This window comes from Rutidosis leptorrhynchoides, chromosome 5 (assembly GCF_046630445.1).
Source record: "Rutidosis leptorrhynchoides isolate AG116_Rl617_1_P2 chromosome 5, CSIRO_AGI_Rlap_v1, whole genome shotgun sequence".
In the NCBI taxonomy this organism is placed as follows: domain Eukaryota; kingdom Viridiplantae; phylum Streptophyta; class Magnoliopsida; order Asterales; family Asteraceae; genus Rutidosis; species Rutidosis leptorrhynchoides.
In genome coordinates, this window is record NC_092337.1 from 420,113,106 (window position 1) to 420,185,194 (window position 72,089).

The following is a 72,089-nucleotide window of genomic DNA, read 5'->3' on the forward strand; positions in this document are numbered from 1 at the left end:
CAGTGTTAAGTTCAGTGGAACAGTGGGGTTTGTTTTGTTAGGATGGAATGTTAAAATAAGCAATAAGCAAGTATTAGTTAGAATTAGAATAATAATGTCCCATTTGATAAGGCCGTGCATTGGATTTTGTCAAATATCATCTTTTTTAATAGCAGGTAAAAGGTTAAAATTTTTATTCTGTTTTAGTTAATCTTATATAAATAATCAAGTAGGGTTCTACAATGTCATATATAGTGTACTATGGTGCTTTTACTTTTACTTTTCCATGTTCATATTCCTCATTTACACATATTGAATTTATTATGTAGAACAATGATTCTCAATTCGAGCTTCATGACAGTGTTCATTACACTAGAGACCAGCTTAGGGAGGTAGAGCTTTATAAGTATGCTTTTAAGCTTCTAATTGCAGTCCAGCATTGCAACTGATGTTCTAACTCTATTACTTGATGTCGGATTTATTAGTAAGTATTAATATTTGCAAATCTAATATGCAAGTCATTCGCACATGCCAGTCATCTACTTTTCTTTACGAAGGCACCTATTTTAGCACATTCATGATTCATATGCGCTCTTAGTTCAATGTGTCTTTTTTTTACTGTATTTGTCTTATACAGAATTTACCTATTATTCACCAGAATGTTGTGATTTTGATGATGATTCCTTTAAGTCGGTTCTTTTTTCTATTGTATGTTTTAGACATCCCGAGGAGATACTGAAAGTTAAAGAAGTGGTCATTGAGTTTTTGGATGAGACCCATAATTGAACCAAATCGCAAGGAACTGTAAGTATCTCCTACTTTTCTTCCTCGCATCACTAGCTTACTATTATTTTTTAATTCACTCATTCTATATGTTAAAACACTCTTATATATCAACGTTGCAGGTATCAACTCAGCCTCAGGCACGCTACGCTGAGCCTGATAACTGAGATTGGCATGGAAGACCTCCCATTGAGAAGTCTTGGGACGCAAACCGTGATTTTTGTAGATTTGATAATACCCAATAACCTAAATCAATTTATGGTAGACTACAAGCCTCTCCAAACTAAGGGGTAAGTTGTTTAATTGGTTTATTAGGACTTGTATTGTAATGTGTATTCTAACTAACAAATATGAAATGTGCTAAGCCATTTTAAACTGGTGCAACATCTAGCAGACTGTCTTTGAATTGCTAAATAGTTCCCGTCAGCTTTAAATGTATCATGAAATTATGAATATGACTACTAGCATAGTCGGTGTTGAACTTATTCTAATGTATTGTAATTTGACAAATTTTGCAGCTCGAGTAATAAAGAGAGTACAAGAATGGATTATAAGCAGCTTCCAGCAGATCTAGAGTTCAATTAAGGTAGGGCGTTGCACAACAACTTATAACTTCAACATATTAATGATTTAAATTGGTAATGAAAAAGTTGTATATTCATAATGTATTATTTGAATCAAATAATATAACAAAAAGGTTGTAAATATACCAAATACAGTGTAAACATCGATGTATACAAATAGATTTGTTAAGCCAGTTTCACAAAAGTTCCTAAATATACAACTTACTGCATTTTCCCAAATACTTCGCATATGCTTGATATGGGTCACCACTTATTATGAATGTCCTTACTAAAAAATTAACTGTTGACCTAATTCATTGAAAATATTTAAAGGAATGTGCTTATACAGATAAAACTCTTGGTGAATAGTGCGAATACAAGAATATCTAAGTATTTTGTCAGGTGGCAAAATGGGCGGCTCGATAACGGGTCAAAACGGGTAACATGTTACCTATCAAATAATTTGAAATATATTATGGGTATTAGTTCTCCAAATCTCTCTTATCTATAATAACAAAAGTTTTATGGTGTCAACACCATAATAATAGATAGATTACTTACATTTTTTTATAAATTAATACCACTATTATCAACACCTTCTATTTGTGTAATTCAAATGCTACATTTTTGTTCAATCATACATGCCTCTGCTTTTGTTACAGTGCAGAGGTCATTAAACCATGTAATGAAGATGGATGGCTCTCATACATGTGTTTAGCTTGTGGCAAAAAAGCTTGCAACAAATGTGTTGTATCTGGTGGCGACACAGTATATGAGTTTGACCAGTGTGGTGGGGTGAAAGATGTCTATAACCGGTATAAATGTAACAATTCATTTATAAATTACATAATATGTATACAAATTATTACTTTTCGATAACAGATTATAGTAACTGTTTTTTTTTTATACTTTTGATCCAATTATTTATTTGAGGTATTGTTGCAGAGTACGCATGACAATTCGTGTTAAGGATCGCACCGGTTCAACCTCACTTCATTCGTTCTGTTTGAAAAGAATTTGGCAAAAATGCTAAAGCGGTCTTGCACTTGGTTACGTGCAAAGATGGATGTGGTAAACATTTGGCTTATATATTTTATTTTCCTGACCCTACTATATATGTGTGTGCCATGTGATGTCTACTTAATGTCTTTTAATCTATTACTTGCATTTTTTCACATAATAAATCTTTTATTCCAATTTTAAAATGTTAGGTCGCTGATCCAACTTTCGTACCTGATGACTTTGTGCTTCTTATGCATAAGGAGTTTTTTAAAGCGCACTTGTCTTGGTCTTCAATCTTGACTACGACTATTCTGCATATACAGTCGACCGCTTGACCGATGACCCACAAACTCTTGAATATGTTGCTAATCAGCTGGCTAATAGGCTGGGACCTGAGAACAGTGAAGTTCATGTTGAAAACCATGAGAATGAAGTCATGTGATTGATGTTTCTGTGAATGAATTTGATAATGAAGTTGATGTGAATGAAAGTGTAGCTGAGGAAACAACACCAAAATCCAAGGTACATGAATTTACTTACTCATTATTTGAAAGGTTGAACATGTTAATTTCAATTACTTTACTTATTATTAATATGTTATCAACCAAGTTACTAATGGATGGATTCATTACATTCTGATGTTGTAATTATGTTCATGTTCCGGCTATAATTGTTGATGTTTCTGCTCCAAATAATGATATTGAGTTTACACCCGACAATGATAAGGCCAAACGTAAGTCTGAAAGCCCACCTGATTCCATTGATTTGGAGTCTTCAACCACGTCTTCAAAGGAGTCAAAAAGTCTTGCATCTTTGAAGATACTGAAGCTTGAGGACGAATGAGAAGTCAAAGTCGTGGATCAACTTCTTGATTGTGTTTTAGGAATTCTGTTTATTAAGAAGTTTTTTGTCGTTCTTTAAGTTGTTTGTTTCATATCCGTAGTATTTATGAATGTGTTTGCTTATTTCCCTATCAATAGTGGTATCTTTGTTTGATTAGGTGTTATTATTCATACCAGTATGTATGTCAATGTCCTCGAATTATCTAATATAATTAAGTGTTTATCTATTTTTGCTATCTTTACTTTGTAAACTTGAATTCTTTAATATAGTTAACCAGTATAGAAATAATAATTTTCCAGAATCTTAAAACACAATGTCTTAAACAAACTTGATTTACATCGGGCTCCAATTTTGGCCTTATGTTTCAAATTCAATAAAGTTCATTTTTTATTACTAACTTCAAGGTTGAATATCAATTAATTGGACCTAAAGATTGAGTTTGTTTAAGTTCGACCATCCATATTATATATCTTTTTTTTGAAAGGCAAGTAAGTTTTATATATATAAAAGAACACGAATTACACTAGCAAGTAGCTAGATATGACGCGGACCGCACATACGAACACCAGACCACACACAAACACACGAATAAAACTCACAAAACAAACAAAACTCGAAACGCTAAAGAGACACTAGCACACGAAAACACTAAAAAACACCCGACGACAAGTAATGGAGACTATGAATCCGAATCTGAATCCAAGGGCGCGCAGGAAGAACAACATGAGCAACAACCAACTTCATCATCGTCCTCATCCGAATCTTTCATCACGTTCTCGATAAAATATATTTCATGCCAACGAAAATTTTCTCGACGTCGTCTACGCTTCATATTTCTCCTTCCCCAAACGTGTTTAATGAAACGACTTTTAATCAATGGATGAATTTTTCTCTCCTTAACACGAAAACGAGCAACCGCGGTCAGGTCATGTAAATCGACACCTTGGCTTTTGTTTAAACTAGAATTATTTGCAACCTCACGGTCACGGCTCATATAATCCAAATCAGATGCAGTAGAAATATCAACACAATGCCCATTTTCCAAGTCAACTGAATTAGTAGACTTTGATCCATTAAAATTTGGCCCACGATTGGAAAGCCCTTCACAATTAGAATTAGGCCCACGATTGAAAATCCCTTCACGATTAGGATTTGGTCCACTTTCATAGCTTAAAACACTTTCAAAATTATTTGAAACATGCACCTTCTTGGAACTATCAGTTTCTTTATTGGAAGCACCACAACCACCATTAGAGGACACCTCACAAGTCTCTAAATCAGGCGCCTCTTTGAAATTTTCAATTTCTTCATTGGGAACATAACAACCAGCACGCGATGACTCCTCAAAATACACAGAAGTGTGCAACTGTTGACCTTCTGTTTCTTTCACATCGGCGCCGGAAAAGATTTCCGGTGAGACATCCATCGAAGAGCAATCACAACCTTTAATCTCGATCACCTCATGATTCAAGACCACCCCAGAGATACCGGACTCCTGAAATCCGGTAGCCGGAGTATTACTATCACGATACCGAGCAGCCATAGAACTAATAGGAACCTTACTGACGTCAGAAATTTTCTCATTGTCCACAGATGATGAAACATTATGTTTATCGAAACTGCTAGAATTCACATTCAAAGTTTAGTTATCACCACTGTGATCATTCATATGTAATTCATCGACTTTAATCAATGTCCAAGCAAACCGATCTTTATTATAACTAAAAACTAAATTGTGATTTCTCACCGACTTGGGTAGATTAAACACGAACAACTTACCGTCGACCTTAACTTCAATGAAATTAGAGTTCTCCGTGACCTCCCTAGAAGTGGATGATTTACTTTCACACCCTGCGACAACATCGACGAAGGATCTCCCTCCTGGGTTTTCACCTATAGGTGGAACGGAGTTCACATATGTGCCCGAAAAATCAGCCTTGCATTCATCTTTCGAAGAGTTCTTACCCATGTTCAAACCATGAGAACTATCGACCATCTTCTTCCTCTCCAATGCTTTGTAGACACGAATCACCCTTCCATTTATTAGAATGCCATTCAACTTTTTTTCAAAGCTTTCGACATTACTAACCTTTTCAAATCTCACAAAACCAAATCGTTGACCGCTCGATAATCTCTTTCTAGCTAAGTACACATCTTTAACAAACCCATATTGACTGAATGTTCTCCAACAATCACCTCGAGACCAATTATCCGGAAAGTTAAAAAACAAAAACGAAGTAACTCGATTACCACTCGAACCAATGAATGAGGGTCCTTCCTTACTCGACTTGAGGGGTACACCCTCGCACTCCCTCTGATCCATGCTGTATACTAACAAAAATATTTCAATCAATACTAATGCTGGAGTAATTAATATGGAGTAGGAAATTTGATATATGATGTTTTACGTACGCTTAGTTAAATGATATGATTTTCGGTACAACAACGAATTATCTTAGTTAGTGGCAAAACGGGTGGGTTGGTTCGTTTAATCGGGTTTAAATGGTTTTCGGAATGCCAATGGAGGTTTTAACTAAGAATATATTATTAACATCTTGTATATGATAAAATATCCGCGAATGCGCGGGTTATAAGCTAGTACTTAGGTTATTTGAGTTGATATTACGTGCTCTACAATTGTTATTTTGATTAATGCCAGTACTTATAACGTTTTTTTTTTAGTATTATTGAACATATTATTATATATGAAAAAACTTTCCAAGAACAATTTACTATGTAATCCAAGGTGTAACATGCACCCATGGATTACTGTATAGCCATGTCACTAAGAAGAAGTTTCTCCGGAAGTTATCGAATTGCAGAGTCAATTAAAAGAAGCTCTCGATCGAATTAAATAGCTTGAACAACAACAGCTGCAATTAATCTTATAAACTCGATAACGCATGAAGTATCTCTATCACCTACCGTCACTACCAGTCGAAAACTCTTTCAAATTATATTGTTTGTTATAATTCAGTAGGCTTATAACTACCTTTAGTGGTTTGATTCTTGATGTTATAATTCAGTAGGCTTATAACTACCTTTAGTGATTTGATTCTTGATTAAGAATACTAATAATGAAGTGTAAGAACAAAGATGATAATGGAGAGAAAGAAAGAAACACTTTGTAAGTGTGAGAAATGGTGCAAGTTTAATGCTTGCATTCATGAGTATTTATAGCCTAAAATCTCAATATAAAAATACATACTTTGTGTACCAAAATTGACTATATGTATACACCAAAATTGACTATCCATATCTATATTATTATTATTATTATAACACTCCCCCTTGGATAGCAATTTTATTTTGTTGAAGATCAACTATAAATTACTGCCTCGTTAAAAACCTTGCTAAAGAAAACCCAGTGGGAAAAAACTTTAGCTAAGGGAAAAAGAGTGCAGCATGGAGTTGACTCCCCCTCAAGTAGACATCGCTTCAGCTGTTACATCTTTTGAACATGTCTCATGCCAATGTTATGAACGTGTGTTCTGAAAATAGCAGTTGGAAGTGCTTTCGTGAAAAGATCAGCAGAGTTTTTGCTAGATTGCACATATCTCATTTCAATCTGGTTGTCCTTAATGAGATTTTGAGTGTATGAGAAGAATCTAGGTGGTATGTGTTTTGTTCGGTCACTTTTGATATACCCTTCTTTCATCTGTGCTATGCAAGCTGCATTATCTTCATAGATAGTTGTTGGACTTTTATCGCGTTCTAGTCCACAAGAATCAGTAATGAGTTGTGTCATTGATCTCAACCAAAAACATTCTCGAGTAGCTTCATGTAATGCAATCACTTCGGCATGATTTGACGATGTAGCAACAAGTGTTTGTTTTTGAGAACGCCATGATATTGCAGTACCTCCATTTAGGAATACATATCCAGTTTGAGATTTAGCTTTATGTGGATCAGATAAATAACCTGCATCTGCATAACCAACCAAATCTTGTTTTGATTCGTTAGAATAAAATAATCCTAAATCAGTAGTTCCTCGAAGGTATCGAAATATGTGTTTGATCCCATTCCAGTGTCTTTTGGTAGGAGCAGAGCTGAACCTTGCCAACAAATTAACTGCAAAAGAAATGTCAGGTCTTGTACAATTTGTAAGATACATAAGAGCTCCAATTGCACTAAGATATGGTACTTCTGGTCCAAGAATGTCTTCTTGATCTTCACATGGACGAAATGGATCAGCTTCAACATTGAGTGATCTAACAACCATAGGAGTACTTAATGGTTTTGCCTTGTCCATATTGAAACGTTTCAAAATCTTTTCAGTATATGTTGTTTGATGTACAAGTAAACCATTAGGCATATGCTCAATTTGTAAACCAAGGCAATACTTGGTTTTTCCGAGATCTTTCATTTCAAATTCTTTCTTTAGAAGTTGAATGGCTTCATGGATCTCTTTATTTGTACCTATGATGTTAAGATCATCAACATAAACAGCTATGATCACATATCCGGATGTTGTTTTCTTAATGAAAACACAAGGGCAAGTAAGATTATTTGTATACCCTTTGCTTATCAAGTAATCACTTAATCGGTTATACCACATACGTCCCGATTGTTTTAACCCATATAAAGATCTTTGTAATTTAATCGAATACATTTCTTTGGGTTTTGCATTTGATGCTTCTGGTACCTTAAATCCTTCAGGTATCTTCATATATATATCACTATCAAGTGATCCATATAGATAAGCAGTCACAACATCCATGAGATGCATTTCTAAATTTTTAGAAACTGCCAGACTGATTAAGTACCTAAAAGTAATTGCATCCATAACAGGAGAATAAGTTTCTTCATAATCAATTCCCGGTCTTTGAGAAAAACCTTGAGCTACAAGTCTAGCTTTATACCTTGTAACTTCATTTTTTTCATTTCTTTTTCGGACAAAAATCCATCTGTATCCTACAGGTTTCACATCTTTAGGAGTGAGAATGATGGATCCGAAAACTTTTCTTTTATTGAGTGATTCTAATTCAGCTCGTATTGCTTCTTTCCATTGAGCCCAATCATGTCTATTTTGACATTCAACCATAGATGTTGGTTCTGGATCATCATCATTATTCATGATGTCATATGCAACATTAAATGAAAATTTCTCATCAAGATTTTTCATTTCATTTCGGTTCCATAATATTTTTGAATATGCATAATTGATTGCAATTTCTGTATTGACATCATCAATCTCCTCTGCAGTAGGAGTACTGATTTGTGGTTCTTCTTGAACACTTTCTTTTACTTCATTATCAGCTGATTTTCTTTTTCGAGGATTTTTATCCTTTGAACCGATTGGTCTTCCACGTTTCTGACGTGGCAAAGATTCATGAGTGACGTTATTGCCAGCTTTTGGAATTTCAATTCGAGCTGGAGTATTTACTGCTGGTATATATGATTTTGTCACCGTTTTTGTATCTGTAAATGCATCAGGCAATTGATTTGCAAGTTCTTGTATATGCATTATCTTTTGAACTTCTGTCTCGCATTCTTTTGTGCGAGGATCAAGATACTTTAATTGAGGTTCACACCATGAAACATCATTTTCTTTATTTTTCATTTCTCCCCCTAATCTAGGGAACAATGTTTCATTAAAATGACAATCAGCAAAACGTGCTGTAAAAACGTCACCTGTCATAGGTTCAATATACCTTAATATTGAAGATGTTTCATATCCAACATATATTCCCAACCTCCTTTGAGGACCCATTTTTGTACGTTGTGGTGTCGCAATTGGAACATACACTGCACAACCAAATGTTCTAAGATGGGAAATATTTGGCTCTTGACCAAAAGCAAGTTGTAGGGGGGAATATTTATGACTTGCACTTGGTCTGATGCGAATCAATGCAGCAGCATGTAAAATTGCATGACCCCATATAGATACAGGGAGTTTTGTTCTCATTATCAATGGTCTAGCGATTAACTGTAAACGTTTAATCAATGACTCGGCTAAACCATTTTGTGTATGCACATGAGCAACAGAATGTTCAACAACAATTCCTATAGACATGCAATAGTCATTAAATGCTTGAGATGTAAATTCACCAGCATTATCAAGTCTCACCCTTTTAATGGTGTAATCAGGAAAATGAGCTCTCAATTTAATAATTTGGGCAAGAAATTTTGCAAATGCCACATTACGGCTTGATAACAGACAAACATGAGACCATCTGCTAGATGCGTCTATTAGAACCATGAAATATCTAAATGGTCCACATGGTGGATGAATTGGTCCACATATATCACCTTGAATTCTTTCAAGAAACATTGGTGATTCTTTCTCAACCTTAAGTGGTGAGGGTCTAGTTATCAATTTTCCAAGAGAGCAAGATGTACATGGAACCATTGTATCATGATGGATTTTTCTATCCTTTAGTGAATGTCCATGAGTACATTCAATAATCCTTTTCATCATTGTTGATCCTGGATGGCCTAATCTGTTATGCCATAAACTGAATACACCAGGATCAATATATTTTTCGTTAACTACCATATGTATTTCTGGTACATTTATATGTGTATAATGTAATCCAGAACTAAGTCTTGGCAGTTTTTCAACCACATGACTCTTGTCAGTGATACTTAAATATTTCTCATTTTCTGTTGTCACTGACTGATAATCATACCCGTTAAGGTATATGTCGGAGAAACTCAATAAATTTCTGCTTGACTTGGGAGAAAATAAGGCATCATTTATTAAAAATTTTGTACCATTTGGTAGTATGAAATTTGCCTTTCCTATCCCTTTTATCAAGTTAGCAGGTCCTGATATTGTATGTATAGTTCCTTCCGTTGGTTTTAGATCAATAAAATATTTCTCGGATTTAAGTATAGTGTGTGTAGTTCCACTGTCTGCTATACAGAGATCTCCACCACTTGATTGATGTTGTATTCCAGCAAAATTCATATTGAACTTCATATATAAGAAATAAATAGTGAGTACATTAATATTACACAATATTTTAAACGCAAATAGATAGTACTGAAACATTTAGCAAACATAATGACAAAGACAGACGATATTAAATCGTTTATTTTTCAAAAGACACACAACTTAAACATTCAAGAAATCTTCATATAAATCAGATGGTTTCTCAGTGACTGTTGGATCAATATTATCCACAAAATTTACTTCCTTTTCTTTACCTTTCAGCGAATCCTGATACATCTTAACAAGATGTTTAGATGTTCGGCAAGTATTAGCCCAGTGGCCCATTCTACCACATCTGTAGCAAGATTCTTCAGAATTTTTAGAAGAATTTTCTTCAACATCTTGTTTAATGGGCTTGTTTTGTGGTTGATATTTATATTTTCGTGGATTACTATTTCTTTGACCACCACGGCCACGACCACGACCACGTCCACGCCCATTACCATTACCATAAGGATGGTTTCTACCATAGTTATGGCTTTTGGCATGATGATGGTGATGGTTATTATAACCACGACCTTGCCCGCGTCCTTGTCCCTGTTTATAATTATTTGCAGTATTTGCTTCAGGGATTGCAAGTGTACCAGTAGGACGGGATTGCTGATTTTTCATTAATAGCTCATCATTTTGCTCTGCAACTAAGAGATATGAATTAAGTTCAGGATATGTTTTGAACTTTAACATTCTCAAATTTCTTTGCACTGTGATGTTTGCAGCATTCATTGTGGAGAAAGTTTTCTCCATCATGTCTGCATCACTAATTTCATGTCCACAGAATTTAAGTTGTGAACATGTATTATACAGAGCTGAGCTGTATTCATTTACTTTCTTAAAGTCTTGGAACCTTAATGTTCTCCATTGTTCCATTGCAGCTGGAAGTAAAATTTCTCTTTGATTATTGAATCTGCTTTTGAGACCTTCCCATAAAACATGGGGATCTTCTACAGTCACATAATTATTTTGTAAGCATTCATCAATATGTTGATGAATAAAGCAACATGCCGTAGCTTGTTCTTTTTCAGAACAAGTGTTGTTTTCATTTATGGTTTCAAGAATGCCCATTGATTTAAGATGCATTTTTACTTTTATAACCCATGGCATGTAGTTGTTTCCAGTTGATTCTAAAGGAGTAAATTTAAGCTTTTCCAGATTCGACATTTTCTATTATCAAAAATTAAAACAAACATCATGATAAATTAGAGTCAATTTATATTCATAAGTATATAAACATTAAACATAAATTTAATATAACATAAATGATAAGTAGGTGACAGTGTCGACCATGTGTAAGCAATCATAAATAAATGTTATATAACAAAAATATAAATATTAGTAAACATAAATGAAAATTTGGCGACAGTGTCGACCATATATTTTTTCAGGTGGTATAACCGACCTATATCATTCTGGTGGTATAACCGACCATATATCATTTTGGTGGTATAACCGACCATATATCATTTTGGTGGTATAACCGACCATATATCATTTTGGTGGTATAACCGACCATATATCATTTTGGTGGCAGAGCCAACCATATTTAGTATTAAGATTATCGTGCTGATAACGTGTTATAATTCAGTAGGCTTATAACTACCTTTAGTGGTTTGATTCTTGATGTTATAATTCAGTAGGCTTATAACTACCTTTAGTGATTTGATTCTTGATTAAGAATACTAATAATGAAGTGTAAGAACAAAGATGATAATGGAGAGAAAGAAAGAAACACTTTGTAAGTGTGAGAAATGGTGCAAGTTTAATGCTTGCATTCATGAGTATTTATAGCCTAAAATCTCAATATAAAAATACATACTTTGTGTACCAAAATTGACTATATGTATACACCAAAATTGACTATCCATATCTATATTATTATTATTATTATAACATTGTTTACATTCTAACCACTATCAATTAAAAGAATCTAATCCGCTATAATAAACATTATAAATAATCGTAGTATGACATTTCATCGTTTCCATAATTTAAAAGACTTCAATTAAAAAGTATTTTAATTGATTAAATTATCTTTCCTTTGTATCTGCAATAAATCTCTTGAAAGTCTCCCAAGTCAACACATATCTTTTGTCGATCAGATCTCAAAATGTCCAACTTTGAAACCCAAAATCTCATTGATCAATCTAACCATACTCCGGCCACCACTATCCACCATGAACAACCACAATCCGAAACCACCCAAAAACCACTCAACCCAATGACGTCACTCATACTCCAACCATTCCAATGGCTAAAAATGTTATCATCTGAGCTTAATCCATCATTCATCTTAGGAATATTCCTTGTTTACGGCCTTAACTTAGGCTTCTCGGGTTCTTTTTTCATAGTCGTTACTGACTATTACTGGAAAGACGTCTATAAAGTACAACCCTCGAAGGTACAACTCTTCACAGGGTTGTACTTTATTCCATGGGTAATCAAGCCCCTGTGGGGCCTGCTCACGGACGTCTTTCCAATAATGGGCTACAAAAGACGACCATATTTTATTATTGCCGGATTTATAGGACTAGTGGCAGCAACTATAGTTTCGGAAGGCGGTACGAAAGTGGGTGTAGCCACCGCGTTGTGCTGTTTGATCGTGATCTCAACGGGGATGGCGATTGCAGATGTTACGATCGATGCTTGTATTGCAAGAAACAGCATTGAGATGAAAACATTGGCTCCAGACATGCAAAGTTTGTGCGGTGTGTGTTCATCAACTGGTGCACTAATTGGTTTTGCAACTAGTGGTTTCTTTATTCATCATCTTGGTGCTCAGGTTAGTCTTTTTTTCAAAAAAATAAAAAGATAAAAAATATTCACACTACAAAAAAGTTTTCATTTTCTCACACTTACTTACTTTGACACCTTAAATGTGAATAATTTAACATGTTTTTACACCTATAAGTGTCACAAAACTTTCGACACCTGAAAGTGTCAAAAACTTAATAAAAAAAAAAAAAAATTAACACCATATTTTTCGAACTTAAAATTTTGACACTATATTATTCTAACTTTACAACTTTGCGACACCTATAGGTGTTAAAAACATGTACGAAGTTTAAGTTACTCATATCTTTTTGTGTTAAAGATAATGGAAGCACATTAAATGATAATTTGTAGGGTAGAATATTTGACATTTTTAGTAAGAGATTAGAAATGATGTTTTTACTCTTTTAGGAGAGTCGAAATATTCAAATGATGTTTAGCAAGTATACGTATAGATTTTTCATATAAAAATAATATTATATTATATACATTTGTCAAAATCTTTGTCGGCGTTCATACTCAAAAGTCAAAATCAACTTCAACCAAAACTTGGAATTAAAAGATCGTGCGTATGATTTTATGAAATGGGCTCGGGTCAACCTTTGAGTTAACGGTGATCAAGTTGGGTACCAACCAATCGATATTAAAGGTTGTGTCCGGGTTGGGTAATTTCGACCCATACACTCGTTTATCAAATCAGTTAACTAACCCCTAACTACATTGTACAAAAACACAATACAAACCCCAACAAACAATCAACAATTGAAACTTTAAAAGCCCGCATCTACATACTTTAAGAATTCAAAAAAGTCATCAAAAAGTAAATCATTGACTTTGCGTTTGATGAGGAGACCATGTAACAATATGATGAAAACTGAAACCAAGCAAGAACCCATCAACTATCCTAAAACTCCCATCAACAAGCCCGCTAAACATCTACGTACACATATTTAATTGGGTATATTAATTGGAGGCCTTGCCTTTCAAAAAATCTCACTTTGGGGCCTTAATTTAAAAAATAAAAATAAAAATAAGAGTTGATTATTTTTTTAAGCGAAAAATAATTTTTTGAAAATATAGATCAAAATGATCTATGTTAAAAGGCATTATTATCATTTTAAAGGGTTGAATAATTCAAGTTTTTAATATTACTTAATTGGAGGGCAGAATGAGAAAAATTTTCCACTGGCGAAATTTTTTTAAAACCGTAACTTTTTATAGTAAAATATAGAGACTTTTAAACACAATATGAAAACTTTTACAAAATGAAAAAAATTCAAATTTTTTGCATTAAAAATTTGAAATTGACCGGGACACCTCTACAGCATCCAAGTACTAATTACCCATTAATTGGAGTACCATACCAAAAGTGATTTTATTTTTCATGCACTACCGAAATATTTTCTTGCTCTTTTGTCATTTTAAATCATCAAAAATTGAAAATTAGTAGATTTAGGTCGAGCATGTCATGTATAAATCATAAATCATTATCTATATACTAAACTAACTTGATGCAATGCATGTAGTCGTCATGACTGTTGGAGGTTTTATTAAATTCTTTCGTGTAGGGTAAAATAATCGATAACCGGATAAATCACTGAATCGTGGTATCACTTTCCGAAAGTAATTATTCGACCCTTATAGCCTGGGTTACACGAATATCACTTTGGGATAAGACAGAGATCAAATTCTTGTTTTGGCAGAAACAAGAATTCCTTTTGCAGAAGAATATTTTGGTGTTCGTAACTTGTGTGTTTTTCTCATGCATATTGGTTAATATATTTATATACACCCTTAATCATGAAAGAGTCTTTTATTAAAATCAATTGGCCGATTGATTAATAAAAGTATCTTCTATAATATTCAAAAGTGGTTACAGGAAGAATATTTCTATAAACAAATATTATCACTTCCATCATTAAAGTAAAAGTTGTTACTTTTACAATAAACAAATATTATATTTTACAACTATCAAAGCATGAGTGATCACTTTATAATAAACAAGTATTATTCCTTCAACCACTAAAGCAAAAGTGGGTGCAAGAATAATTCTTCCGTAATCACTCAAAATTGTGTTAAGTGTTTTCTTACTGCTGTCTCTTAAGAACCAGCACTGCAAAAGGACCAGCAGCGCAAAAATCAGCAAACAAGACCAGCAGCGCAAAAGTCAGCATACAGGACCAGCAGCGCAGAGGAACCAGCAAACAGGACCAGCTGCGCAGAACAACCAGCACAGGGACCAGCTGCGCAGAACAACCAGCACAGGGACCAGCTGCGCAAAACAACCAGCACAGGGACCAGCAATGCAGAACAACCAGCACAAGGACCAGCAATGCAGAACAACCAGTACAAGGACCAGCAATGCAGAACAACCAGCATAAAACACTTAGCCAAATTTCAGCTTACTAAGAAAACTTAGTACTGAAAACACTTAGTCAAATTTTAGGTAGACCAAGTCATGATAGTAAATAATGAAAAACCACTTTTGGGTTCGGGTAATCTATCACTTAATGGGTGTACACTCCGTACCTCCAAACCCATTTACAAGTGTAGATTAAAACCCAAAATTACACTAAATTTACAACAATCCTCCCCAATTTAGTGCAATTCGTTTCATGAGAATTAAACAAATTAAAACAAAACTCATGCATAAATGAAAATATCTTGAAGATTGAATTTTCACCTTAGTACATTACACATTCCAAATATTCGAGAATCGGGGTGTTCTAAGAATTGAACCCTTCAACCCATTTGAATAACTGAAAATAACATACACATAAGTTTTCAAATACTCTAAAGCTATCCTGACACTTTACAAGCCATGTGTCCATATCCATTCATGAATGTATCTAAAGCAAAAGTCCAAGCTTTGTTGAAGCGGCAAAACTTCACATTCACATAGGTAGTTCATTTCAGTCATGCACCTGCTATTGCACTTTTTCAAATAAACCATTAAGAAGCTAAACTTCATCCTCACCTTCAACAGGTCCGAGTACATACCTTACCTTGGGATGATACAAAATTTTTGTACTCCAAATTTCTAAGTATAAGCCTTCCACATTGAATTCAACTTCTAATTTTCATCAGAAGGGAATTGGGTATCTTATAATTAGAAATTTATGCGGACTTTAAACCCATCCCCACAGCAGACTTGTTCACCAAGTCTCTTGCCAATCCCTTCGTCAAGTGATCAGCTAAATTCTGTTGTGACCTCACGAACACTATAGAAATCACCCCATTCATGATGAGTTCACGAATCATGCTATGTCTGACACCTAAGTGTCTAGACTTTCCATTGTACATCTGGCTATAAGCCTTTGCCAATGTCGCAGCACTATCACAATGGATAGACATGGGTGCTATAGGTTTAGGCCATAATGGTATCTCATGGATCAAGTTTCTAAGCCATTCTGCTTCTTTACCAGCAGCAGCTAAAGCAACAAACTCAGATTCCATCGTTGAGTTGGTAATACATGTCTGCTTCTTAGAAGCCCATGAAATAGCACCTCCCCCAAGCAAGAACACCCAACCACTCATTGAAGAATGATCTTCAATATTGGTTATCCAACTCGCATCAGAATATCCTTCTATTACCGAAGGAAACCCATTATAAGATAAACTATAGTCCATAGTTTTCTTCAAGTACTTCAGTACCCGCCTAATTGCTTGCCAGTGATGAGTACTAGGATTACTAGTATATCTACTCAGTTTTCCCACAGCAAAAGCAATATCCGGCCTTGTACAAGTCATGGCGTACATCAAACAGCCAATCACCTGAGAATACTCAAGTTGTGATACAGCTTCACCTTGATTAGGCATAAGCTTCTCACTTGGATCAACAGGGGTACTCACAGGATTACATTCAAAGCAATTGAACTTTTTCAACACCTTCTCAATATAATGAGATTGACAAATCGAAATTCCTTTGCTTTCACGTTTGATCCTAATGCCAAGGATAACGTCAGCCTCCCCCATATCTTTCATGGAGAATTTTGATGACAAAAATTCTTTTGTTAAATCAACCTGACTTTGGTCAGTCCCAAAGATTAACATGTCATCAACATATAGACAAATTATAACTCCTTTACCAGAATCATCAAATTTACTATATACACATTTATCTGCTTGGTTTAATTTAAAACCACTAGATAAAATCACTTCATCAAACTTTTGATGCCATTGCTTAGGTGCTTGTTTCAAACCATATAAGGATTTCACAAGTTTGCACACCTTGCCTTCATTTCCTGGCATGACAAAGCCCTAAGGTTGGTTCATATAAACCTCCTCATCCAATTCACCATTCAAGAATGCTGTCTTCACATCCATCTGGTGAATAACTAGATTGTGAATCGTAGCCAAAGCAATCAGCAGTCTAATGGTAGTGATACGTGCCACGGGAGCATAAGTATCAAAATAGTCAATTCCAGACTTTTGTCTAAAGCCTTGAATGACTAACCTTGCCTTGAACTTTTCAATAGTTCCATCCACCTTCATCTTCTTTTTGAAAATCCATTTGCAACCCAAAGGTTTGCAACCAGGAGGTAGATCAGCTAACACCCAAGTGTTATTGCCCATGATAGAATCTATCTCATCATTAATTGCCTCTTTCCAGAATGCAACATCCTGAGACCTCATTGCTTCATCATATGTTTTAGGATCATCATCAACATTGAAACAATAGGAATATTGGGTAGAAACATCATCCCTAGAACCTTCAATTAAGTATAGTTGAAAATCTGGTCCAAATGATTTAGGTTTCCTTTTTCTTTTGCTTTTCCGAAGCTCAAGTGACTGATCAACAGCCTTTTCAGAGACTTCATCATTACAATCCTTATTGATTCCATTGTTACTTGGAATCATATCCTTTGGTCTAGGTATAGATGAAAATCGATTTTCATCAAAGATTGCATCCCTTGAATCAATCACAGAATTGATTGAGACAAACTCATTAGGCTCTATTACATAGAACCTATATGCCTTGGAATGTTCAACATATCCAACAAATATGCAATCTATACCTCTTTCACCTAAACTTTTCTTCTTGGGATCAGGTAGTCTTACAACCGCCCTACAGCCCCATACCCGAAGATAATTCAAGTTAGGTTTCCTTTTATTCCAAAGTTCATAAGGTGTAATCTTGTTTCTTTTGTTAGGAACTCTATTAAGCAAATAACAAGCTGTTAACATAGCTTCCCCCCAAAATCCTTCACTTAAACCCGAATAGGATAACATGGAATTAACCATTTCCTTAAGGACCCTATTCTTCCTTTCAGATATACCATTTTGTTGTGGAGTATAAGGAGCTGTGGTCTCATGGATAATACCAACGGATTAGAAATACGATTGGTCAATTTATTCACCTCCCCTATCTGTTCTAAGTCTTTTAATTAAAGCCTTTTGTTGTAATTCTACTCCAGTTTTAAATATTTTAAATTTATCTAATGCTTCATCCTTAGTATGTAACAAATAAACATAGCAAAATCTAGAAGCATCATCAATAAAAGTCACAAAATATTTCTTGTTCCCTAAAGTAGGAGTAGCATGCAAATCACATAAATCACTATGTATTAATTCCAAAATTTCAGTATCACGATGTACATTTTGAAATGGTTTCTTAGTGATCTTTGTTAACATACACGTTTTACACTTTTCATTGTTCATGTCAAAAGCCGGTATTAATCTATCTTTAGACATATCTTGCATTCTTTTAAAGTGTATATGTCCTAGTCTAGCATGCCAAAGTGTAGAATTATTTATGCTAGAAGTAGATATAAAAGCAAAATTAACATTCAAGTGATTAATGTTAAGTCTAAACATTCTATTGCATAAATAACCAAAACCAACAAACATACCATGTTTTGACAAAACAAACTTATCAGATTCAATCACTTGTTTATAACCACAACAATTTAACACACTACTGGAAACCAAATTTTTTCTTATTTGTGGTACATGCAAAACATCAAACAAACAAATAGTTTTTCCAGAACTAAAACACAAATCCACACTTCCACGTCCATGAACAGAGGCTGTTGACTCATTTCCCATATGAAGAATTGATCCATCAGTCACGGACTCGTAAGTCTTGAACCAAAATCTATCCTTGCATACATGGGTGGTGGCTCCCGAGTCAACCCACCACGCGACATCATCATCCTGCACAAAATAAGCCTCAGATATATATGAAACATAATAATTCTCATTTGAATTATTAAATATATTCTGACCTTTCGAGTTGTGGTTGTTTAAACCATTTCCCGAACCGCTTGTGCTAGATCCTTTGACATTATTATTACCAAAAATAACCTTGCAATCCTTTTTCATGTGTCCAGTTTTACCACACTTCCAACAAGTCAATTTAGACTTCTTGTTCGGATTAGCCTTGTTATAACTTTGATGTTTACGTTTGCCCTTTTTGTCATTATTACTAGTGAACTTTTTATGTTCCACCATATTGACAACAGACGTACCAGCAACTTCGTTGCTCTTTGGCTTGTCATTATCCTGCAACCTGAGGGATTCCTCAATACGCAGATGACTACCCAACTCAACAAGAGTTAACTCCTCCTTCTTATGTTTCAAAGAATGTTTAAATTCTTTCCAAGATGGAGGTAGTTTATCAATTATGCTTGAGACTTGAATAGACTCATCCATGTTCATCTTATGTTGTGTGAATCGACCAAGTATACGAATGAGCTCATTGTATTGTTCCAAGACTGGTCTAGAATCGACCATCTTGTAATTATTAAAATTACTCACAAGGAACTTTTTACTAGAAGCATCCTCAGACATATACTTGGTTTCTAAACAGTCCCATAGTTCTTTAGAAGATTCAACATTTAGGTAAATATCAAAAAGGGAATCAGCCATACCATTGAGGATTAAACCTCTAGCGATGTAGTCATCGTTCTCCCACTTGCACCTTTTCCGAATTTGTTCAATAGTGGCATCATCACCATGATCTGCAGGAATTGGTGTGCTGAGTACGTACACCACACTCATGCTGCTCAGAAAGAAGTGCATCTTCTTTTGCCATCTCCTAAAATCAATTCCCTCAAACTTATCAAGTTTGGAGAAATTCGCCGTCATGTGTTTCATCGTAGCCGCCATCGATTATAACAAATAATTACTTTCGATTGTTGGAGGTTTTATTAAATTCTTTCGTGTAGGGTAAAATAATCGATAGCCGGATAAATCACTGAATCGTGGTATCACTTTCCGAAAGTAATTATTCGACCCTTATAGCCTGGGTTACACGAATATCACTTTGGGATAAGACAGAGATCAAATTCTTGTTTTGGCAGAAACAAGAATTCCTTTTGCAGAAGAATATTTTGGTGTTCGTAACTTGTGTGTTTTTCTCATGCATATTGGTTAATATATTTATATACACCTTTAATCATGAAAGAGTCTTTTATTAAAATCAATTGGCCGATTGATTAATAAAAGTATCTTCTATAATATTCAAAAGTGGTTACAGGAAGAATATTTCTATAAACAAATATTATCACTTCCATCATTAAAGTAAAAGTTGTTACTTTTACAATAAACAAATATTATATTTTACAACTATCAAAGCATGAGTGATCACTTTATAATAAACAAGTATTATTCCTTCAACCACTAAAGCAAAAGTGGGTGCAAGAATAATTCTTCCGTAATCACTCAAAATTGTGTTAAGTGTTTTCTTACTGCTGTCTCTTAAGAACCAGCACTGCAAAAGGACCAGCAGCGCAAAAATCAGCAAACAGGACCAGCAGCGCAAAAGTCAGCATACAGGACCAGCAGCGCAGAGGAACCAGCAAACAGGACCAGCTGCGCAGAACAACCAGCACAGGGACCAGCTGCGCAGAATAACCAGCACAGGGACCAGCTGCGCAGAACAACCAGCACAGGGACCAGCTGCGCAAAACAACCAGCACAGGGACCAGCTGCGCAAAACAACCAGCACAGGGACCAGCTGCGCAGAACAACCAGCACAGGGACCAGCAATGCAGAACAACCAGTACAAGGACCAGCAATGCAGAACAACCAGCATAAAACACTTAGCCAAATTTCAGCTTACTAAGAAAACTTAGTACTGAAAACACTTAGTCAAATTTTAGGTAGACCAAGTCATGATAGTAAATAATGGAAAACCACTTTTGGGTTCGGGTAATCTATCACTTAATGGGTGTACACTCCGTACCTCCAAACCCATTTACAAGTGTAGATTAAAACCCAAAATTACACTAAATTTACAACAATGACGTCATCATTATTATATAATCAAAGCGTGGGTCGATGTCGACTAACGTTGAACTTTCTTCAATTAATCGGATTCCAAATTTGACCAAAGTTTTGTTTGGTTGTAATCTTATGTTTGTCTAACACTTACGTTTAACTTCAAGGAGAAATATTGTGTTTCATTTATTAAAAAAAAAAAAAAGTTTATTTAATGTTTTTTTTTTTTTCATTTACAATTTACATTATTACAGTTACAATTATAATTAAAATAAATATAAATATAAATATATGTAGACATAAGTTTATCTGGGGACGAAACTACTGTCAGAAATAAAGTAAAGTATTGAATTATTGGCGAGAAGGTATTTTTTCGATTAGAATCTTGATATAAAATAATCCTAATCCTAACTTAATAAATAAAAAAGATTATTTAATTTTTAACTATAATAGTATGAGGAAATAGAATATTAGGTACAGAGTCGGTAGGAGTTACTTAATATGTTATAAACCAAACTTTAATGTTTGTTTGGCAGATACAGTAAGCATTGTTAAAACCCTATGCAAGTATCATCATCACTTACACTACTAATTTCATGCACCATTAGATATAGAAATGTTCAAAACAGAACACAAATATCCTCTTAGCCAAATCTACACTACCTAAATATAACCTATTATAGGATCATGAGATCCTCATAAGCTATTTAAAGTTCAATCCTCACTAGCAGCAAATTTTAAGTGACCAGAAAAACAATCAACAATTAAAGATTAAGCCATGTACATCTGAAAAAAATATTCACCTTCCACAAGAAAAGCGTTATTTGTTTATCTGTTTCCTAATAATATGTTCGTTATTTATGATCATGTGTGTAAATCAGATTGCATTGGGACTTCTGGCAATTCCAGCAGCATCACAAATATATTTAGGATTCATCATCTATGAAGAAAAAACATCCAAAGACTCGTCCACAAATAAAAAACAGGTTAGTTAATTTGCTTACTATATTCTCATATGATTCTTGATAATGTACAAAACATTATATGATTGTGATTCTTGTGTAATATAGGCAATGCAGAACCTGGGAGGAGCACTAAAAGGCATGTATGAGACCATACAAATTCCACAAGTCTGGAAGCCATCTCTTTACATGTTTCTTTCGTTAGCTCTTAGTTATAGCACCCATGAAGGCCAGTTTTACTGGTACACCGACTCTAAAGCCGGTCCGGCATTTTCTCAGGTAATCACTTTGTTTCCGTGATCATCACCCGATCATGGTTGACATATAGTTTCCGTGCAATAGGGATGTTCATCGGTTCAATTTCCTCGGTTTATTTGGTTTCCTCGATTTATTCAGCTCATTTTTGAAAATTTTGGAGGTAAAATCGAAACCGAAACTGAAGCCAAATTCAATTTTAAAACCGAAACCGAACCGAACCGAACCGAACCGAAAACCGAATTAAGCTATGTTCGGTTTTCGTTAAAACCGAAAAACTCAAAAAATCATAATTTAACCAAACTAATCGTAACAAATACATTTTAAATTCGACTTTTGATTGTAGAATTGGTTTTCATCCATATATATTAATAACATAATATATTATTAGTTGGCTTCTGCTTTGAATTCGGTTTTCGGCTAAACCGAATTCGAAAAAGTAAAACCAAAAACCATAACTAGAAAACCGAAAAAAAAAAAAACAGAATCAAAGTCAGTTTCATTCGATCCAGTTTTCGGGTTAATCAGTTTAAACCCAAATATTGAACACCCCTACCGTGCATATTTGTCGACCTCACACATGTTTTTAACTATCGACTGCTTAACAACTCTTTTGTGGGCCCGTCTATACATGTGTAATGATATACACAAATGACTAAGATCGAGTTTTTGAATGTAGGAACTGGTTGGTATTGTACACGCGATCGGGGCATTAGCATCCATTGTTGGAGTTCTAATCTACCACAAGCTTCTCAAAGACCAACCTTTTAGAAAACTCTTGTTTTTCGTTCAACTAGTGTACGCGCTCTCTGGGTTTCTGGACCTCATTTTCATCTTACGGTGGAACGTTGCTATTGGGCTTCCCGACTACCTATTTGTGGTCTCAGAAGAATGCATTTCTCGCATTGTTTCTAGGGTTCGATGGATGCCTATGATGGTTTTAAGCACAAGTTTATGCCCAATAGGGATTGAAGGCACGTTTTTCGCACTTTTAATGAGCATCGATGGCCTTGGTGCGCTTACTTCTAAGTGGGGAGGTGGGATAGTTCTTAGCGTGTTTCACGTCACACGAACCGACTTCACAAACTTATGGCTTGTGATTCTTATTAGAAACCTCATGAGATTTTTCACATTGGGTTTCGTTTTTCTTTTACCGAATACGGGTCGTTTGGACGTACAAACTCCACCAGAAGTTTTGCAATCAGAAAGCAAAAGTACAGATGTAGAAACAAGCAAAGACAACCTGCAACTATTGCCCTTAAACAAAAGAGAAGATGTTTGATTGTATATTATAAAGTCATAGAAGAATTTTTTAACTCTGCAAATTCATTGTATTACGTATAAATTTAATGTATTTTATAGGTATCGATTAGTAGTATCGTGCGGTATAAACTTATTAAGGATCTTAGAAAATATATATATATGTTCAAGCATGCATTAGTTTCACTAACAAACACTCAATATGATACAACCATAGTTTTCGACTTACGATTCGTCATTCGTATGAGGTGAATAACTATGAATATAACATCCAGAACATAATACATACTGACAATTGAGCAAGGTTGATTCCAGTTTAAAACCGTGCAGAATAAACAAGCGGTAATGTTCAGAGATTAATGATAACTTGATAAGTATAAACTCTATATCACAAATTCACATAACAAGGTGGGTGAATTAATGGGCCAACTTACTATGGCTAACTTCGTCAGATTTCGGCTTATTCGTCTCATGGTTCTGGGGAGTGTAGAGTCACTGGGCCAGCCTCTTCAGATGATTGAACATTCGGTTTCTAATCCACTGTCGGTCGTTCGGGAGATATGCTTGAATTGACTGATCGTAGCTGAAAGCAGTCACATGAAACACAGTATAAAAAAAAATTAATAAAATAACAATAGTAATAGTAAAAATTGGAAGTTACTCAATGATATAACAGTTTAGACATAGATGTTCAATGGTGATGACGAAACAAGAATTAGCATACGTTTTTGGTAACGATTTATTTGCAAACGAAAGGGTAACTTACACTAACGCACTCAAGTCAGCAAGCCCGTCGATGAAGTTATAGAGATCTTGTATGTCATAAGTGATGTTTCGCATGGTTGGATTCAATTCCTTGAGTTTCCTTTCATATAGCGCGCATATACCTGCAAACAGTAAGAAAATGTATCCAAGAATAATGTGCTTTAGTACCATATATGCGTTTATGTCTCTAAAAACTTCTAAAAAGTTACGAGCATCATGCATTAAAAACATCAAACATTAGCTGTAATAAACCTTAATATAACAAAATATGCACACATAAAGAAAAACGCAACCAAAATAGTAACTCATCATCGCAACAGTAGACTAAAAAGTCCATTACTAACTTGACTTCTAATAAAAGATAAAAAAATTCAGAACGATACATATAACTTGTTATGTTCTCGACTAGGAAGTGCGCTACAATAAACAATATGCCATTGAAATTCTGTTACTAAATATTACATTTTTATTAAATCATAAATGTCTAAAAAGGAGTAAGCATACCATCCATCGCTTTACTTATTGACTCATAATCCATGAATGTCCGAGATGCTCGGTTTTGAGAAGTCTGCATGAGTATAATAGTGTGCCTATTCGACTGCATTCAAAGGAGATCATGCAAATTAGCAACTACTAAAAATTAGAAAAGATATACTTTCTCCACCGATACAGAAATAAATCTCATATACAATGCACAAAAAAGCCTAAAAATTTGACCATTAGTTATCCTAAATACACAAATTTGATTAACTATTTAGGGCTCAATTAATTAGTTTCAGATTATTAGCTTCATACAAGCTGAAACAATAATGATTAAAATAGGATAACATAAACCTAATTACCTACACTTTTATGTTAATTTCAAATTTCATATCCATATGCTCATTTTTCACAAGAATGTCATTTTCAGTCATTTTATGAACTAATTATTTAAGAATCAGAATTGTTCGTAAACACAGATCAAATGTCTATCTAAGGGTGATTCAGTGCGTTTGTTTTTAACCTCTGAATGACATATGATGTTGAATGGTTCAACATTCAATGCTGAACCATTCAGAGTTGAAACACTCTTTAACCATTAAGCACATAAAATTATGTAATATCCTCCTCAAATCATATCCAGAACACTTAACAAACAAGTATATTCAATTTTTTATTTGTGTAACACGTTAATAAGTTAATTTTACCGATTTCATATCGTTTATTCAAAATGGTTATCAAACAACTTATTTTCATTCATTACCAAGTTTATTATGAGACTCTGAATCATTCAGATTATGAACTATTCAGCTAAATCATTCAGTTTTATCAAACGCACTCTAATACTGTATTACAACTTGAATCAGTCTAAACACATAGAAACATCATTATCTCCTAATGTCAAATTTTGTTTATTACATTGACAACTAGCTAGTAATGATTATTCAAAATTACATAATCACTTTACTAATCACCTCTATACTCTTTTAGCAACTTAATAAGTAAACAACTGAGAACATAGAAGAACATAAACCTATAAGCTTCGTCAAGTGAGCTAAAATATACAACACCACAAGAACAGATAATCAAATAAAAATTAGGGTTTACATGATTGTATCAATTAACCCTACAAAACGTTACAAAATTCAATTCATATGAACCAGATTCAATTATATTAATTCATAACAAAGATCAAATGTTGTAATTAAACGTCAAAGATGGCGATTCTCACCATTTGAATTGAATTGACTCAATAGTTGACCCGGGATTACAATCTTGTTCCGTACGGCTTGTGTGTGTTTGTATGAAAGTGCGAATATAACCGTCAGATGATGCTGGGCTTAACATCAGTTCTTAAATTACTTCTATGCACCCCTTGAGGTTTTGGTTTTTCCAGTATTAGCCCCTGTAATTTTTATCAAATATTTATTTAAACATTTGTCACGACCAACAAACTAAAAATTATAATTTTGACGGAATAACATCGGCGATGTAAGCACGAACGGCGAGTATTATTAAAACCTAAGTTACGCAGTAATATAACTATTAAAGTTATAGTTTCGCCTAGGGATGTTACATGTTAGAGAGCTGAGCATTTAATTAAGTATTCGAGCTCGAGCATTAGAATTTTCGAGTTCGAGTTGAACACGAACAAAAATAATTATTCAATTAGTTTAACGAGTTGAATTCAAAACATTATTTTTCGGGAGGACATGTTAATCAAGTTATTCGAGTCGAACAAGTTAAACGAATAAATCTATTAGAACATTTTTTTTATATAACTTAAAGGGATGATAATATTTAGTTTAAAATTCTTCATACTTCCAATCTCAAAATAATAATACTATCAAAATATGATCATGCAATATTATACTTGACATAAGTTTCATTGATATAACCTCTATTCATCATGTTTTTGTTTTTTTACTTTAGTTTCACATCTATTCTATGAGACAAATGTCCTTAACATTTTGCACAACACATTTGAAAATGTGAAACAACTTAAATATATGAAAAGATCTATAATCTTAATCTATTTTTCTAGTATTAGCCCCTATAATTTCTATCAAATATTATTTTAAACCTTTTTCACGACCAGCAAACAATAAAATTATGATTTTGACAAAGTAACACCGGTGATATTAGCACGAACGGTGAGTATTGTTAGAACCGAAGTTACGAAGTAATATAATTATTAACGTTATAGTTTCGCCAAGGGATGTTATATGCTAGAGAGCCGAGCATTTAACGAAGTATTCGAGCTCGAGCATTAGAATTTCCGAGTTCGAGTCAAACACAAACAAAAATAATCATTCAATTAGTTTAACGAGTCGAATTCAAAATATTAATTTTTGGCAGCACATGTTAATCGAGTTATTCGAATCGAACGAGTTAAACGAATAAATCTATTATAACATTTTATTGTTTTTATATAGCTTAAGGGATGGTAATATTTAGTTTAAAATTCTTTATACTTCCAATCACAAAATAATAATACTATCAAAATATGATCATGCAATATTGTAGTTAACATAAGTTTCATTGATATAACCTCTATTCATAATGTTTTTGTTTTTTTTTACTTTAGTTTCACATAATATGAGACAAATATCCTTAACATTTTGCACCACACATTTGAAAATGTGAAACAACTTAAATATATGAAAAAGTCTATAATCTATTTTTCTAGTATTAACCCCTATAATTTTTATCAAATATTTTTTTTTTTTTTTGAAAAGCAACATGAATTTTATTACTCTAATAAAAACTGTACAACACACGAAACAAGCCCAGATTATCCATGCTAAGCCCACAACCTATATCTATACAATTATTTACAACACGACGCCAAAACATTTGAAAACTTGCTGCCATTTTATACAGCCAAACGAAAATGTATATAAAAAAAAAAACGCGAAAAGATTCATCCAAGATCAACCCAGACCAACTCGAGGAGTTGTAAAACCACATGAACTAGGGTGAGTAAGCCATTGGAGCCAAAAGAAACCGCATCTCTTTGATCTTTTGATAATCCACTCGAAGCTTTTGCATTGAATTTCGCTTAAGACAACCGAACTAGGAGAAGCATTCTTGCCGAAAACTTTATGATTTCTATTTTTCCATATCAAGTAGCCACTAACCCATTTGACCGCCATCCATGATTTGTGTTTTTTGTTCGTCATTGAAAAAGGACTCGCATCTTTGAATAGCTCGTTTATAGATAATGTCGAAACATTACCAAGGTTCCACCATTGAAAGACCCGAGTCCAAACCTCCATTGCGCATTTACAAAACAATAAAGCATGATCAACCGTCTATAAATCATCATCACACATAGGACATCTCACCGAGTTGAGATCAACACATTTTTTATCAAGCTCCACCCGAGTTGGTATCCTTTTTCTAGAAGACCTCCACGCGAAAATTTCAACTTTTCTTAATGTTTTTCACGACCAGCAAACTATAAAATTATGATTTTGACAAGGTAACACCAGTGATATTAGCACGAACGGTGAGTATTGTTAGAACCGAAGTTACGAAGTAATATAATTATTAACGTTATAGTTTCGCCAAGGGATGTTATATGCTAGAGAGCCGAGCATTTAACGAAGTATTCGAGCTCGAGCATTAGAATTTCCGAGTTCGAGTCGAACACAAACAAAAATGATTATTCGATTAGTTTCACAAGAAAATCTCAAAAACATTAATTTTTTGCTCGACTTAATCGAAAACTCGTGCTAATTAAGTTATTCGAGTCGAACAAGTTAAACGAATAAATCTATTATAACATTTTATTTTTATTGTATAACTTAAAGGAAAATAATATTTAGTTTAAAATTCTTTATACTTCCAATCAAAAAATAAAAATACTATCAAAATATGATCATGCAATATTAATATTGTACTTGGCATAAGTTTCATTGATATAACCTCTATTTATCATGTTTTTGTTCTTTTACTTTAGTTTCTCATCCATTATATGAGACAAATATCTTTTACATCTTGCATCACAAGACTCAAATACTTATTTATTATTGCGTAGAGATGATTTAACTTCTAGGGAGTAATACTCAATTTACATTAAAAATTTTGAGTTAAAATATATCTTGATCTTAGAAGGAAAAAAAAAAAAAAAAATAGAGCTCTTAAGATTAAATGAGCATCGAACTCAATCTCGAACACTAATTATTTTTCGAGCTCAAACTCGAGCATAATTTTGTTGATTTTAATAAAAAAGAGTCGAGTTCTAGTGCCGCCATCTTAAACCCACTGAACTTAAAGTTTCTAATACTCGATTTGACTCGGTTCATTGACGGTGTTGGTGCATAAAGGCCCAAGTTCGTATCAACCGACGCTAAATCAAGACAGACGGGTGTGGGCCGACAAGTCAAACGGGCCAGAACCCATGTGAGTATATAAGGAGGTTTAGCTCTTCAGTTTAATGCTAATCGCTCCATAACCTTAAAACCCTTCCTGATGTTTTCTCTGTACCACAACTGATCCAAAAAACTCACAAGTCGAATAACGACTCTAGGCATCGATCTAATCCGATCTACACGATCCGGTTCGACTAATTCGATACTCGAAAGTTAACGATTCGCTATAACATCGATCCGAAGATCCAAATCGCTTCAACAAAGTGTATTACTCCGCACTTCTCGATATTCCGCTTCATGGAGGGTATACGTTTGTTCCAGTTCCGCTTTATGGAAGGAACTGAGGTTGATGTTTCGCGATCGTGAGATACCAATTTGACTTTCTTTGGTGAGTTTGATGGCAATAAAGACTTACTTGATCTAACGACCCGTCCTAATCCATCTGGACGAATACATTACAATTGATTACATCGCCAGGTACTTGACCTCTATATGATACATTTTACAAACATTGCATTTGTTTTTAAAAGAAAAACTTTCATTACATCAAAAGTTGACAGCATGCATACCATTTCATAATATATCCAACTATAATTGACTTAATAACAATCTTGATGAATTAGACGACTCAAATGCAACGTCTTTTGAAATATGTCATGAATGACTCCAAGTAATATCTCTAATATGAGCAAATGCACAGCGGAAGATTTCTTTCATACCTGAGAATAAACATGCTTTAAAGTGTCAACCAAAAGGTTGGTGAGTTCATTAGTTTAACATAAATAATCATTTTCATCATTTTATTAGACCACAAGAATTTCATTTTCAGTTCTCATAAATATAGGTCTCATGCATAGAGACAAAAATCATTCATATGGATTGAACACCTGGTAACCGACATTAACAAGATGCATATAAGAATATCCCCTATCATTCCGAGAAATCCTTCGGACATGATATAAAACAACATCGAAGTACTAAAGCATCCGGTACTTTGAATGGGGTTCGTCGGGCCCATAGATCTATCTTTAGGATTCGCGTCAATTAGTAGATCGGTTTGCTAATTCTTAGGCTACCAAGCAAAAAGGGGCATATTCGGCTTCGATCATTCAACCATATAATGTAGTTTCGATTACTTGTGTCTATTTCGTAAAACAGTTATAAAAACAGCGCATGTATTCTCAGTCCCAAAAATATATATTGCAAAAGCATTTAAAAAGGGAGTAATGAAACTCACGATACTGTATTTTGTAGTAAAAATACATATGACGACATTGAACAATGCGGGGTTGGCCTTAGATTCACGAACCTATATCAATAATATATATCAAATAATATAAAGAACTTATTTTAGTACAATCTATATTTTAATTATATATATATATATATATATATATATATATATATATATATATATATATATATATATATATATATATATATATATATATATATATATATGTATGTATGTATATTGATGTACACATTTATTTACATACAATGGTTCGTGAATCGTCGGAAATAGTCAAAGGTTCAAATACATTCATGAAAAATAGTTCAAACATTTTGGAACTCGGTTTAATAGACTTTGCTTATCGTGTCGAAATCATATAAAGATCAAGTTTAAATTTGGTCAGAAATTCCCGGGTCATCACAGTACCTACCCGTTAAAGAAATTTTGTCCCGAAATTTGAGTGAGGTCGTCGTGGTTAACAATAAAAATGTTTTCATGACGAATATGAGTTGATAAATAGAGTTTTATCATTATTGATTAATATAGACAAAACGATTCGATTATGTGAAGCGTACGAGTGAAGCTGTCACAAAAAAATTGAGATAGAGATTTAACTTCTGACGTAGTCAGGGTTGAATTTAGAAAAATAAGATGCGTCTTAACTTTTGACGTTGTCCTGGTTGAATTCCGAAATTCGAGGGATTTAAAGAAAATCTTCGAAATCTAAAAGATTTGATTCTTCGGCGAGTAAGGGAATTAAGATTTCTATAATTAAATACGGTGATCTGTCTCGATTAATCTGTCTGATATTTCCATTATAAATTAAACTCTTCCGTTCCATTATCCTCACCATTCCTATATATTTTTTTTATTTCATACATCCAAAAGATTATGAAAATGTTTAATCCAGTTCTGATCCTTGTTCTTATCCTTACTATCGCAACAATCATTCTCCTTTTCCAACTTTCACCAGAGGAATCTGCTTACTTCTACTTCGCCCTTGGGATTATAGTGTTTTTAATTTTCCCGTGTCTTTATGTTACGATAAACATTGATATACACGGTTTGTAATTTATGTGCTGTTATCGGGCTTTATATCTCCCCTTATATTTCAATGTCCCTATTTCTGTTTCCTATAATCATTGTCATCCACAGTTAATACTCCCTCTTATTTGCTGCGATTTATACTCCAATTTCTATTTCAGAGCTTTGTCCCTTCGTTTCTTCTTCTTGCGATTGGGTATCTCTTGTAATGGTCCAGAATTCGCAGATATAAGTTTCAGAATGAACATTGTTAATGTTCTAAGAAGAGAATGGTAATGGCACGATCTTGATTATCAATTCGAAGTTCCCTAACTTCTTCTAATATTCCCCTTCGATTGGTATTCGGAAGTAGAGGTTGAATATTTTCTGAGATTGCAGTAATGCGACCTTCGAGGTGGAAAACTTTAGCAAGAAGGGTGAATACAGTGTTGTGCATAGGTTCACCGGTGAGTACATCGTTTTCTCCGATGTTAGGAGGTAAGTTTGGTTCGCGGTAGGGCTCGCCTTCTTCATTTCTCCATCGAGTGAGTAAGTCTCGGACCCACCCCCATCTCCTCCAGAAAGAAAAATACCTAGACGGTGGAGACACTTCGGGTTCATTGACTTCGGAGTCTACTTCAATACGCATCTCGAAATTGCTTCCAGAACTAATGGAATCCAAGCTAGGTGTAGAATCCATCTTTTATGATCAGTTAGAGGATTTTCGATATGAAATGATTGTCGGTTATAGAATAATATTCTAATTATATAGAATATCTAATATAGTACAGAAGATCCCGTAGATTACGGAGGAAATTAAGGAAACGTGTCAGATGAAGTCTACAGTAACAGATACGCTAAGATATAGATTTGTCTATACACTATTCATGCAATCAATGCAGTAAGATGTGTCTAGACTAGGAATGATAAGCAGGTAATTTATTATGGATGATAAGTAGATGATTTTTGACACAAAATGATAAGCAAAACTTTTGACATGCAGACACGGTCGAAGTCCAGACTCACTAATGCATCTAAACAACTATCAGTTAGACACACTAATGCAAGACCTGGTTCGCTAAGACCACCGCTCTGATACCAACTCTAACAACCCGTCCTAATCTATCTGGACGAATACATTGCAATTGATTACATCGCGAGGTACTTGACCTCTATATGATACATTTTACAAACATTGCATTCGTATTTAAAAGACAAACTTTCATTACATCGAAAGTTGACGGCATACATACCATTTCATAATATATCCAACTATAATTGACTTAATAATAATCTTGATGAATTAGACGACTCAAATGCAACGTCTTTTGAAATATGTCATGAATGACTCCAAGTAATATCTTTAATATGAGCAAATGCACAGCGGAAGATTTCTTTTATACCTGAGAATAAACATGCTTTAAAGTGTCAACCAAAAGGTTGGTGAGTTCATTAGTTTAACATAAATAATCATTTTCATCATTTTAATAGACCACAAGAATTTCATTTTCAGTTCTCATAAATATACGTCCCATGCATAGAGACAAAAATCATTCATATGGATTTAACACCTGGTAACCGACATTAACAAGATGCATATAAGAATATCCCCTATCATTCCGGGAAATCCTTCGGACATGATATAAAACAACATCGAAGTACTAAAGCATCCGGTACTTTGGATGGGGTTCGTCGGGCCCATAGATCTATCTTTAGGATTTGCGTCAATTAGTAGATCGGTTTACTAATTCTTAGGCTACCAAGCAAAAAGGGGCATATTCGGCTTCGATCATTCAACCATATAATGTAGTTTCGATTACTTGTGTCTATTTCGTAAAACAGTTATAAAAACAGCGCATGTATTCTCAGTCCCAAAAATATATATTGCAAAAGCATTTAAAAAGGGAGTAATGAAACTCACGATACTGTATTTTGTAGTAAAAATACATATGACGACATTGAACAATGCGGGGTTGGCCTTGGATTCACGAACCTATATCAATAATATATATCAAATAATATAAAGAACTTATTTTAGTACAATCTATATTTTAATTGTTATGTATATATATATACTTTTGTTGTATTATATATATATATATATATATATATATATATATATATATATATATATATATATATATATATATATATATATATATATATATGTATGTATATTGATGTACACATTTATTTACATATAATGGTTCGTGAATCGTCTAGAATAGTAAAAGGTTCAAATACATTCATGAAAAATAGTTCAAACATTTTGGAACTCGGTTTAATAGACTTTGCTTATCGTGTCGAAATCATATAAAGATCAAGTTTAAATTTGGTCAGAAATTCCCGGGTCGTCACACTTGAGTTATAAATTGTGGACCGGACTCCTCTACATATTTTGCCTTTACAAGATGCAAGTCATGATGAAGACGTTAGTGCTACAGTGTTTAATAGGATACAGCTAACAGCAAGGGGGAAGATTCTACAGTTTATGATTTTGAGAGAGTCGGTTTGTTTGAAGATTTCATCAGAGATGTCGATAGGGATCTCAGCTCAGTCTTAGGGGGAATCTGGTTGCATTAGTACTATGGGTAACACATACGAGTGAAGTTTGAAGAAACTACAGGATGACTATTAGCATTTCGACTTCAATGAGCGGAAACATTGATGTTCGAAGTTTGGGTTTTCACGTATTCTGGAAGACTTTTGATGGAGCTTGTGATTCATACGATTATGGTACTATTGTAGAGATTGACCGAAGATTGCAAGAGGTGTTTACAATAATTCGCCAGCAACGTCCAAGAGGGAATTTGTTGATGCATATTTGTATGGCCGTCGCTGGGCGAATAACGTTTATTATTAAATTGTACACCTAGTTGATGTATACGCATGAAACTGGTTAGTTACATGAGCATATGTAACTGTTCGGCCATAATGTTCAGAGGTCCATTTGTATGAATGAGGCCCATTAGGGTTTGTCTAGTTTGCCTATAAATACCAGTTTATGTGTTCATTAGGGTTAAGAGAGAAGAGAGTTAACCCTAATTGGGAGAGCTGTTTTGGCGATCCTGTGCATAGGGAGATCATGCTCGATCTCCCCTGGCCACCCATGTTTCTCTGTTTAAATCAATCATGTAAATTCGACGTATATTAAATTATATTGATTTATCTTAGATTCATCGTGTTTATCTCATCATGTTCATAATGTTCATCTTTTATCTTGTTCTTAAACGTTAATCGATGCTTGTATATGATCAAAAGATCCGTATTAATGAATCAAGGGACCTACAGACGGCCCCGATTTTACCTTTAATAAACATATTATTATATTTACATTATCAATCTTAATCTTTAGGTCACTTTCTAAGCATTTTTTCAATGAACTTCTTTTTTCCATATCAAAGTTACATCAACACTAACCCTTTTTAACTTTTATTTCACTAACCTTTCACGGTTAACTCATACTAGTATGTGAAATATCATATTAATATTGATTGAAGATGATCATCAAGTTCATGAAAATAGGAAGAAGAAAAGAAAAAGATAAACGTTGATGGAATTGAACTTGACTAATCTCGAAAGGTATCTCGATCAATCTCTAGTTCTTTGTACAATGGCGCTCCAATCCAAATAACTAACTCCCAAACAGAATCACAAGGACTTAAAAAAGATACAACTAATTAACCACTCTATAATTTCATAAGCTGAAGTTTCTCTCAGAAGCTCCTCTAATTCATTCTTCATATGCATATATTTGCATAATTGCATTCATATATATGTTCTATATATGAGGAAGAAACACTGCTAATCAATTAACATACATTAAACAGATTGACTTCTGAAATCTTGGAGGTAATTGCAGCCGCGAGTTCTGTAGCGAAATTAGGGTCTTTACCAAGATAAGTAGCCATTTGTTGAGCCAAAACGTCATTAGTATGTTTAGTCGATATCTCACATCTGTTAGTAAGAGCGTATATTGTCTCTTCCTTTGTGCTTCTATGGTTGTGTTCTCCTTCATAAGTTGCTATTACAATACTAGCATCATCCACACTTCTTTGTACCTGAAATCAACTCAATTAGTATGTTTAGTAAATGAACCTTCACATATTTGACTTTTATGATTTTTTTTTTTTTTATAATTTCAAAAGTCGAAAGTATCTAGGTGCTTTAAATCAAATGAGGTTTTCCTTATTCAGATTAATTCGGACAGAACCTATATTTTTCATAATCTAATCAGGTGTAAGGTGTATTAGTGACCATAACCGACCTGGCCTTTCTCTCGTCACCACAAAATGGCACATAATTAGGCATAAACTCGAGACATAGACGGTACTTATTGGGTCATTGTAATTTAAGTTGATTTTATGTGATTTTTTTTCCTATTTCTTTTTGTGGTTTATAATTATATTGCTGTCTTTTAGGAAAGATCTAGCCGAGGCATGTTATACCTTCTTCTTGACTGGGCAGCTTGGTGCAAAAGAGCATTTATAGTAAGCTCTAGGAGATGGGTTATCTCTAGTCACTTTTTGACCATACTTTCGCCATTGATATCCATCCTTCACCACCTACAAAATGCATCAAGCAACACTTTTGATTCAATATACATGTTCATTATTATTAATATTTCATATTTCATATACAATCACATAAAATGATGGTGGTTTAATTTGGTAGTCTTGGTTAGGTTTACGCTTTCTTCAGTTTATTCAGTTCGGTTTTATATTTTTTAAAGCAAAATCGAAAACCAAACAAAAAACGAATTCAAATATTGGATCCGAACCAAAGCGGAAAAATAATTTGAACTTGGTTTGGTTTCGACTGAAATCTCGAAAAACCAAATGAATCGCATCAAATTAATCATAAAATATCAAATTTGAATTCAATCTTGGGCATTGAAATCGCTTATTGACTTATATATATACTATACTAATACTAATAATTTAATATATTATTAGTTGAATTCGATTTAATTAAATTGAGGATAAATAATTGAAACGCACCAAACCAAAATCAAATTCATATTTTAAAACTGATTATTGAACACTTTAATGAAAAATATCGATTAACAAAGTACCAGGCTTTTATCGGATGGATCAGTTGGTATATTAACTCTTTGAATTCCTGTTTTTTGCAATTCCACAACATTTGGCCTCTTCCACGAGCTTTGTTGAACTGTCTCATTATCAAACTTTCTCTTCTTCGGGTTCGAACCTAATTCTTCATTGTGTTGAATTAGTTTCTTAAAATGAGTTTGTAGAGAGTTATAATTGTCACATACAGTCATAAGCATCTCTTTTAGCTTTTTGTTTTCTTTACTTAAATCCCCTACCGTACGATCATTATCAATCTGCTCGTACATATACACAATATGTTACCAGCTAATATTATTAGTTAAACAAATTAAGAAACTAAAACAAACATAATCTCCACCCATTCTCGATCCTTATTTAATTTCATATGAAATGTAGTTTCAAATGCATATATTAATAACCACAAACCTTGTTTCGAAATGACTGTTGCTCTTCCTCATCTTCGTCATATAAATCGGATTGAACTTCTATAACCTTAACCACGAGTAGTAATAATTAAGTTATATCTCAACTTCTTATTCTTGTACTACCGTATGAAACTATATTTTAAACGAGTGACGGATAAGCTTTTGTGGAAATTCTTTTACTCAAATGTAGGCGATTAAAAATAATTAACTTTTTTTTACCCTTTTATAGCCGCTCAAAATATGTTGCTATTCAGGTTTGAACTTTAGACTTTTTGTACGATATTTAGGACCTCAATAATCTAAAATTGGTTTTAAAACTTTATTTTAGCTACATGGTGACAACAATGGTATGCCAATTTTTCGATGGCCGGTTTAGCTATGAAGGTTAGAGATTTACGGTTTGGTAGTGACGAAGTGACTAATCGCATGTTTGATACAAACAAAAGAATGTGAGCAGATTAACATGATATAAAACGTAGGAAATGAACAATGATAATTGATATTTGATATAGTATAGATATAGATATGTAAATATATGTGCGTTAGTTTACTTACTGAGGTATCATCAAGATGAGTTATGAGGGAAGGATTAAGATTGAGATCTATGGCTAGTGACGTGGCCACCATTATTAGATATTGATTGAGTGTTAATTGGTTCTCAAGGTTTTTAAGCGTAGGGATTAATGTTGAAAAAAGATTGAAGTTTGAAACCTTGAATTGTTGAAGCTTCTTATAGAAGTGGCCGAGAGGATTTATTTATTTAATTAATTAGTCGTTCAAGTCAAAAAGTCTAGGTCTACGTACCCGGTTTCTGCTACGTGCACGTAACTTACTTCCACCTAATTAACCACCCCGTATACGATTTTGCATTTATAAACTACATCACTTCGAAAATAGCGGACAATTTTTCCGGACAACTTTTTAAAACGACATGTAGTTCGAATAAAAACTAATACGGAGTAATAAATAAACTAATAATAAATACTAGTTTAAATAAAACAATTTAATGAAATATTTTAGGTATTAAATGAATTTAAATGCTAAATTTATTTAGTTTAATGACCCGATGAATTTCGACTTAGAAACTTCTCGTTGTTGTTACAAACACATTGATGTAATTAACTTGGTCGGAATAAATGAACTATACATTTATTCTCTCACAATCATCTTCCAAATTTCATCACAATTACTATTTTTCTTGTCATAAAAGTCTACATTAGAACTTTTTATTGAGATGTGTATTTCGTATACATATATAACGTAATTAATCTCGTAAAAAGAACTCATATTTGAACTCATATTTGAACTCATATTAGAACTTGGCCACCCCGCCGACATCATCATGTCGGCCAGGGTTATTCACGGTAGCCGGACCGGAGAGCCACGTTCTAAGATCCTTAAACCCCTCTTTACGTATTGAGCAGGCATATTAAACCCCACGGTTAAAATATGCATGATCAAGTGGTGCTTTCATTGAGAGTCGAATTAATTCAAGACTGTTTAATTGCTTTTTCTTTTAAGGTTTTGAATTGTATGACTCGTTATTTACAAAATTTTTGAATTTTTTCTTTAACAGTATCATGACTTCCGAGGAATCATCGGAACATACCCAAACAGATGTTCAGAACGCACCGTCTGGTAGTCAACATACACCGGTTATGACTACGGGGGCCGCTACTCAGGCGGGGTACACGATATACCCTCCACCTATATCCGGCGAACCTTTTCAGAGGTACAAGCCGATATATTCAGACGGGGTTACACCGCCAAGAGCAAACTCACCAGTCACAACCACGCGGCTGGACTTTTCGTCAGTAGATCCAAGGGTCATCTTTGCAGGCACTAGCGGTGGAACAACGGGGCCGCATGTGGTTTGCTGCGGCCAGGTACCTATTTACAGTACCACTGTTTCAATACCTCTGCATACGCAGAGCATTCAGCAGAATTCGTCATTTACACCGTTGCAACCTTGGCAACCACTGCGCCCAGTTTCACAATTTTTAACTCCTGCGGATGCGCAGGCGTTACTTAATAGTTGGGGATTTGGTGTCATCCCAGATGCAAACTCTCATTGGGCGCCGATAACAGCGCAGCAGCAAAGCACAGCGCATACAGTTGGGCTTTTAAGTGTGTATCCTCAAGTTTCGCAGATATCTGCGCCACAGGTTTCGCTTCCTTTACAGCCACCTGTGTACTCTGCGTCTTCAAGTTATCCCTCTTTTCCAACGCAGCAGCCTTGGTTATATCCGCAGACGCAGGGTCAACCTTGGCAAAATGTTCAAGGGCAGACAAATCTTGCAAGTCAATTCATGCAGGCCGCACCTCCTGATATAGTTCACTTATTTTCACAACCTGACTTTGTTCAGGACATGATGAAGCGTTTCTTTGCAAACTTGAAAGGGGATCCTGTTAAACCACCCTTCGAGCTACCGACTACCTTTGACAAGTTTCCTCCGCATATATCCGCATACCCGTTTCCATCAGCACCAAAGATACCTAGCACGTTGGGTACTTACAATGGCCTGACCGATCCAGATGATTTTTTACAGCGTTTCGAAGGCGCAATGCGCACTCAAGGCTGGGTGGATCCGGTTGCGTGTCAGATATTTCCTATGACACTACAGGGTATTGCTCGTGAGTGGTTTAATAAGTTGCCGGCGGGTAGTATTGCCGGGTTTATGGATCTGCGGACAAAGTTTTTACTGCAATATCAGAATCAGAGACCACGCAAGCGCACTCACATTGAATGCCATGACATCGTGCAGAAGCCCAAGGAATCTTTGGGCGAATTTCTCACAAGGAATACTAATGAGTGCCTGCGCATACCAGATCTCAAACCAGAGCAACAGATTTCCGGACTCATACATGGTATAAACTCAGAACGTCATCCAACACTGGTAAGGCGTCTGCGCCATACAGTCCCAACAACTTATGCTGAGGCGCTTAATGAATGCCACGACTATATGCGGAGTGGCGAAGATAATGACATCCCAACAGCTAGCTCACGCAACGAGAGGAAGGACGATGATGATCGTTCGCGCGATCAAAATCGTGGTAACAACTCTCGCGGAAGGTATCCTAGCGGTGGTCCTATCAGGAATGATAAAGGGAAATCAAGTGGCAATTATCGAAACAATAATCAGCGCGGCATCAATAATCAGAACTATGCGCTACTCAAAAGTTTGTCCAAAACGCCCAAGGAAATTTTGGCAACGGAGCCAGTATGCCTGACCTTCGCGGTTCCAACTCCGCTTACAGAATTTGGCAAGCGGGACAAAACAAAGTATTGTGAATTTCATGACGATTATGGTCACGACACCAATCGGTGTAAAAACTTGATGGAACGGGTTCTGGAAGCGCTTCGCGCGGGCAAATTGGATCATCTAAAACCACCTAAAAAGGACAAGGGAAAGGCCGCAGAAGAGGCTTCGAAGTCTAAGACTTTCGTGTGGCAGAAAGTTGACAAAGCGAAAAATGCCGACTTAACCATTAACATGGTTGACGCAGAGAAAATCAGCCAGCGGAGAAAGTACAACGATCACCAGGATTGGGAGCTTCTCCCAATCACTTTCCCTCCTGTAATGTCAATTGATTCTATTAATGAGCCCATTATCATCAAGTGTCGCATCCCCGATTGCGGAATCCAGGTTAAGCGCATGCATGTTGACACTGGCAGCGGTGTCGATATTATGTATGAGCATTGTTATCATTTCCTTCCGGCAGAAGTCAAAGCGCAGTTACGCCAGCCTGATATTACGCTATCAGGGTTTTCTGGAGAAAACTCGTGGCCGCTAGGCCGAATAGAGTTAATGATAGAGCTTGCGGATGACAGGAACCCGCAGATGATCAGGCGTGAATTGGTCGATTTTTATGTGGTTCGTTCAACTTCACGATATAACGCACTGCTAGGGAGAAACTTCATACGGCGTTTCAACATCATACCATCGGTAGTGCATGGCTTGATCAAGTTTCCCACAATAGGAGGCGTTGCCACGGTTGCGTCACATCACACAACCGAGTTGTGTGGCTCAGTTGCGCCTATAAGCACTCCTAGCGTGGGAGAACAACTGGCAAATTGTGCAGTCATAGCAAATCGCTTGCATCCGGATAAGCGAATTAAAATCGGCGCAGGCTTGTCAGCCGAGACAAAGGCCAAATTGCATGGAATTTTGTCCGCAAACGCAGATGTTTTCGCGTGGCGTGAGTCAGACATGACTGGGGTTCCGCGTGATATTGCGGAACATAAGTTAAATGTTAATCCATCATTGACACCCGTTAGGCAAAAGAAGCGGCATATGGCTCTAGACCGCAGTGATTGGTTGTGCGCAGAGGTGGACAACCTTGTCAAAGCAGGCATTCTGCGGGAAGTGCGTTATCAGACATGGGTTGCAAATCCTGTATTGGTAAAAAAGGCTGACGGTAACTGGAGGATGTGCGTTGATTTCAAAGATATTAATAAGGCATGTCCCAAGGACAATTACCCTCTCCCGGAGATAGACTGGAAGGTAGAATCACTGTCGGGATTTAGGTACAAGTGTTTTTTGGACGCATACAAGGGTTATCACCAAATCTTAATGGCTGCGGAAGATGAGGACAAGACTGCTTTTCATACGCCGCAGGGTATTTATTGTTACACAAAGATGCCTTTCGGTTTAAAGAATGCTGGCGCGACCTATCAGCGTGTAATTGACGCAGCATTCAAGCACCAAATCGGTAGAAATCTTGAAGCGTACGTCGACGACTTGGTAATTAAAAGTAACACCGAAGAAGACATGCTCACGGACATCCTAGAAACATTTGCATCTCTGCGCAGGATCAACATGAAGCTTAACCCGCTTAAATGTAGTTTTGGGGAAGAGGAAGGCAAGTTTTTAGGTCATGTGGTGACAGCGCGGGGTATCAAGGCCAATCCCAAAAAGATTGAAGCCATTGATAATTTGCCATCTCCGAAGACAAAGAAAGATGTGCAGAGTCTAACGGGGAAGCTTGCGGCTATCACGCGGTTTCTGTCGAAAGCCGCAGAACGACAGTTACCATTCTTCAATACATTGAAAAATTGTTTGAAGAAAAAAGACTTCGTATGGACTCAGGAAGCAGAATCAGCCTTTCAGGAGATGAAAAAGGTGCTTGCAGAATTACCAACACTTACTGCGCCAGTATCAGGAGAAACGCTAACGCTGTACCTCGCGGCATCGAAGGAAGCTGTCAGCTCAGTCCTCATCGCGGATCGCGGAAAGGTAATCCATTAATTTACATGCTTTATTTATATCGCAGAAATTTAACGACTGAGGTTTTTTCTCAGACACAAATGCCGGTCTACTTCGTAAGCAAGACGCTGACATCAAGCGAAGTAAACTACTCACCAATAGAAAAGCTTGTATATGCGCTGGTCCATACGGCGCGGCGTTTGCGCCGATATTTTCAAGCACATCCAATCGTGGTTCTAACTGATCAACCAATCAAACAGGTTGGTAAACACCTACTTTGCGGCAATGACCGGGGTTACCGCATTGACTAACGCAATCATTTTTCTTTCAGGTGTTATACAAGCCTGAGATTTCTGGCCGAATGGCTAAGTGGGCAGTTGAATTAGGTGAACATGAAATAAATTTCTCTTCGCGCAGTGCGGTTAAGGGTCAAATACTTGCTGATTACCTAGCAGAATTACCTGCGGATGTCGAGGCATCAGCAGAACATCAGGATCCACCTGCACCAACTTTGTCACCATGGGAATTGTACACCGATGGTGCGTGCAGCGCATCTGGTGCAGGTGCGGGTGTAATTTTAACAGGCCCGGATGGCGAAGAGCATACATACGCACTGCGGTTTAATTTTGCTATTACAAACAACGAAGCAGAGTATGAGGCTCTGTTAGCAGGTATGCGCATTGCGCATAAGTTAAATGTTAAAATTTTGCACGCTTATGTGGATTCAAAGCTAGTATGCAATCAAGTCAGCGGAGATTTCGAAGCGCATGACATAGCCATGCTGCAATATCTATCGCTTGTTCATAACCTCGCTGACCAGTTTGAAGCTTTTCAAATCTCCCACGTAATGCGGGGGCAAAATAAGAAAGCGGATGCGCTAAGCAAACTGGCTGCCTTGGCTTTTGATCATATGGGAAAGAAAGTTCTAATAGAAGAACTCAATGCGAAATCCATTGTTATGATGCCTTTAGTGGCACCAGTTGAGGAATCAAACTCAACATGGATGACGCCCATTGTGGCTTTTCTGCGGGATGGCACTTCTCCTGCAGATTCCGCTGACGCAAAGAAAGTCCGCGTTAAGGCACCGCTGTATGCCCTTGAGGGTAACGTCCTATATCGAAAGAATTATTTGGGACCGCACTTAAGGTGCATTAGCGCGAAAGAGGCGGAGGAAGTTGTACGCGAGGTGCATGAGGGTGCATGCGCACTCCATTCGGGGCACAGGTCCATTGTGTCAAAAATAATGCGGCTAGGATATTATTGGCCCACCATGTACGCGGATACTGCGCGCATAGTTAAGCAATGTGAATCATGCCAAATACATGCACCTATTAGCAGAGCACCTGCGCATCCAATGATACCAGTCTCCTCACCGTGGCCATTCTGCAAATGGGCAATCGACATAGTCGGACCATTCCCAAAAGGCCGAGGTAATTTTATCATTTATTTTCTAAACATGTTACTCACATCAGTACCTTACGCACATTCTGCACACGCAGGAAACATCAAATTCTTGATTGTTGCAATCGACTATTTCACAAAGTGGGTCGAAGCGAGACCGCTGGCAGCAATCTCAGGAAAAAGGGTGCGAAATTTTGTATGGGAAGATATCGTCTGTCGATTTGGTATACCAAACGAAATTGTTAGCGATAACGGTACGTAGTTCGCGGGTGACCCTTTTCGCAGCTGGTGCGCGGAGCTTAATATTAAGCAAAATTTTACATCTGTTGCGCATCCGCAGGCGAATGGCCAGTGCGAAGTCACCAACCGGGATATAGTAGCTGGAATCAAAGCTAGGTTGGGTCATGGTCGCGTTGGTTGGGTGGATGAACTACCGAAGGTTTTATGGGCACATAGAACAACACCCAAAGCAAGCACTGGTGAGACCCCGTTCAGTTTGGTCTATGGATCAGAAGCTGTTGTACCCGCAGAAATTGGGGTACCAACGTTCCGCATACGAAATTTTGATGAGCAAAATAACTCTGAAGCTTTGTGGGAAAATCTTAATTTGCTGGAAGAGCGCAGACTCTCTGCGGCTGTCAACGAAGCAAATAACAAGCAAAAAATTGCAAAGTACTATAATCAGCGTGTGCGTTCGCGCTCTTACAAGTGCGGTGACTTGGTTTGGCGTCAGAACGACGCAAGTCATGCGGAGGATACTGGGAAACTGGGCCCCCGTTGGGAAGGTCCATACAGGGTAGCGAAGGCAAGCAATACCGGGGCGTACCATCTCGAGACATTAGATGGAAAACCTGTGAAACGCACTTGGCATGCGACGTTATTAAAAAAATCTTATATGTAGCTAGGTGGACCTGATCACTCCAGTTTATTGTAGCACATTATTTTTTCTATGTATTTTCCGTCCGTTTGGATGTGTCGCGGTTGTAATTGTGATTAATGCCAATTAAATATTTACTCGCGCATACTTTTGTTGTTTAAATCTTTTTTGTATGCGGTTCCTGCCTACTTAAGGGGTGTCCTCTAGCCCCCGTGCGGCAGAAGCCTGTTTGGTTACAAGGCTAGACGCTAACGGCAGGCAAAGGGAATTGGTTTTCCCCTAGCCAAGCGCCACGCAGACTAGATGGCTGCAAAGTCGACTTAAAAAATTACAAGCATTGGTTTGCTTGTGCGTAATTACTCTCGCATTGGTTTGCTTGAGGAACTCAAAGCATAAAAACATTGGCTTGTTTTTAGTTGCGTTGCTTACCATACTGCTATAGTGCACCTCTAGTACATGACAACGCGATAACGCAGTAGCTTTCGAGTCTAAATTATTAAAGGGTAATTGTTAAAGTATTGGTTTATTTTACGCAGTAATACCCGCATACGCATGAGTTTTGGTTAACTATGCGCATGGGCATGCGGTTCACCTTTTGTTTTGATTCGCGATATATAAACAAACAAACTACGCATGCATAACAGTAAAACACATATACATTGAATTAAGTGGTAATTGTTTCAAATGCCTGCCCATCACGGGACCTATGGCTCAAAAATTGTATTCACAATTGCCTGCCTAAGCATAGGACTTACGGCAAAAACTATTACAACAAACTAAAACTCCTCCTTGAGGAACCCATCAATCGACATATTAGGGTCCGTGGAAAATGCATTAATTAGGGGGATCGGGATGGCAGTGATGGCTTCTTCCGCTTCCATGAGCACCGCAGCCGTACCCTCCTTTAATTTTTTCTGCACGACGTCGGGGTACGGCGGTGTGATTCCGCAGGCTTGGATCACCTCTAGCACTGCCTTGTTGATTTCGTGGTCTTTAACTGCGTCAACATAGGCGTTAAACTTGTCGGACACAGGCTCGGAATCCATTACTTTCTGCGCAATGGTGGGAAGAGCGGTGCGGAGTTTTGTCAAGTCCACCTCCGCTAGCTCGCGACCTGTAACTGCGTCATCCTTTTCCCTCGTCACCCTTTCCAGCTCCACCCGCAGACGCTCCGCCTCCCCCTTGGACTGGTCAACCGCACCAACCAGCTCTCGGTTTTTCTTTCTCTCTTCAATCAGTGCAGTTTTGGTTTCCGCCGCGGTTAACTCCACCGCCTTGCGCGCTTCTTCTGCGGCGTCCCTGTCTTTCTTCACCTGATCAACCCCTGCTTGCAGTAGCCCTAGCTCTGTTTCTTTCCGCAAGGCCACTTGATACAAGTTAGTCGAACGGCGGGCTTGATCTGCAACCATGCCAAAAAAGACAAGGCCATTTTGGACGAAGGCGTTGAGCGCCTGATTAAAAGGCAGTGCGGCTAGTTGGTTGCGGAACTCAGCCGGGAAGATTTGTTGGAGGAAGGCGGACTGCTCTGCGGAGTTTTCCGCCGATAACTGGGTGAGCTGCGCCAGGTTTGCCAATCGGAAGTTACCGTGTGGCGGGGTTGGTGTAGACTCGGAGTCCAGGTGTATCGTCTTATCCTTTGACTCGGCAGTAGCTTCGAGATCCAGATTGACCCGCGGTGGGGTGTGATGAGTTTCTTCCGCATGCCCTGCGTATTAATAAGTGGTTATATTAATGCAAACTTAAATGTGCGGTATGCGCGAAAGCTGAACTCTTACCAGATGGGGGAGGTAGATCCGCAGAACGGGGTTCGATGGGAACGAAGTTATCGTTCCGCTTGTCCTCCCTCTGTTTGGGAGTGAGTTTCTTCTTCTTCTTCTGTTGGGATGGGGAGGCTTCGGCGGCCTTGCGCTTATTGCCGGAGGTGGCAGGTGCATTCTCGCCAGTCTTCTCCTGCTCTAACGGTTGGTTCACATCCTGTTTGCGGAAGGCGATGCCCGTAATCTCCTCCGCAGTCAGTACTCTCTTCATCTTCATCTCTGCAAACATGCACGCATGCGTTAGAACACATAAATAGCAAACTGTTGTTAGTACGTGATTATACTATTCCTACCCTTTCCATCCGGTCCGACTATGGCTGGACGCACATCCTCCCATGGCCAGTGTGCGGATATCTTCCCTAGCCGCAACATCACGTTCCCGTATGACCGGTGCACCAGCTGTGCGTTAGCGCACTCCGCTAACAGCTTTGTTTCCTCGTCATCAAGGACCGGGGTTTTGTTCACATCCTTTTCCACCTTCTCGCACCATATAAGCGTTTGCGGAAAAGCGGTACCAACTACAGTTTGGTCAATGAAAAAGAAAGATTCTTTCCAGTTACCCGCATTCGACTTTGGAGTTTTGGTGAAATTTTGTCGGGCGAAGAAGGTGAACCAGGATTTGTGGTGATTGGCTAGGCGGTATAGATGACAGAAAACTTTAACCAACGGTACCCTGTCGATTGCGGCGCACCACATTTCAAAAAGAACTATTTTGCCTATGGCATACGGGTGTAGTTGCCCTAATCCCACTCTGAAGTGATCTAATACGCCTAAGAAGAAGTCAGAGGGAGGAACCCTAAAGTTACCATGCTTGAACGCATGTTCATAGATGGCCACTTTCTTCTCCGGTGGCTCGTGAGCACGCTGATGGGGTAGGGGTGGCACCGGATTGTACTTGGCTAAGGGAGGATACTGTTTCACTAAGTAATCTATGTGCTTCTGCTCTATAACAGACTCTACACTATCTACATACGTCTCGTTAGCTTTAGTCATTTTCTAGGAGTAATCGGATGGATACTAACCTTTAAATGGTGGCCGGAATGTTCGATTTTTGATCGGAATTCAAATTGGCAGCGTAACGAGGAAGCTTGAAGCAGGAAAGTGGAAATGAGCTGCAAAATGGGGTATTTATGGGGAAGATTGGATGGAGTGGTGTGATCGTGGCTGTACACGTGTTACGCAATCGACGGCCAGCACTTTATTTATGCGCGTGGATGCCAGTTGGGTATGATTACATGTACGCGCGTGGTTGGCACGCGCCTGACACACTGCCACTTTATGTCATGTCCGCCGAATGGGCTTCTGCGATTGTGACAGGCATTTAATGGCATCGAGGCGCACGCGGAATATTAAATACTAGCCGTTTTCTTGTTTTTTCTTTCGCTTAATAGTTTGATATCATACGCCTCGCGCCATATAACATCAAACTGGGGGGACATAATGATACCGCAACCCGCAGGCGCACCGCAAATGTATGCGGACAATCACTATTGTGCGTATGCGTGTTCTTGTGTGCGGTATGCGGCGTGCGAATGCCTTTGTTCCCGGTACAGTGGTTGCTTAGCTGTCAAGTAAATATCTTTTCCATAATTATATCCGTGATTCGGGGGAGTCAGTTATGGATGAGATTATCATGATCTGGGACGGTTCTAGAATTAAGGTTTGCCTATAAATACAAACCCTAATCATCATTCACCGAACACAGCACATTACGTAACCATCACATACGATACACATTACGCAGCATCATTCAGCATCTTTTCAAGGTTAACAGGTTAGTCTTTTGTAAGCTAGTACCTACGACCTTATTTGGGGCCTCTTGATCGACGACCGTTATCGGAGGTGGACTTAATCACTTGGTCACCCCGCCGACATCATCATGTCGGCCAGGGTTATTCACGGTAGCCGGACCGGAGAGCCACGTTCTAAGATCCTTAAACCCCTCTTTACGTATTGAGCAGACATATTAAACCCCACGGTTAAAATATGCATGATCAATAATAATAATAATTAATGAGAGTGAATTTTTTTCCCAAAAAACATGAAATAAATAAATAAGTAGATTTAGTTTAATTAGTCATTAATTAGATTAACGACATCATTTTAAGGGCTTAGATTTTTTCCTTTTTCTTTTTTCTTAACAAAAGAATTACCCTAATAATGACATCATCATTATTGAATTTTAATAGAAACTATAGATTAACATCACTACAAACGTAATTATTTTTCTAATATAATACAATCTTCTACAACGAGAGGAGAGTGGCCTGCGCGTTGTTGCGGGAAAAAAGATTTCGCTCTATTATTTTAAACATTACTTCACTATTAGAGATAATTTGTGCATTGTGACGGAAAACAAAAAAAAAAGTAAATAAGGGATTGAACGCGTGCTCCGGGGAAATGATATTTCCAACATTAATTTTACTACTTCCACCTAAATTTACTATACTGCCCTTAAATTATGCCTTACACAATTTTCTTATTTGAATTTTTTGAAGGACATTTTTGAAAACAAGCGTGAAATGATGGTGAATTTATCAAATTGAGTGTTGGAAGTATCATGTCCCGTAAGTAAACCATGCGTGACCAACCATGCCATAAAGACTTTTAATTATGTAAGGCAAAGCTTTACTTGTATATGATATATAAACATATCAATACGACATAAATCAATAGCTAGAACGACACCAAAATACGAGTCCATAGTATATATATATAGTTAATAGTTAATGATATTTTTTAACTGTTATATGATATAAACTAAAATACAAAATATAATGATATATTAATTCAAAAATTAGTGATGAATATTATATTATTTTTTAGTTAAACTTCAATTATACTCCGTATATAGGAGCTTTTCAATGGCAAAAACAAGGTTGTTCCGCTCAGCCAAAATAATGAAAAATTGTTGTCATTTAATTTATAGTGAACTTTCAAATCAACTAAATTAGAATTCATATGAAACAGATACGATAAAAATAATGACAACCCACTTATATTTTGTAATATCAAACAAAACTTCACAATTTATCCATCTCTTTGACATAAAATTAAATTTAAACTAAATAATTATCAAATTTTAAAAATCAACCTAGATAATATACAATAAAACACGATATGCTGCTAAATATATAGTATGCCATGTCCCAAATGAATATTTATTAAAACATTATTCTTATTTATATAATAATCTTAGTCCTCAATAAATATGTTTAAGTTCCGTCAATGTATACTTATATATGTGCTCCAGAAACATATATAATTATGGTGCTCAAATTGAAAAGTTTGATAGATTAGAGTATGATTTTAATCTTTTACATATGAACAAAAAATCTAAAATTAAAGTACATAATATTATGTGGCATATATCACACCATTCACTATTCGTTTTGATGATAAATTGCTCATTATTAAATAGTTATTTGTTGAATAAGATAATCAAGACGAAGTAATGATAGAAATTTTAGCGTTGAATACTTAAATAATATCATATGGCCATTCATATAATCATATTGATGAAATTAAATAAAAAAAATGTTTTATCTAAAATTGCTCATTAACGATAAATCACATTATTATATTGCTCATTATGCTAATGTTTTATATGACGACTTAAGACTCACCTTGTTAGATATTAGCAAGGTCTACTGAGTACCATGTCAACTTGTCGAGTCATGTTTTTGTTCACATTATCTAAAAGATTGACTTGATTAGTTATAAAAAAAATATAAAAAAATTTCATTTATTACATTTGATAATTCAATTATTAGAATCTTTATTTTAAAAGTGTTTTTAATATAAAAGTAGATTTGATATTTACTTCGAAAGTTATGTAAACACGATCCCTATCTGTTTTTTTATTAAGAGCACGAGGAGTAATGACATCGAAATTTTGATATTCTCACAAGGACATCGTGTACATGTTTTAGGGAAGTGGTTCCGTATTCGATCTCGATCAATATTTTTGAGTTAAAATTAGCCTACGAAAACGTTTTCAAGCAATTAAACAAGAGAAAGAAAATTAGATATAGCGTTGCAACCCGAACGTTGATTCTGGTATGTCATAACACCATGAGACAACGCTTCGGTCTTAAACGCAGTGAGCGCGACTGCATTCCTACGTCTCTAAGAGCTCCAGTAGTGGTGATTGAAATCTCGATGTTCTGAACTAAACACATATTACATTTTTAAGTGAGTAGTTAAATTTCTAGGAGTTATAATGAGCCAACAAAAATATTATTAACTTATCAAACACAAAGGAAAAATAGATATAGCATCACGTCATGAATGTTGATCCAAAACACCTTTGCAAACTCATAACATATCACTCTCGATTGTGGCCTAGATGTTTTGGATTTTCCGTGCACAATTTTTATGTTAATTAATAATAATCAGCGAAACTCGAGGTAATAAGTGGAATATAACAATTAATTGATGATTATCTACTATGTGGTCGTATGAATTCGTGTTGTGAGGACCGTCGTCGCAGAACATATCTGTTTGCCTGAATTGGACTCCATTAGGACCGTCTAACGTGAACATCGTGTTATAGATCACAGGTATAATACTTGTGTGGGTTGTGTGTGTGTGTGTGTACATGAGGTGGTTGCCTCATGTAAGTATATGTTCTTTTGTGTCTTTCATATTTTGGAAAGTTAGAAACCAAAACGCACCTCAACCTCTTAAAACCCTAACTTGTGTTCTTGTAAAAACTGAGAATTAACCAGCTACATTCGTGGATTAACATATGTGTGATTTTGTGATCTCAAGCAGATAATATGTGTCAGATTTTGAGGATTTGAGTTAGGTATTCAAAGGGTTTTTGATAAACCTTGATTTTATGCTTGAATATTGCCTTAAAATGTTTTTAAATCGAAATTGGTGATTGATATGAGTTGCATATGTTATCAATTGTTAGAATGTAAACCCCATGATTATCATTCCATACTCGTACGCTATTTATAATACAGTGAAACCGTAATGACTTTAAACCCTAACGGAACCAAGCCCACATATTGGACTTGGACCTAAACCTATTATCTAACACTCTCCCGCAGTCCAAACGGCAAAATCGCGAACGTTTGGACAGACCCAAGCCTACATATTGGACTTGGACCTAAACCTATTATCTAACATCAATATGTTATCTGCATGTTTGGTTAACATTAAACTGCTCAACCTCGATGATTTATGTCAAAAAGTGACGTTATATATTATTAAATAAAATAATGTAATGGATTAATAAATAAAAATTGTGAAATATCGCAAAATTCAAAGTCCATTTTGAGACTTTGAGAGAGAACTCTGACAACATGCTGAACTAGAGTAATGAAACGTCGAATCTTAGTGCTCCCAAAATGAAACTTTGAATCCAACAAGAGAAACACTGCTACACAGACAACTTGTGTGTTAGACGGATTATTATAGATTAGATTGGGTCAAGTCCAATTGTTGATTGGGTCCATTAGGGTTAGAAATATTGTACTCTATAAATAGTGATTACGATATCAATAATATTGACCAGTTTCATTGATTAACATGGTATCCGAGCCAGTGCTCTAACTATGTGACCCGCTATCTCTTCAAGTTTGTTATCCTCCGGTCATCGATTAATTGTTGATGATCCGGAGGGATCCAACTTTATCGACTTCTCTCTAACTATTTTTCGTCTGTTTATTGTTTCCTGACCGTAATCGACAACCAAATAGAAAAACACCACCGTTTATTATTTTTTTCTTTAACCAATCATGAACGGCGTCATGTTTTTATCTACTTATTAAATTCCGTCTCGCTTCCGGTGAATACTACTCAAGTTTTCTATCTGTTCACCATTTAAGTTTTTTGCTTTCTGTTTGTCTTCTCCAATTCACAATATTCAACCCAATTAATATAAACAAAAGTGGTTGTTGCATCTTCAGGGATTTTTCTTTTCGTGTTTAAAATTCTTTTTTTCCGTATCCTTTAATCACTCCTTCTAGCCAACCAATCACGATCATAATCGGCGTGGGGCTGAGCCGCCTAGCTTGACTAGGTTCCAAATCCCGGAAAAAAGAGAATATAGTCAAAATTCGTGTCTGCAGCGCGTTGAAAATATTGTTATCGTCGACAGAAATTGCATACAAAAGTGGCACTTGATCCTTAGGCACAAGCCACGACGTAAAGAAAAAAAAACGCTACGGAAAAAGAGAAGAAATCAAGATATACGCAACCAAATCAACGAATATCGGTCTATTCAGCGCAACAAATAAAGAAAAAAATATATTATGTTTTATTTTTTTATTATTATTTATTTGATATTAGTGTTTTCTTCTAGTCCGAGCTTTCGCGATTTCGCCGGACTGCGGGGGAGTGTTAGACAGATTATTATAGCTTAGATTGGGCCAAGTCCAATTGTGGATTGGGTCCACTAGAGTTAGAAATATTGTACTCTATAAATAGTGATTACGATATCAATAATATTGACCAGTTTCATTGATTAACATTGTGGAGCTCTAACTTTTATAATCAATTAACGATTTCATAATATGTGAACTTACTACGTACATTTTGCTAGCGTCATATAAGTGACGTTATTTTTGTCGACTTTTGGAATCAATGAAAGATCAAATCATGACTATCAAGAAGATAGACTTTCAAATTTCATTTCTGCAACTAACTTCATAGTCATGCAAATAAATTAAAATTTTAATTTAAGAAATACAAAAAATTAATGAGCAATAACTTGTGATGTTCCCGCATACACCTACTAGACATTTATAAGACCACTTGTAGTGATTGGGGGCGTGAGTTGCTTTTTGATAACTAGAACGTGTGAGTTGTTTGAGTAAAGTAGTGGTGGTGTGAGTTTCTGGTGTGAGTTATGAGTATTGTGATAATGTGTTAAAATATAATTGGGTTAAATATTAAAAGGGGATAAAAATAATAATTTAAAATAATATAAAATTAATAAATTACTAACCAACTCCGTTGCCCATCCCGTTGCTTTGCAACGTGCAGTCCTCATTTTTGAACAAGCCACGCATGGATACTTGCAATATGAGGCGTTTCCCCATGCCACCTAGCCTGCCACGCCGTTGGTGGTTTACCGCTACAAGGGGTCTAATACATGATTCCCAATTTTTTTTAGTGAGAACTACTCTCTACATATAATCAATAAATAAATAGAGTGTAAATATTACTTTAAAAATCAATTAATTAAGGTAAGGCCACTTGCAATCGTTCAGCTCTTTCGCTAACATTTTCACTGTCACATCAGCGTCACATCAGCACAAACCCTTTAACATTCCTTTCACATCCCTTTCACTAAACACTCACCATCATACACTCCATTTCAAACTTTAACCAATTTAAAATTATTATTTATTATTTAAATACAATAAATAAATACAAATAACATTTTATTAAATAAAATAAAAACATTACATTATTAAAAATTAAAAACATTACATAATTAAAAAATAAAAGACAATACATAAATAATAAAAACGTTACATAATAAAAAAAATACGAACTTATTAATAAAAAAACGAGCTACTCGAGTGGTGTCAGGTCGTCGTCTTCGTTTTGTTGTTCTTCGGTGTCTGCGTTTTCTTTGTCTTCGTCGGTTAACAAGATCGTCTTCATTTTTTGTCGATACTTTTGAAGTATTTGTTGGTCTTCCTCTTGGCAAGTCCGGGTTGATGCTTGTGTTGAAAATTCGAAAGGCGCGATTCATTACATTCATTAAAGTCGATTGTCGTTTTTGTTTTTTAGTTAAAGCAATTTCTTGTTGGGCGACCAACATTTGAGAACGAATTTCTTCGGATGAACAAGACGAGACGGCGTCGGATGAAGCCGAACTCTTTCGGCCTTTTCTGCCGGCTAGTCGACCCGGTGGACGCCGGATTGCGTCTTCCCCGAATAAAGTAGAGTGATTGGGATTTCGATCAACCCTTAATGGTTGATTGTCCCCCAAAGTGATTGGTGACTCCGATATTGGACGCCGGCGGGATGTCATTACGCCGGACACAAAACTTCGGACATCCTTTAAGTACTTGTCATGCTTTGTAATGCGTAAACGAAACACTTTGACGCTTCCGATATTCTTCACGCGCCGCTTCAATGACATCCGGGTCATTATGTCCACTTTGCCAATTTTTTTTTTTAATTTGTTGTAAATACTAATAAACACTTTGATATCTCTTGCCATTTTCGCCCATTTCCTGATTATTTGATCGTTGTTTCTTTTTCGATCGGCGACTTGATTGTAGGTGGATACAACCGTATTCCAAAACGAATCAGCCGATTGTGAAGTTTCAATTTTCGGATTTTTTGTGGCATCGAGCCAACGTTCGGCCAAAATTTCTTCTTCTTTCGGAGTCCAATGCATAAGTTGACGTTTCGGCTTTTCGCTTCCTTCGACTAGTTTACTTTTTCCTTTTCTTTTAGCTTTTTGTTTTTCGATCTCGGGTTGTGTTTCGGGGACACTTTCAAGCGTCGGTTGTGTTAAATGTTGTTGTATACTTGTATGTATGAAAGTTGTTGTTGTGGTTGTGATTGTGAAAAGAATTTTTGTTGGTTAATAGGAAATTGTTGAGGTGAATAATATGTATTCATGTTTTGATATTGTAATTGTTGTTGAAATGGTAGTGGTGGTGGTTGAACAAATTGTAATTGTTGTTGAAATGGTGATAGTTGTTGTGATGGAACAAAATTTTGTTGTTGAGAAAAACTAGTTTGTCTTGGAGACGAATTGCTAGCTTGGTTCGAAGATGATTGATTCGGTGACGGAATTGGATTGTTTAACATATGGTTGAAGAAATCGTTATTTGGGTTAGACATTTTTATTTAAATTGAAAGATTGAGAGTGTATGAGTGTGATTATGTTTGTGTTTGAATAAAGATTGAGATTGAGAGTGTAGTGAGTGAGTTTGTGTAGTATGTGTATGTATATATAGTGAAATAAAGTAAATAAGTAATAAGGAAAAGAAAGAAAAAAAAAACCCAAATACTAGCCGTGGGAAAAAAAGCGAGGCCCACTATCAAGCCGTTACCCCCATTGCAGGGGCCGCTGGCGGCAACTTTCATGAAATGCTGGTGGTGGTGGTTACCAGGTGGCGGCGGTGGCTCACTAACCATAACAAGTGGCCTAAGTGTGGGCCTCGCTTGACTGGTGTAGATACTTAAAACGACGTTGTTTAAATAACAAATATATAAATGATGAAATTATATTATTAATCCTTAATGTTTGTCTAAAATTTAATAGTTGAACATAAAATATTTTTTGACGTAGATGACTTTAATGTCTCAAAATGTTACATTGTTGACAAAATATTCATGTAAACCTCTTAAAATGATTTATATATACAATGTTTATGATATAATCTCCGACTTTCTTGTTATGGGATTCGTTACATGTTGATATAAAATAGACACCAATACCTAAAAAGACTAAACAACCCTCTTGTGCGAGTCACGTAATACAGACTAACATTTGAGACCAAACGTCTATTACTTTCAGGGGATCAACGACACGCCATTCTAAAACATTAGGTATAACACCGTACGTTTTTTATAAATCACAACATAAGTAACTAAAACATATTATATTATACAACATACATATTAAACAGTCATAATCCAATCAGTGTTACTTTAAACAGACAACATGTATTGTTACTATAAAAATATCGGATTTATCAAAACCATGTCAAACATAACAAGATCAACATGGAATCTCCCATCCTAAAGCATGCATACCTAACCTATTTGGGAGAGTATGTGGGGGATTAGCATGATAGTAAGTGAATAAGATATCAGATGAATAATATCATAAAGCGTCAAGCCCAGCTCTAACAAAATCCGGTAAACATACATATAGTTTAACAAGTGGACCGGCGGCATGGTCGGGCCTGCAACCACTAGTTGATCAGGCTAGAGTTTACTGATAGTCCTTGTAATTGACTTACTAGTATAGTTTTCATGATGCAACGCATGCGTCATATGAACTATACTACTTAAAAAGTAACATTTGAACTCAATCGACCCTATCGAAGGTTAAACCACTTCCGTCAAGAAAACACTAAGACGTTTAAATACTTAGTGCACATATAATTACTTATACGTAGTCACAATATATATAACAAAAGAGTATAATCATTCAATCATTACATCACTAACACAACTTGTTGCTTTATACTAATATCCATAAGGATAGTTCCACACTCCTGATATCACATGGTAAGAACTCAGATAACTAATGTTTCGAAGCCTTATTTTTCTTTATCACATGAGAATATCATATTATGAATCAGTAAACATTTCCAAATCATATTCTATCACTAAAATACTTTAAAACATTCAAAAACATCACATGGTTCAAGCTTGCACCTGACCAATTCACTGCCGAAAGTCATATGCGCGTGACTCTCCCCTACAAGTGTGAGAATCACTCATGCGCGCAAGTGACATTACATGCGTAGGTGAAGAATCATAAACTCGGTCACACAGTTGGGAATTTCATGCTCACAGATGGAATCTAGTATGCGTGTAGGAACTGGACTTGCGCACGAGTGGTTTGATACGCGTACCACATAATTTGATTCACGCAGGAGAACATTCATACGCACGGATGAATTATCATTCTCGTAGTTTAGGCTTTTCATGCTCGCAATGAGACTCTTGCGTGTGTGAGAACAAGAACAGCAGCAGCTTTCGCTATTGATGGTAATAGATCAGGTGATATCATTTTCACATCCATATTCATTTAATTTTTGTTCATCTATATCAGTATCCATATCCGGTTGGTTTTATTTCTTACATCCATATCTATATCCAATGGATTAAGCAGGTTAATGGATATCCATCGCATATTCATTAAAATGTTAATCTAACGACGGCCTTGAAAATTAAATATATATTATAACAATTGTAAGTGTATAATCTTAATGTTTTTAGTTTATTACACATGTTTTGTTTATAATTTATCACCGAGTGTGACTTTGATTGAACAAAATACGTTACAATATAAGTAAAATATATGTTCAAATCAATCTAAATGTTTACGTCTAATATTATTAGTAACAATTTTATAATTGTAACTTTTATAACCCTTATATTTGCTAATAACTTTAACATTTATAGTTTATATGTATGTGTATATTGATATTGATACGTAGACGTATATGCATATATTTTACTATGCAAATATGTATGTATAAATGTATTCGAGTGATAATGGATATATACATAGATAATGAACTGTCATCCATATCCGATCCACGAAATAATAAGATCATCATTATCCATTATTCGTCCATTTGAATCATTCATTTCTATTTGATCATATGAATATCTATGGATGAAACATCCATTTCCATCTCTAGCTTTCGTTGTTTGAACATTTAAATGCAAACTCGCCGATTATTCACCATCTAACTATGAATAAACCTAACTATGAATAAACGTCATATATATATATATATATATATATATATATATATATATATATATATATATATATATATATATATATATATATATATATATAAGAGCTATATCTAACTTCAAAAAGCAACATTAACAACCAAAGCAAGAATTAACCACAAACCCCAATTTTTACAACAACAACAAAAAAAAAAAAAAAAAAAAAAAATCCTTACAAAACCCCATTAATATCGCTAAAATCTAAACATATTTTTACCTAGTTTATTACTCATGAATTCACGAATTTGATATCTTGAAAATCACAGATTTAAAGATAGAAGATTAGAGAGCAAGAGTTTAGCCAAGGTTTGTGTTAAAAGTTTCTAAAAGAGGAAATAAAGGAGTAAAGTGGAATAAAATAGATTAGGTTTCTTCAAAATGAGAAAACTGACTCCCACATCACACAATGTATTTTACCCGTTATTGAAACACAATGCTTATATTAGACGCCCATAACGAAATCTAATTAAAATTAACGCATATGTTTTGGTGACCCTTGCAACAAAACAAATTTATCTAAGCACTTAATAAATTATGAACACAACTCAATATTTTATTAATATCTATAATTAATATAAAATAAGTGGAATAGGGTCACTTACCACTAGGCCCTAATCACGAGTGTTACATTGGGGCTATACACATAAGAAAATAAGTTAGGTCCATCTATAGAACGTTGTGTAAACATTTGTGACCAACGACGTAATTTTGTGTAAATAAATCACAAAAGTGTCTTCAATGGACACTACCTTCACCAATAAAAATGCTTCACTTTCATAACTAAGACAATTCACTATGGTAAGTTAGAATGTTGTGGTGTTGTGCAGGAATTTTGTTGACGTGACATTGTTGTGGGACTGGGGATGCGCTGTAGTAAATGAATTATTGTGGTGTTGTGCTGTTGTGGAGAGCTGTTGTGGCATTTATTTCTCATTTTGTGATTTTTTTACATATTTATGTAAAATAAAACTTAATGAAAATTACATAATATTAAAATGCGTAAAATAAAATTACATAATATTAAAATGTTTTTTTTTTTTTTTTTTTTTGAAAAGCAAGATTATATTATATATCAACACGAGAGTATTACAATAGTTGGGAAAATATTTCAGCCCTCACGAACACTAGAAACACACGAAACTATGCAGTTTGCGAGCTAGCAAACATGTAAACTAAACAAAACAAAAAATACACGATTAAGATACGTTGAGGTACACACTCGGATTGCAGAGCCAAGAGTGCCAATCAATCTTCTTCCCTTTAATTCTCTTTGAAATCCATTCGAAAGACTTGTTTTGAATTTCATTTAGAGTAGCCGGAACGGTACACGATTTATCGTGAAAGACTTTGTTGTTCCGGTTTTTCCAAATGAAATACGCACAAACCCATTCGACTGCTTGCCAAATTTTCTTCCCGAGTGTCGGCATGGAGACCGAAGCATTGCCTTTGAGGATTTCGTTGGAGCTAAAGTTTGAGAAATTACCGAAACCCCACCATTCGAATACACGTTTCCAAACCTCCATTGAATGCTTACAAAAAATTAAAGAATGATCAACCGTCTCTAAATCGTCGTCGCATAACGGGCACCGAACACTGTTTAAGTCAATGCCCCTTTTGTCGAGCTCGATTCTAACCGGTAGTCATTTTTTATTAACCCGCCACACGAAAATCTCTAATTTTTTTGGAATCAAATTGTTCCGTAATGTCTCTTGTGTTGTGGAGTTCCTAACAGAGGTCTGCTCCTCGATGATAGCCGCAAGTTGTTTAACAGTGAACCGACCCGAAGGCGAAAGTGACCACGACCAGCAATCATTTTTATCCTTGTCGAATTTAAACGCTGAGATAATCTGCTCAAGAGCTTCCTATTCTGATCTCGTACGTCCTGACGGCTCCCTGACCCAATCGAATTTCGCTGAGCACATTGTTGCACCTTTCAAGCCTGTACAATCCAGGAAATCGTTGACTCAACTTGACCCCTTCGAACCAAACATCATCCCAAAATAACGTTGAAGACCCATCATTGACCATCTTGATGAAAGAATCTCTAAAAGGAATGTCCATCGACTCCAAAGTATTTCCTGCCACAATAATGTTATGCCACGTACCGGAAGATTGGGATCGGAAGGAGTTTCCCCCCAAACCCAAACCCCCGTTCGGGCCATGAATACTACGGATAATTTTGGCCCAAAGGGAATTGGTTTCGGTTTTAAACCTCCACCACCATTTCCCCAACAATGCTAAATTTTTACTCTTAAGAGAACCCAAGTTTAACCCCCCATTCCCATAAGGTGAAATAACGTCATCCCATTTTACCCAAGCCAATTTAGACCCCTAATCGGACCCGCCCCAAAAAAACACACGCCTCACTTTCTCAAGCAAATGTAACACACATTGGGGAGCACGAAAAAGCGAGAAGAAATACAAAGGAAGACTATTTAGAACTGATTTGATAAGAGTAACCCGTCCTCCAAAAGACAACGTCCACATTCTCCAATCCGACAATCTAGATTTTATTTTATCAATTACTACTTCCCACTCTTTTCCTTTGTTCATCTTTGCACCAATGGGAATCCCGAGATAAGTGAAAGGGAATTTCCCGACTTGACAATCAATACATCTAGCAACATGGTTCAACTCATTAAGCCCGACACCAACACCATAAAGGAAGCTTTTTTGAAAGTTGACTTTTAAGCCGGAGGCTAATTCAAAAAATTTAAGTAATTTTTGTAGATTATACACATTTTGCTTACTCCATTCCCCAATAAAGATAGTGTCACCGGAGTTGTAAATGTGAGATCAACACCTTTTCGTTACCTATCTCGACCCCCTTGAAACCACCATTTTCAATTGCGGACTTTGCCATGATATTCAATCCCTCGGCCGCAAGAATAAAAAGAAAAGGGGACAATGGATCGCCTTGACGTATCCCCCTTCCTAAAGAAAACTCATTTGTAGGAGAACCGTTTACGAGGATTGAGATAGACGGAGATTTCATGCAAGTTAAAATCCATTCCCTCCATTTGTCACGAAATCCCATGCTTTTCATAACTTCCACCAGAAAGTCCCAGTTTATGCAATCGAACGCTTTCTCGAAGTCAACTTTAAAGACAAAACTTTTCTATTTCATAGACTTTAAATAATCAATGGATTCATTTACGATTAGCGCACCGTCTAAAATGAATCTGCCTTTTAGGAAGGCACTCTGCTCGGGCCCCACTAGGTGAGGAACAACTTTTCGAAGCCTATTTGAGAGCATTTTGGCAATTATTTTATAATAACTACCTATCAGGCTGATCGGACGCAAGTCTCTTAGGCCCGTTGGTGAGTTCTTTTTGGAATTAACGTTACAAAAGATGCATTACACCCCTTCGAAATTTCAGCGTTTCCCCAAAACCATTCAATAGCTTCTATGAGCTCAACTTTAATTATATCCCAAAACCTTTTGAAAAAAACGCATGTTAAACCCGTCCGGCCCCGGCGCCTAGGTGCTACCGCATTCTAAGATAGCCTCATGGATTTCTTTCGCATTAAAAGGTAGCTCGAGGGATTCTGCTTCTACATCCGAAAGGGTAGGATATTTGAGCTCATCGAGGCACGGTCTGTCCAAGTTTGTACTCTCAAAAACACGCTTGAAATGCTCGAAAATCTCTGTTTTGATATCCCCCGGATTGACATTCCAAGTACCATTTATATTGAGACCTCTTATATTACTCTGATTATTCTTTCTCTTTATTGTCGAGTGAAAGTACTTGGAATTTTCGTCGCCGTCTAGTATCCATCTCACTCGTGCTTTTTGTTGTAACATACTTACCTTTATTGCTTCTTTTTCCAGCCATAACTTATGGGTTTCAGACCACAACTTTTTTTTTTTGCTCTCATTTAACAGCCCACATTCGGATTTTACTTCCAGGCTGTTTGCTGTGCATTTTAGTACTTCAATCTCACCATCTAGGTGACCAAACTTTTTATTACTCCACACTTTTAAAGCCTCTTTGACCTTTTTGAGCTTGTTTCTAAACACACAATCTTTGCGTCTATTGACATTAATCGGTTCATTCCATGCATCCCTAAGAACTTGTTCTATGTTGTCTTCATCAAACCACGCATCAAAGATTTTAAAAGGTTTAGGACCGAAATTCATCTCAATATCAGACAACATGATAGGGCAATGGTCGGAATGTTTCCTATCCATTGCAATAGCCGAGATACTATTCCAATTTGAATAGAAAACTTCCGAAACCAAAAACCTATTCAATTTGCTAAATTTGAGCCCATCGTCACTCATGCGAGTGAACAATCTACCACCTAGTGGTATCTCGATCAAACTATTATCCAAAATAAAATCATTAAACCTTTTTGCTCTAACTTCGATGAATTCACAGTTAAATCTTTCCTCCTTTTCACGGACTTCGTTAAAATCGCCGCATAGTAACCATGCTTCTTCTCTTTTACCACTTAACATTCTTGACAAAGAATCCCATAACGCTTGCTTTTTTAAGTCATCGTGTGGTCCGTAAATATTAATAACATTCAAAAACGGCCCACTATCACCTGCGTCTTTCCATTTGCCTCTAACCCCAATGACCGAATCCCACATAAACGTACCTAATGCCACGAATTTACTAGTATCCCAAACCAACAATTGACCCCCCGATTGACCAACTTTTTGTTTCTGCAAAAACTCGCAGTCCAGGTTACCCCAAAGTGAACTAACCTATCCAAAGTTAACGGTATTCAGTTTTATTTCTTGAAGTGCCAAAAAACATGGTTTTTCTTTTGAAACAATACTTCTAACCCAAACGAATTTACTTTTCCCATTCGCAACCCTAAATCCTCTAATATTTAATGAAATAAACTTCATCATAAAAATCAGAGACGAACGATGTATGAGGCAAAACTTACTGATTAGAAGGAAGCTTTTCCTTTCACTTAAGACCAATCTTCTTTCCGTAATTTCGGATTTCATCAGACTGGAATGAGTTCATCGAGTTACCTTCGGCCTTTCTCGAGTTAGAAACCTTACTCTTTTCAGCACAGGATGAACATTTGGATCGCAATTGTTCGTCATTCTTGTATCTTCTTGCATTGTTCTTTAAGTTCATCATCCTTGAAGAAGACTTCCATTTACGAATACTAGACCAACAACACTGCTTTTTTTGGAAGATCCCCCTCTTTCAATTTCATGTTTTGATCGCCAATTTTACCTTTACGTTTTTGATTTTGACTGGACTTTGCCAGTGAGCCCTTCGACCCCTCTTTTAATCTTTTTGATTCCCTAATTTTATCTGGGTGTTCATCCCTGATTTTGAAACCTGAGCTACCTGTATTAATATTTCCAGTAAGTGGGCTTTCAACCACATGGCCCGAATCTATTCCAGCAGGCCCACCTTTATTTGATCTTGGGCTTTGGTTAACTCCCTCAACTGCTACCTCTTCATTTGGGCCATTATATTGATATTGGGCTGAAGGACTTGTGCTATGTGTTTCGGGATCATTAACAGCATCTTTACCTATATCTGTATTGGAAAAAGGAACATTAGCACGAGGGCTGTTAATATGAATCTCGGGAACCTGAATACAGTCAACATGCACCGTATCATCATTAAATTGTTCTTGGGAGTCGCCCTCTGATCCCAAGCATCCTGACTCTTCGTCTTCGACCCTAACACTGGGAATTTTCTGATTACCGGAATTCTCACCTCCACTGTTACCAGGCATCTTCTCAGTTTCAAACTTGCAATTCAACTCGACATCATCATCATCAGAATCACATAAAAAATCATCCGCATCATCTTCTGAATTCCAATATGCATCTTCCACGAAATCCTCATCATCTTGGTTGGATTTAACTGATTTTTCAGACCCTTCCTCTTCTTCTTCATCTTCTTCATCGCTGCACATGTTTATATGGACATGTTTGCTTGGATCTTCCTGAACGTATGCATTGATCGTATAATTCCCTTTGATAAGACTGACTTTTCCTGCTATAATACCTGGCTCACGCATGTTAATGAGGACATTACCAGAGATAAGATTCTGGTGGTCATGGCTAATATCACAGTTAACCGTGTCAATGACATTTCCCCAATGACTGGCAATATCCTTGAAAGTACCTTCATTCCAGCATGACACTGGAACCCCCATAACCTCAACCCAAACAAGTCTTCTTGGAGGATTGTGATTTCTCTTAAAGAATGCACATTGAGTACACCATTTATGGAGTGCATGATCTTTGTTTGCTAATATATTTTCTGCTTCCACGGTTGAATAGAAAACAAACATAATATTCAAACCACCCAGGTATTTGATATCACAGTTAGTAAGACCTTCAGCATGATAAAGCTCTTTGATTTGATGGATAATCTTCCAATCTCTTACAGTGCCCACAATTGAACGTTTGTCAAGATGTCTATTGTAGTCTTTATCAATAACGACAACCTTTTTCGTGAATTTGTCTTCTTCTAAGTTACAATTCTGCTCATCTCTAAAATCTTTCTTTCCCAGCTTACTTCTGAGATCTCCCTTATAACGATGCTCCTTATTACTTAGAGTTTCCCTCAGATCTCCTTGGTAATGGCCAGCAACTTTGTTATAGTTTCGATGATCCCTAAAAGCATTCCCATGATTTCCATACTTCCCATTCTTCGAATCTTCAGCAATGTCGCCTCTTGTATTTTGACGATTTGATCCTGAGTTATACCTCCCCCTTTCAAATGCTTTGAATATTTTGATTGGAAGCCCATCAAAATTAACCGATCTCAAAGATGTGAGCATATTATCTTTGTCTTTAACACCGCCGAACCTCACGAAAGCGAATCTTTGGCCATTCCTTAATCTTTTTCCCGCCATATAGATGTCTCTGACGTCGCCATATTTCTTGAATTTTTTCCATAGATCCTCAACATTCCAATGATCCGGGAAGTTGAAGAACATGAACGAAGTTAATTGGATTCCGAATAACCTTACAAATCTGTCCTGAAGTCCCTCGTTGTAGTAATCTCGCTTTGAAGACATGCATCCCCCATTGACGAACCTCTCATTCTCACTCTTCTCACCTCTCATTCTCTCTCTTTATATAAATATGTAATAATAATTAATATTAAAATGTTTAAAAGGAAAATTACATAATATTGAAGTTTAGTTATTAACGTTACGAAAGTTTACTGGCAAGGTTCAAATGTGCCCGGTAAGTGCGTTTTGTAGTCTGTCATGCACTCTTCGGTCTCGTAACTCTCTATTAATCGTATCACGATCTCTTGATGTATTTATGATATTATGGCATTCGGTGATTTCTGCATTCATGGAGATTCGCTTGAGAATTGTTCGGCCAATGGAGTTTGGAAAGACATTGTTAATACATGTTCTAAAGCTATAACAGGGATCTCGTACCTGCATCCTCTTTGCGAAAGGTGATAGGTAATGGGTCAAATGTCCGATTTTGGTTGGATTATTAGATTGGTGATGCACCGTTAGTTTCGCGATTCAACAGATTATTGCATCTCGAATCTAATAAGGGTGTCACGATTAGCGAGATGCCGATTAATGGTACATGGTCTTGGGCTTGGAATAGAGTTGATATTGGCTGCCGAAATAAATCTTTACTCGATACTCTTGTTACGGAAATTCAACATACCCAGCTTAGGGATGGATTGGACCGATGGCAATGGTTTCTTACAAGTGATGATATTTTCTTGGTAGCTTTGGCTAGAAGGCAGGTCGATCAATTTTTGCTTTCGTCTATGGTTTCAGCTACCAAGTGATTTAAGGAGCTCCCGAAGAAGGTTAACATATTATGTTAAGAATATTCGAGAATGATAAATTATTTCTTAAATGTATGCACTTTTATTAGATCATTCGGCTCTTTTTCTAGTCAAATTCATAATATGTTATTATTAGCGAGGTTTGAATTTCAACTTTTTTACGTGACTAGAAATTCTAGTACTAACTTATTTTGGATGCTTCTACAATAATTTATCATATGTCATAATATTGCGTCATATATTAAAAAACATGTGACGTTCACATTATTACGTAATTGGAAAAATCAATCATGCAGTGGGAACATAATAAACAAAACAAAAAAAGTAGAAAAAGACACATAACAAAAAGAAAAACTTATTTCTTTCAACTTTCAAAGTCATCCATAAATCAATTTAAATTACGTTTAATAAAAAGAATAAAACAATAACAAAACAAAACAAAGTAAATATCAATTACATGAGTGATTTAGATAAAAACGTGTTCACGATAACCGTTTAAATTGTACACACTTTGAATGAATGCTTCTAACTTTATTATATATTAGTTTTATGATCGTGTGCGTTGCACGACACTTGTATAAATTAGTATACGATTACATCAGTATTGATACTCACAAATTATAATTAAAAAAATCATTTATCACCGATAGCATTTGTATCGAAAGTATTAGTATCAAAAGCATTGTATACGATAACATTAGTATTGCACACACTTTATATAATGCACACTTTATATAATGTATGATAACATGAGTATGAGTTATTGAAAATATTAGTATCGTAAACGTTAATATTAAATACAATTATAATACAACAATAAGTTGTTCTCATTCAATGTCGCAAAGTTTCTTGAACATATAGTGATACGTTTATGAGCCCGTCCGTTAAAATACGTATTTCAAATGTCAAAAAGCTTGATATACTTTAACTTTATTTAAATATCATATTTTGTATTTAGTATAGATATTTGATAGTTTATTTAAATTAAGTTATGCACACCTTATTTTATTTAAAGTTTATTCATTTATTTTTCGTACATTTCTCACACACATTTGTGTTGTGGAGTATAATTTATGCTCAAATATAATCTTATATAATCTTATGTATTAGGATGCAGATCTTGTTTACTACTTTTTAAGTGTATACCTGCTAATAGCTGATAATATTATCAGATTTAATATTTAAGTAATTGTATTGCACTTAGAATATGATTGAACAATATTAACTTTTATAATTATATTATTATTTTATTTATTTATTTAATTTAATTTAAATTATTATTTTTATTTTATATTTTGTTAACGTCAAAAGTAAAGTTCCATTGCTCTTGTGTAAGATCCTGAATTTCTGTGCGTCAGAAAAATGTTCCTGAAAATGTTAGTAAATGTGTGCAGTAGGAAGTGCCACTAAAAGTGAACCTAACACTTATGCATTTTCAGATTTTACATCAGAATCAGACTTAGTCAATTTCAGTCCCTGAACTTCAAAAAGCTAGCTGACTTCGATTTCAGTTAAAGTGCGTGAAATGTCCCGTTCATATCGATTATAAACGTTTCATATTAATTGATTTCGTTGCGAGGTTTGACCTCTATATGAGACGTTTTTCAAAGACTGCATTCGTTTTATTTAAAAACAAACCATAACCTTTATTTTATCAATAAAGGTTCAAAAACCATAACGTAGATTATCAAGTAATGATAATCTAAAAGATAACGTTTTACACACGAATATTACATATTGGTTTACAACAATATTACACATCGATTTAAATCTCCGAATGCAGTTTTTAAACAATATATTACAAGCATGCTGACTCCAATTCTTGTTCTTAAATTAGCATGCAACAGCGGAAGCTCTTAATAATCACCTGAGAATAAACATGCTTAAAAGTCAACAAAAATGTTGGTGAGTTATAGGTTTAACCTATATATTTATCAAATCATAATAATAGACCACAAGATTTCCATTTCCATTTTTCAATAACATGCAATCAGCATAAATATCATTCATATGTTGAACACCTGGTAACCAACATTAACAAAATGCATATAGAATATCCCCAAAACAGAAATCCATCTGTATTAATAACTCGAAGTACTAAAGCATACCATTTTCCAGTATGGGGGGAGTTACTGCCCGTAGATCTACCTTTAGGATTCGCGTCAATTAGGGTGTCTGTTCCCTAATTCTTAGGCTACCAAGCTAAAAGGGTGATATTCAGTATTCATAATCCAACATAGAATGTAATTTCAAGTACTTGTGTCTATTTTGTAAAACATTTACAAAACTGCATATATTCTCATCCCAAAATATTAGATAGTAAAAATGGGACTATAACTCACTTTCACAGATTATCAATTCGTCGAGAATTAGACTTGGCCACGGGTTGATTCACGAACCTATAACAAATATATATATATATATATATATATATATATATATATATATATATATATATATATATATATATATATATATATATATATATATATATATATATATATATATATATATATATATATATATATATATATATATATATATATATATCAAATTATGATCGAAATATAATTATACCATATTTTATTACATTTTAACGATTTAAGTTTGTTAAGTTGATAGTCCAATGTTTGTAGTCCACAAATAATTGTCCACAGTTAGTAGTATAGAAATAAATCAATATAATTTCTCGAATCAATCAACGACCCAGTGTATACAAGTCTCAGACTCGATCACAACTCAAAGTATATATATTATTTTGGAATCAACCTCAACCCTGTATAGCTAACTCGATCATTACCGCATATAGAGTGTCTATGGTTGTTCCAAATAATATATAGATGACGTCGATATGATATGTCAAAACATTGTATACGTGTCTATGGTCTATCAAGATTACATAATATATATACATGTATATGATATTGCTTCAAACATACATATATTTCGACGCAATATCATTTATATTTCATCAGCTTTTACCGAAACGAAGACATTCAAATGCATAATTCACGAGAAAAACGACAAAAGTAAACGCGAGCTTGAAGTTTGAAGAAATGATAATAAACGACAAATTTAAACCAAAAATATATCAAATATAAACGTTACTTGAATACAAGTTCAAGATGATCGAAGAGAAGAGTTCAAATGAAAAGTTCCAAGTCGTTATACGTAAACACGGGATCAACAGACAACAAACGAAAAAATAAAAATAAGAAAACTGTCGACTACTCTTACGCGAAACGTGTGAAGGTTTACGCGAAACGCGTAGTATTTAAGTCTTACGCGTATCGTGTGAGTGTCTACGCGAAACGCGTAATCTCCTGTCCAGATCCAGATTCCAAATGCAAATGGGACGGCTGCTTTTGTGTTTAATCTAACTTACTTTTCAGCTTTACAGAAGAAAAGGAATTAACAGCTCAAAATTCATCTACTACTTGAATCTCAGACTCTTATAATACGGAGTACTACTTACACATTACACAGACACAAGACAGTAGAGAAATCATACAACTCAAAAATTCCACACAACCTTTTATTCTGTTTATTTTTCCTTCAATTACTCTGTATTATTTTCACTTTCAAGATTCAATATTTAGGATAGTTTTAAGGGTGTATTGCTCGTGATTAAGGGCATTATTGTACGCGCTAAAGGGGTATTGTTATTGTAATTTTCTACCGTTTAAAGTAAATGAGAGTGAAGACTTTCGTAAGTATATCTTATTAAAATTATCGTTATCAATTTTTATCATTATTATTATGTTTGTATATTTATATTTTTACGTTTTCCCTAGTATAATGAGTAGCTAATTTCCCTAGTGTTTGTTTAGATGTAGAGCCCCTAGTGAAATGAATTGTTATCATTTGTAAAAATTAAAATGTAACTTTAGTATTTTTAACATTGAGCCTAATTAAAAGAACCATTATTATGTATTTGGATATTTAACCCCTGTCACTTAATTTGTTAAATTAAAATAACGAAAGTTATTTTTATTTATATAAATTAAGCTTCAACATTAAAAGTGATCTAGACGAACTTATAACTAATTTACTAACACTAAATTAAAAGTAAAGTTCGGTGGTTTGGGTAATATCACTAGTCATATAATAGTGAAATTGTAAAAAGGGAAACCGTTATGATTTGGATTTTGGCGAAGGTCAAAACTGGGTTGGGTCTCAATTTAAATACTTAAGGACTAGTAACTATCTAAATATAATCCAATGAAAATTAGATTTAATTTAGTTAGCCAAAACTTTATATTTATTCGAAAGGAAAATATAAGTTTTATACTAAACATTTTAATACGAGCTTAAACTTAAAACAATCCATGAATCTAGAGGTGACACATTTAAGTAAACACTCCCATTTATATATTGCTAATTATTATTATTATTATTTACGTATATTTATTCAGTAAAACTAAAAAAAATTATACAACATTATAATTCAGTTTAAACATTACTGTTTTGTCACATCGATTATATCATACGCGGATCGTGTATACATCACATGATACGCGTACGTTTTAAAACACACGCGGAACGCGTATATCATTACGCGAAATGCGTAAGTATTAATACGAGTACTGTAGCAATTAGGTTAAAATCTAGGGTTTTAAATATTTTATTATTATATTTAAGTTATTAATTTATAATTAGTAATTAGTTTATAATTAGTTAATTATTATAATTCCTATTAATTTATATTAATTTAATTAAAATATGTTATTTAGTTAATTTAAATAAATTTATATTATAATTGTTCAAAACAAAATTCTAATTAATTAGTTTTATTAAAATTTATTATTTTATTAATTATCATTTAGTAATAAACTTATTAGTATACTTTCAATTAATTCACTTTTAAGTTAATAATTATAAATAATGTATTCGTATAAATTTATAAGTAGTTCAATTAAATTAGGATTAAGTTATATTTTATTATTATTATGTAGTATTATAAATTCCTAATCTAAAACCCCCTTTAAATAAGTTTAACCTCAAAGACTATTAAAAAATTAATTTGAACACCGTCTCCCTGTGGAACGAACCGGATTTACCAACAAACTAAACTACACGGATAGGACTAGTTGCCTATATATGTTTGAAACCAACCTAAATTCATTAAAATACTATATATAAAATAAATCAATTCGTGTAACAAAACAACTCAAATCCGTTCATAAATAAAGGTACTGTTTCAACGCATCAGTATAATACAATATAAGTTAGTTAAGTTATGGTTAGTATAAATTTGTTACAAATTTCACGTAGCTACAACAAGCAAATTTGTCTAATTTTGTTTTACCCATAACTTCTTCGTTTTAAATCCGTTTTGAGTGAATCAAGTTGCTATGGTTTCACAATGAACTGAAATTTATGAAACTAAAAAGAAAAAGTATAAGTTTATAGTCGAAAATAAAAGTTACAAGTCATTTTGGTAAGAGGTAGTCATTTCAGTCGAAAGAACGACGTCTTGATGACCATTTTAAAAAACATACTTCCACTTTGAGTTTAACCATGATTTTTGGATATAGTTTTATGTTCATAAGAAAAATCATTTTCTCAGAAGAACAACTTTTAAAACAAAGTTTATCATAGTTTTTAATTATCTAACCCAAACAGCCCCCAGTTTCACTACGACGGCGTATGTCCGATTTTACGGCGTTCTTCGTGTTTCCAGGTTTTAAATCATTAAGTTAGTATATCATATAGATATAAAACATGTGTTTAGTTTAATTTAAAAATTAATTTAGAAGGATTAACTTTGTTTGCGAACAAGTTTAGAATTAACTAAACTATGTTCTAGTGATTACAAGTTTAAATCTTCGAATAAGATAGTTATATATATATGAATCGAATGATGTTATGTAACACCCCGTTTTTCCCTGTATATGATTTATAGGTGAATTGGGTATGTAAGATAGGCGTATGAAAGGTTCGAGGCTTATTCGTATGTTGAAGTTGTACGCGAGAAAAATGAATCAGATCGTGCAGGGTGTCGCGGCGCGGCGTTTCGTGTAAATATGGGTCAGAAAGCATGTAAACAAAAGCACCAGTTCAGGGCAATTCTCGCGGCGCGATGTTTAAGGCCGCGGCGCGGCAATGTAAGCGGACTGGTCCCTGTTTTCGCAATATTTAAGTAAAGTGAGGGGCAAATTAGTCATTTCGCGTTTGAGCCAGATGGGGATCTTAAATCTGGTCCACCCATTTCATTTCTCGCTTTTAATTTTCCTTTTCTTTTCATTTTTCCTCTCAAAACTCAAACACCCATTTGATTTCAAAGGGATTTTTGGAAAGGAAGAAGCGGGATTTGATCTTTGGCGTAGTTGACAAGTTTGTTCTCCTCGTTCTTAGCTACACGATGATACTAGTGGTAAGCTCTAACTCCGAATTTTGTTTCGTGTTCATAATTCAAATTTAGGGCTTTGATTGTATGATTCATAGATGGAACCCATTTAGTTGTTAATTGAAGATTAACACCAAGGTTCAGGTTTATAAGTGTTAAAGGCGGGTTTTGGGTTGGTTAATGATTTAACCATGTTTAAGACTTGAGAATGGTGTATAATCACTAGTATTAGTGATTATTGATGTTTTGGAGACTTGTAGGGTT

The 72,089-nt window shown here is 35.4% G+C and overlaps 4 protein-coding genes across 5 annotated transcripts; 1 reads left to right on the forward strand and 3 right to left on the reverse strand.

Annotated features, from left to right (window-relative positions):
- Nucleotides 1–12,061: 12,061 nt before the first annotated feature.
- Nucleotides 12,062–23,595, forward strand: LOC139849997 (probable folate-biopterin transporter 6). Its single transcript, XM_071839600.1, has 4 exons — nucleotides 12,062–12,883; nucleotides 21,978–22,082; nucleotides 22,167–22,337; nucleotides 22,993–23,595. Exons 1-4 carry the CDS (start codon nucleotides 12,212–12,214, stop codon nucleotides 23,593–23,595), a joined length of 1,551 nt encoding a protein of 516 aa, XP_071695701.1. The 5' UTR covers nucleotides 12,062–12,211.
- A 470-nt stretch (nucleotides 23,596–24,065) lies between these two features.
- Nucleotides 24,066–26,135, reverse strand: LOC139850000 (enhancer of rudimentary homolog). Its single transcript, XM_071839602.1, has 4 exons — nucleotides 26,050–26,135; nucleotides 24,843–24,936; nucleotides 24,340–24,460; nucleotides 24,066–24,156 (listed from the first exon to the last, which is right to left on the reverse strand). The coding sequence occupies exons 1-4, from the start codon at nucleotides 26,050–26,052 to the stop codon at nucleotides 24,066–24,068; spliced, it is 309 nt and encodes a 102-aa protein (XP_071695703.1). The 5' UTR covers nucleotides 26,053–26,135.
- Nucleotides 26,136–35,209: 9,074 nt separating this feature from the next.
- Nucleotides 35,210–37,628, reverse strand: LOC139848124 (WRKY transcription factor 18-like). 2 transcript variants are annotated; one of them, XM_071837853.1, is made up of 5 exons: nucleotides 37,504–37,628; nucleotides 36,950–37,015; nucleotides 36,526–36,798; nucleotides 35,900–36,016; nucleotides 35,210–35,512 (listed from the first exon to the last, which is right to left on the reverse strand). In XM_071837853.1, exons 1-5 carry the CDS (start codon nucleotides 37,573–37,575, stop codon nucleotides 35,264–35,266), a joined length of 777 nt encoding a protein of 258 aa, XP_071693954.1. In that variant the 5' UTR covers nucleotides 37,576–37,628; the 3' UTR covers nucleotides 35,210–35,263. The 2 variants fall into 2 exon arrangements, with proteins under 2 accessions (XP_071693954.1, XP_071693955.1); XM_071837854.1 differs by lacking the exon at nucleotides 36,950–37,015 and having other exon boundaries at nucleotides 37,504–37,626.
- Nucleotides 37,629–61,197: 23,569 nt separating this feature from the next.
- On the reverse strand, nucleotides 61,198–62,802 carry LOC139850001 (uncharacterized). The gene is made up of 2 exons (XM_071839603.1): nucleotides 62,710–62,802; nucleotides 61,198–62,430 (listed from the first exon to the last, which is right to left on the reverse strand). Exons 1-2 carry the CDS (start codon nucleotides 62,800–62,802, stop codon nucleotides 61,198–61,200), a joined length of 1,326 nt encoding a protein of 441 aa, XP_071695704.1.
- Nucleotides 62,803–72,089: the final 9,287 nt, after the last annotated feature.

Bases quoted from the DNA above. Each gene is read 5' to 3' on its own strand.
- LOC139848124 (XM_071837853.1), bottom strand. From the start codon at position 37,575: ATGGTGGCCACGTCACTAGCCATAGATCTCAATCTTAATCCTTCCCTC. The intron at 36,017-36,525 runs GTACTTTGTTAA...TGCATTTTGTAG, and splicing joins ATCCATCCGATAAAAGCCTG to GTGGTGAAGGATGGATATCA. The intron at 35,513-35,899 runs GTATAACATGCC...AGTTGATTTCAG, and splicing joins GCTGCCCAGTCAAGAAGAAG to GTACAAAGAAGTGTGGATGA.
- LOC139850001 (XM_071839603.1), bottom strand. From the start codon at position 62,802: ATGCAAGAAGATACAAGAATGACGAACAATTGCGATCCAAATGTTCAT. The intron at 62,431-62,709 runs GTAACTCGATGA...AACTTTGGATAG, and splicing joins TAACTCGAGAAAGGCCGAAG to GTTAGTTCACTTTGGGGTAA.
- LOC139850000 (XM_071839602.1), bottom strand. The intron at 24,461-24,842 runs GTATGCTTACTC...TACTGTTTGCAG, and splicing joins AATAAGTAAAGCGATGGATG to GTATATGCGCGCTATATGAA. The intron at 24,157-24,339 runs GTAAGTTACCCT...GACTGCTTTCAG, and splicing joins GCTGACTTGAGTGCGTTAGT to CTACGATCAGTCAATTCAAG.
- LOC139849997 (XM_071839600.1), top strand. From the start codon at position 12,212: ATGTCCAACTTTGAAACCCAAAATCTCATTGATCAATCTAACCATACT. The intron at 12,884-21,977 runs GTTAGTCTTTTT...TGTGTAAATCAG, and splicing joins TTCATCATCTTGGTGCTCAG to ATTGCATTGGGACTTCTGGC. The intron at 22,083-22,166 runs GTTAGTTAATTT...TGTGTAATATAG, and splicing joins CGTCCACAAATAAAAAACAG to GCAATGCAGAACCTGGGAGG.